This window comes from Jatropha curcas, chromosome 11 (assembly GCF_041381405.1).
Source record: "Jatropha curcas cultivar XTBG-Jc1 chromosome 11, XTBG_Jcur_1.0, whole genome shotgun sequence".
NCBI classification, from domain to species: domain Eukaryota; kingdom Viridiplantae; phylum Streptophyta; class Magnoliopsida; order Malpighiales; family Euphorbiaceae; genus Jatropha; species Jatropha curcas.
In genome coordinates this window covers 7343845-7404792 of record NC_143161.1, presented here as the reverse complement: position 1 = coordinate 7404792, position 60948 = coordinate 7343845, and the positions used below count along the sequence as shown (strand labels likewise).

At 31.8% G+C, this 60948-nt stretch overlaps 4 protein-coding genes and 2 long non-coding RNA genes across 6 annotated transcripts; all 6 read right to left on the bottom strand.

Annotated features, from left to right (window-relative positions):
- Positions 1-405: 405 nt before the first annotated feature.
- LOC119369629 (germin-like protein subfamily 1 member 13) lies at positions 406-1472 on the bottom strand. The gene is made up of 2 exons (XM_089715970.1): positions 1307-1472; positions 406-1176 (listed from the first exon to the last, which is right to left on the bottom strand). The coding sequence occupies exons 1-2, from the start codon at positions 1422-1424 to the stop codon at positions 593-595; spliced, it is 702 nt and encodes a 233-aa protein (XP_089572096.1). The 5' UTR covers positions 1425-1472; the 3' UTR covers positions 406-592.
- Positions 1473-12555: 11083 nt separating this feature from the next.
- LOC105641226 (germin-like protein subfamily 1 member 11) lies at positions 12556-14435 on the bottom strand. The gene is made up of 2 exons (XM_089716750.1): positions 14241-14435; positions 12556-13391 (listed from the first exon to the last, which is right to left on the bottom strand). Exons 1-2 carry the CDS (start codon positions 14362-14364, stop codon positions 12814-12816), a joined length of 702 nt encoding a protein of 233 aa, XP_089572876.1. The 5' UTR covers positions 14365-14435; the 3' UTR covers positions 12556-12813.
- Positions 14436-18029: 3594 nt separating this feature from the next.
- LOC149492460 (germin-like protein subfamily 1 member 16) lies at positions 18030-25798 on the bottom strand. The gene is made up of 4 exons (XM_089715868.1): positions 25678-25798; positions 25396-25544; positions 22259-22266; positions 18030-18644 (listed from the first exon to the last, which is right to left on the bottom strand). Exons 1-4 carry the CDS (start codon positions 25796-25798, stop codon positions 18218-18220), a joined length of 705 nt encoding a protein of 234 aa, XP_089571994.1. The 3' UTR covers positions 18030-18217.
- LOC149492461 (uncharacterized) lies at positions 22467-22972 on the bottom strand. The gene is made up of 2 exons (XR_016318697.1): positions 22766-22972; positions 22467-22658 (listed from the first exon to the last, which is right to left on the bottom strand). It is a non-coding gene; the product is annotated as an uncharacterized LOC149492461 (long non-coding RNA).
- A 29770-nt stretch (positions 25799-55568) lies between the features above and the next one.
- LOC149492459 (uncharacterized) lies at positions 55569-57802 on the bottom strand. The gene is made up of 2 exons (XR_016318886.1): positions 57231-57802; positions 55569-55847 (listed from the first exon to the last, which is right to left on the bottom strand). It is a non-coding gene; the product is annotated as an uncharacterized LOC149492459 (long non-coding RNA).
- A 695-nt stretch (positions 57803-58497) lies between these two features.
- Positions 58498-60322, bottom strand: LOC105641211 (germin-like protein subfamily 1 member 11). The gene is made up of 2 exons (XM_012225707.4): positions 60133-60322; positions 58498-59283 (listed from the first exon to the last, which is right to left on the bottom strand). Exons 1-2 carry the CDS (start codon positions 60254-60256, stop codon positions 58706-58708), a joined length of 702 nt encoding a protein of 233 aa, XP_012081097.3. The 5' UTR covers positions 60257-60322; the 3' UTR covers positions 58498-58705.
- Between the last annotated feature and the right edge of the window lie 626 nt (positions 60323-60948).

Genomic DNA, 60948 nt, shown 5'->3' with positions numbered 1-60948 from the left:
ATTGATTAATTAAACTCTTTTCAACAAAAGTAATTTCAGATTTTAAATCTCTTAAACTTAATACAGTCCACTTAAGTTGATCCAACTTTCTATTAATCAAGGTTGATGCATTTCTGAAATATGAGCGTGTGACTTGTTATAATTGATCCTATTGACAGTACAGAGAGTGAGTCTATCATCTTGATAGAGATAATTTTTATTGCTTCTTACATCAAAATGTTAGATAAACAGTTGTTTGATGAAAAATCATTTAAGTGTTTCATTTCCTCTCAAAATAAGTATATAGATCCAATAAGTGATATTATTATAAAAATAAGTAATCATTTAAATTATTTTTTTTTATCGTTTGCCTTATATGCAAATACAACATTATCATAGAGATGGTAAACAAACTGCAAACACTTGTAAAATGAACTAGTGAGAGAGGCATATACCATATATACTCTTCACCCTTATTATTATTATTATAAGCTCAACAAATACAATATCATAAAGATTGTCATATAAACAACCTTTTTAATTTATTTATTCATTAGTAAATTAAAAACCCTGAAATTAAATTAACATCTCCAAATTATAATCCATTTCATACTTAATAGGATGAAGTAGAGTCAAAGCTATTAAGGTCTGATGGATTAACCCATTCATCTTTTTGCAGTTTAGTCACTAATTCCTTATCAATATGGAATGCTCTTGCCAAAAGATCAGGATTAACTGCTGGCACAGCTCCAAATATTGTATTTGCTGATGTTACCACACCTGGATTTTGACTGTTCAATGCAGCTAAAGCAACTGCAGGAGTTTTGCCAATGTTCATTTGGAAGTGAATGAGCCCAAATGGGAATACAAAAACATCTCCTGGCTTTAAAATCTTGGCGAAAAGCCGGTGATCGGGATTTGAAGTGATAAAACCGGCATATATGGTTCCTTCTAAGACAGTGATAATCTCTGCTGCTCGAGGATGGTTGTGAGGTGGGTTTACACCACCAGGTGAATAATCAATACGAACAATGGAAAGACCATTGGTGTTAAGGCCAGGAATCTCTTCTACTGTTAAGAGATTTGTGCGGATTCCAAGTTGTTTTGAGGTTTCTCTAGCGTTGTTAAGTCCAGAAAAGGAAAAGTCGTCAGCTGTTACATGTTCTGGATCCTTGCAAAATTTTCCATTTACGAATACTGCATGCACAAAATAAGATCAAAAGCCATGTTTAGCAATTATGCATTACAATCCATAGCATGAATAATGAGCTAATAAGACATGCATAAAATTAATCTGAAACTCTAGAAAGAAATTAAATATACATACCGCCAGAGCTGTAGTCTTCCGTCGCCACACACAAGTCTTGAAGAGGACTAGGATCATAGGCAATGGCAAATGAGGAAGCCATAGCCAAAACACCAAGAGCTATAAGTAAATTAGCCATTTTCACTATTGTGCTTAAAGTTGTTCTTTATGTGTTATGAACTTGGTTTTGGTAAGAGATGATGAGAAATATTGCATGGAATGCATGGCTATTTATAGATGAGGGTTTTAATTATAATTTATTACTCTTATTAGCAAGAGACAAGAGTTATTATTAATCAAAGTTGCGTAACCACTTATATTTCCACAAGTAGAATGGTTATTGTTTTGTTTTCCAATTTCAATAAAGACCATAGAATTTTGATTTTGCATAGAAAATAGCAAATTTTGTATTTTCTTTCTGTTTAATATAGATACATTTTTTTGACACGTGATTATCAAATTACTTTGTCCAGTCACTTTAGTTCCTTAATTTTTTTTTTATTCAAACTAAATGTTCTTCTTCAAAATTGCTACAATATAATAATTGTATTTTAGTAAATTTCCCATTTTGAATAAAAAATAATTCGATTTATATTTTGATGTGCTATAATGTTTTCAATTCCAAAATGATGTGGTATATTTTGATAGATAAAATCTAAATTTGTAGTCAGACAATGAATTTTAATAATATTGAGATTGTGTTTCTAATTACTACTAATATTTTTGTATTATAATAATAATAATAATAATAATAATAATAATAATACATCGATTAACTATTATCAAGCTCGAACTAAATTGAAATAAAAATGATCTCATAATCTAATGATCTCAACTAATAAATTAATCAAGATTTTCTTCAAAATTGGTATAATTTTAATTTTATTGCTGCTGCAACTAATAATCTATCCAAAAATGACCCACGTGGTTATCCTCTTTATTGAAAATGATATGCTTCAAGTGTAATTGAATTAAATTTCCTTTAAGTCGCCTGTCCACATTGAAATTATACTGATACATATTGGATTTTCTATTTGATTTTGCTATCCAATTCAACATTTTTTCTCTTATTTATCAATTGGACATCAAATAGCTGAATTTATTGGACATCAAATATTGATTAAATTGGTCTTATATTTATTGATATCAAAACAAAAAAAATATATAAATGAGATCTTGCGTTCGAGTCATGTTCAATAAAATTAACTGTTTTAGTAATTATTAGATGTTTTAAACTCTAAATATTAATATAAAAATCAAAATCATGCTACTAAATCCTATAAATAATAGAGTTAATCAAATCATTAAAAGTTATATCAAAAGCTATTACGGAACTTAGTCTAGACGAGAAAATAAAAGAAAACTTTGTATTTAAACAGAATGGGTTTTTCGTCTTGTTTTAGAACCAACCTTAAAAAATATAATACTTATGTCCACAACTAAGGATGTCCCAATCATTGCAGTTTTCTTTGACTACGGATTATACTAAAAATGCAAACGTTGCTATCCAATTTGCCTGCCTGATTCATTGAACGAAAGGTTTTAGTAATGAGCCAGCACTTTAAGGCTTTCTAGGTTCTAAACTGAGATTAAAACTGATTTCTAAGTTTCAGAAATGGCTAGTTGATTTTGATTTCAATTATTGTTCGCCTCTGTTTTTTTTTTCTTTATTTTTTTTTTCAATTTGGGATTGAAATCGAATATCTGGTTCTTGATTGTCTCTCTTTATGAATGCTTTTTTAGATCGAATTTCTTGAATTTACGGAAATCATCCATCAATGTACCTTACTACTTGAATCTAATCGGTATCTATTAGAAGATATATACATATATATGAAAACAAAGATGGATATACTTTTTGTAGCGAAGAAATAAGCCTCGTATTGTCAACCATAGGAGCAACCATAACGTATAGAAAATATCCTTTGAACCACAGTCTAAGAGCACCTTGCCTTAGCAATCAGGGCTTTATGAGTGACTGAGAGATGGAAAGACGAGAGAGATTAAGAAAACCTATTTTCTGCTATGAATAATGATGGATTACGTAAAATAATACAGATAAGATATGAATAAATTATTTATATCTAGAAAGAATAAATATTATCATAATAGTATTTATTTAATTAATTAATTATCATAAATTCTAACAGTATTACCTAAACCGTGCATTTTTGGCGTGTTACGTTTGAGTGGATAATGGTCTTATTGCTTGGCCTAGCGTTTAGGCGCAGCCTTCTTTCTTGTTCCTTTTCTAGTTTCTATACAATTGTTTTGTTTGTTCTGTTTTGCATGTACCCTACCCACTAACCTTTGTCTTTTAATAAAGTCCTATTTACTGGAAAAGAAAATAATTCAATTTTAAAATTTTAAAATATTAAGTTATAAAATATTAATAATTTTCATAACCTTTTTAAAAATTTAAATTTAATTTTATACATAATAATTTAATTTCGATTAATAATTTTAACTAAACATAATTTCAAAATTGTTGATTCAAATGCTCATTAATTATATACATACTAAAAATAAAAATTTTAAAATGGTCTAATATATAAATTCACTCGTTTATTTCACAGTATCTTCATTAACTTTACGAGAGATCTATTATGTTATTAAAATTACGAATTATGGTAATATTACACACCTATTCATACTAACAACAATAGTTTTTTAGTATTTTTGATATTTACATGTAAATATTAATTTGATTTGTATTTATCACAATTTTTAGAATAATATTTTCACATTTTTTACTATTTAATAAATATTTAATTGATCTAAATTTAAAAATTAAAATATTTAATACAAAAAATTTTGTAAGTTGAAGCATTTAATAAGTGCAATTTTATAAATTAAAAAGTTTAATGAATGTTTTTTTTTTCATAAACTTAAAAGTTATATTTATGGAAAAACGTTTATAAAGAAGACAGTCACTAATTCGAAAACGAGATTAGTATATAGTCAAAAGGAACTCAAGGAAATATTGACAAAAAAAAAAAAAAAAAAAAATCCAATAGTTTCTGGCAGTTATATAAACAATTACAGCCAAAAATCATCAGATAGCTGGAAGGGGGAAAGCTCTATTGGGTAAGTTGGATATGAAAATTCTTTTTTCATAAATAAAAAATAAAAAAACCATTAAAAACCATTAAAGCTATAGAATACAAATAAACCATTAAAAACCACCCAACCCATCCAAATTGAACTAAACCACATTCATTGGTTTGGTTCAATTTGAGTTTGTTTTATAGTTTGATTCGGCTTGAATATTTTTATAAATTATCATGTTATATATTTATTTTGAATATATTTTCAAACCGAACCTTAAACATCCCTAATATATATTTCTTAAAAGACATGATTATGAATCTAAACCTTAACGAAGAAAACTAACCAAAAGCATTTTATTTGTTTTTTTCTTCTTATTTTTAAATTCTTAATATAAAACGTTAACTAATGAAGTTGCAAGACAATCCAAAATTTTAAATTTAGGAAATTGAAATATGCAATGTAATCAAAAGACCAAAACTTAAGATTTTTTATTCTCATAAGAGTGTTTTCACCGACTTGATAAGTAAAACAGAGAGTTACACTTGTACATAGCCCACAACACACTTTTGGCCTAGTAAGTCGTACAGTGAAATAAAAATAAATTAATTAATAAAATTTTGAAAATTTTATGAGCGGCGCCTTTGCTAGCGCCTTGTCTGAGCCACCTCTGGTCATATTATCAGAGTTTCTGATCATTATATAAGCAAAAACTGAAAAATTGCCAAACGAATCAACAACAAGATAGCTCGAAGGGGGAAAGCTATTGAACAAGTTGCAGTAGACACAACAAGAAAGAAAAGACAGAGAAGAGGAAGAAGAAGAAGAATTTAGAGAAAAACAATTTTGGTATATATGGGTTTTGTTAAATAATTTGCTTATTGGCCTCTGCCCTCTGGTAATTTCAAAAGAAAGTTTGGCATATAATATTGATACATTCTTTCCAATTTTTTTGGACCAAAAAGCTTTGAGGGTATTCCTGTCTATCTGACTTTTATAGTTTAAAGGAATCTGTTCAGGAAGATAGACGTGCTACATTAAATTGCAATAGTGCATCATCACACATGAGATATAAAACCAACTCAGTGATATATATATACACACTAGTGATAGAACCCGCACGATGCGCGAAACAATATTTAAGAATAAAATAATTTTTTATAACTTCGAAACAAATACAACACGAAATTAGATGTTGACACGAACATAACATGTTTAACCTGCTTAATATCATAAACAGGTTAAGTGGGTCTTGTTAACCTATATACAACACACTTAACCTACTTATAGTATTTTTAACTTTTAACCTATTTAACTCTAATTATATTTAAAAATAAATTTTCACATGTAAAATGCATAAATTTTTCAAGATTTATAATTAAAATAAAAAAGTAATACAACAATAAAATTTAAATAAGTTTTTAGTTGGAGTATTTATATTTAATAATAAAATTACCTTTTTACTCTTAAATAAATGGGTTACTCGCCTAACCCATGTGTCAACCCATGACACAACACGTTTATATTCATGTCATAAATATGTGACTCATTTATGATACGAACTCGTTCAACCTCAATCCTAACCTATTTATTTCGAGTGTTAGGGGAATCGTGTTCGCGTGTCGTGACCCATTTTGACACCCCTAGTATGACCTGGGTCAAAACATGCACACACATTATTAATGTAGTTTTCAATAGTGATAATAATTTTGAGAATTTAACTAATTATATTGAAATAAGAAATTAAGTACTTTTTTTTTATTTTATGTTTATGATTTACTATAAATGACTGTTTATTTATTTAAAATATTAATGTAATATACTTATTTAGTATGGTGTGTCCTAAGCGTTTGGATCTCCTACTTTTTTTAAAATTATCGTTACAGGTGATGAATTATTTTTTTAATTTATTTTTATTTATTAATGAATAATGAAAAAAAATAAGAAGGGACACAATTTTTTCGGAAAAACTTTTATTACTTATTTTCTTTGGATAAAAGAAAATAAAATTAATTTTTCTCTACAAATTTATGTTTATAGTTTTTTATTTTCCTTCTAATTTGAAGAGAAAATTATCAGAACTCTTTTCCCTTATATTCCTTTCTTATTTTCAAAAAAAATAGTTTTTGCTAATTAATATTTATTTAGTTTTTCCTCCTATATGATATTATTTGAAAATATAATTATTTTTTCCCTTATAATTCGAACGGTGCGCAGGGTAATATTAAAAGATGAAATAATATTTTATAACATTATTCAAAAATAGTAAAATTGTATAATAAAATTATAAATTGAATCTTATTGAGATATGCTGAAAAGTTACGATGCTAAGATATATCTTCTTAAGTATTATGCGAAGATTTTCATAAGGTATGTATGTAACACCCCTTCCCGGTCCACCCGTTAACCCGAATGAACCGAGCCGAGACGCTACAATCTGGTTGAACTTATATCCTGTCATGCTGATATCATACTGTATGCAAAATAAGAATATAAACACTCCCAGTTACACTCTAAACTTCCAACATCTCCAAGAATCATCATAACACAATAACCCTTTATATATATATCTTCACATAATTGTATAAATCCTCAAAGTATTTAATATCTAGCAATTAATTTCATTCAGAATCTATATCAAGTTTTCATGACCTAATCATACCAACTATAGTAAACTATTTCATCTTCAATCATTTCATAAATATTATTCTTATCTCCAACTACTTACACCAAAATAATTACATGTTTCACTTATATTTACAATCACATAAGCTCTAACAATAAAAGAATTATACATGCCATAAATCTTAATACATGCCATAATTCTTAATTATACATCTCTCAATCTATTATGACCAAATTAAGCACTTCTGCTTTGATAGGACTCCTCAAGTCTTCAAGTAGCAACCACGATCTTCAACCTGCGCGTGATGAAAATCGACGCGCTGAGTATAAAACTCAGTGGTGCTCATAATTCACATACTAAACAAAGTGCGATGGCAACTAACTTCAAATACCAATTTCATAAAGCATTGATACTCATAGAATCAGTAAATTTTAACATGAATGTCTCTTTGTAGCAACGAATAAACTTCTAATTCATAAACATAATTACTCTACTTCTCTCATAACTCCTTTACATGAACCGTATATTACACATTATGATACTATCATGGTCTTACCTGCTGTTCATTGTGTTGTCTGCATGAAATCAATAAATATGTAAGAATACATAACAGTATATGTTCATTGTCTTACTTGCTATTCATTATGCTGTATGACTTATGCCCTTTTAGTCACATCATATAAATTATGATTAATAACAACTCATGACTGTATGGCTTCTTAAGAATTAAATAAATAAACTTGTGAGCATATATAACATTATACTTTCATGATCTTACCTGATGTTCTTTATGCTGTATGAACTCTGCAACTTTGATTAAACTCAGTGAATATCACAATGAATGAAAAAACATATAAGCACATACATATGTGGAAATAAATACACATTTACTCGCATATGGAATGTAAGCACACATATCATGATACTGTCATGTTTCACTTGATGATCTTTCTTGCTGTATAGTATACTGTATGATTCATGCAATGTTATGTCAAGATATCTGTATGGCTCCATAAGGTTATAGCGAAACCGAAGTGATAAGATAAACTGTATGAATACTGTAGGCTATAGGCCCCGAACCGGATTCGCCTATGCCACTGTATGACCTAGTGAGATACTGTCCGCTTTGGTGCCCCTAACCTGATTTGCACTGCACGGTTTAATCATATCCACTCAACGGCCTGTAGCCGGAGTTCCAAACTATATGGGGCGCAGATCTGCTATTCTATGTCGCGACATAGCCTTATCTACATGGTTTCTCCCTAACCTCAATGGAGCTTATTATGTACATGTCAATAATATAACACCATAATACATAAGTGGTTGCATAACTTCATAGTTCATCATGTTGATTTGATTTCACATCATATGAATGTTTGTATGTTGTTTTCATCCATGTTCTTATGTTGTATTTTTGTTGAAAAATGATTGGATGCATGCATGTTGAGCAAAGGAATGTAATTACATAGCAAATGAAAGGCAAAAGAGTGTCAAAGCATCAGTCGCGAGCGCGACATTCCAAGTCGCGAGCGCGAGATGCTTCCCAGAGAGAAGTCGCGAGCTCGTCTTCAAACCTCGCGAGCGCGAGAAATGCATTTGAGAGTCAGAGGGCTTTCTGGCTCAAGTCGCGACCGCGTATGTGAAAGTCGCGAGCGCGACTTGTGCATCCTGAGAGTCAGTGTGTTTCTGGCTGAAGTCGCGACCGCGCAGCACAAGTCGCGAGCGCGAGATGAAGTCGCGAGCGCGCTTGTGTGATTCGCGAGCGCGAGATGCGCACACTGAGAGTCAGAGAGCTTCTGGCCAAAGTCGCGACCGCGCATGTGAAAGTCGCGAGCGCGACTTGCTTTCCAGACCGCGCGAGCGCGCGACGTGTTTCCAGATTGTGCAGTCTGTGTTCTTTTGGCCATAACTCTCAATATACAACTCCAAATTGAATGATTCAAAAGCCCACGTAAAGATAACACATAGAGGAACAAATAACTCTTCTAAGACAATTCCTAGTTCCATCATTAAATAGGGTCAAAATCAAGATGAAGTTGCTGGTAAAATTTCCAGCAACCTCTGGTTCAGCATAAACTCATTCCATCCCCTGTTTTCTCACCATTACCAGTCCTCCCACTCAACATGAAGCAATATTATCTCATTAACAACACACCACACAATTTCTCATGCAAAGATATTGATTAAACTAAAAGAGATAGCACACCTTTACGCCAATAAGTTTAAGCTCTTCTTTTAGCTTCCTTCTACCTTTGGCTCACCTCTCCTATACAATAAAGTTCTTATAAATTATCTAATAGGATCACCAAATGAGTCAAGTATGAAATTCAAGAAGGTTTACTTACTTGGATAGAATAGAAGTTGAATTAATGCTTAGCTCCCATTAAAATCTTCCCCACCATTAAACGTGATGGAGAAAAGAAAGTATAAGAGGAAAGTAGAGGAAGAAGATGAAGATAAGGATGAAGAAATGAAAATGAAATGGAATCCACGGGTAGTCTCTAGAATGTCATTGATTTATATATGAAAATTACCAAATGGTACCTCAAGTGTCAAAATGATACAACTCAATACCTCAACTTTACACTTTAGTGAAATCAAGTCCTAATCCTTATACTTTGATCTTTTTGTTTCCTTCAAGTAGGTCCACTTCTTTTCCTTATTTCAATTACATCCCATTCTAGTCCACTCTAGAATCTAATGGATCGAACCGGGTTTTGGATCAGCCCGACTCGACTCTAAGCAACGACCCGATTCAATAGAAAAATGGGATGTTACAATGTAATAGCAAAAGTCATGTATGGTAGGACCTACATAAAAAAATGCATACACACCATTTATATATTTTTCAATAGTGATAATAATTTTGGGAATCGAACTATTGAAATAAGAAATTAAGTATTTTTTATTTTATGTTTATGATTTATTATAAATGATTGTTTATTTATTTAAAATATTAATGTGTTACTTATTTAGTGTAGTGTGTTCTAAGCATATGGATGTCCTACTTTTTAAAAATTGTCGTATCTGTACGTTCACGTATCTCGTGTCCCGTGTCCGTGCAACCTAGCTCTTGATATATGAGACTATTCTTTACACTAAGCTAATCAACCAAGATTTTTTTTATTACTGATAAAAATAAAGTGTTTTTTTTTTTTATTTGCTTTTGTGTCATTGAAATAAGAAATTAAGTATTTTTTTATTTTATGTTTATGATTTATTATAAATGATTGTTTATTTATTTGAAATGTTAATATATTACTTATTAGAGTACTATGTCTTAAACGTGTGAATGTTTTACCTTTTTCAGAAATTGTAGTATACGTACGTTCCAATATCGTGTCCTGTGTCCATGCTAACTCCTGGTATATAAGAGTGCTCCTTACATCAAGTTAATCAACCAATATTATTTTTATTACCAATAAAAATAAAGTTTTTTTTAATTTGCTTTTGTGTCATAGAAATAAGAAATTAAGTATTTTTTTTATTTTTTGTTTATGATTTATTGTAAATGATTATTTATTTATTTGAAATATTAATGTATTACTTATTTAATATACTATGTCCTAAGCGTGTGGATGTCCTACATTTTTTTAAAATTGTCGTATCTTGTTTCCTTGCAACATAGCTCCTACTATACGAGACTACTCTATATACCGAGCTAATCAACCAAGGATTTTTTATTACCAATAAAAAATTAATTTTTTTTGTAATTTGTTTTTGTGTCATTGAAATAAGAAATTAAGTTTTTTTTTTATTTTGTGTTTATAATTTGTTATAAATGATTATATATTTATTTGAAATATTAATATATTACTTATCTAGTGTACTGTGTTACAAGCGTGTGAATGTCTTGCATTTTTTAAAAATTATCGTATTTTGTACATTCTTGTATCTCATGTCCTATGTTTGTGTAATTTAGCTCGTGGTATATAAAACTGCTCCATACACCAAGCTAATCAACTAAGTTTTTTTATTACCAATAAAAAGAAGTGTTTTTTTTTTTTAATTTGCTTTTGTGTCATTGAAATAAGAAATTTAGTGTTTTTTTTATTTTGTGTTTATTATTAATGATATGTTTATTTATTTTAAATATTAATATATTACTTATTTAGTGTAATGTGTTTTAATCGAGCACATGTCCTACTTTTTTTAAAAATTATTGTATCTCATACATTCCGCATCTCGTATCCCATTTCTATTGCAACTCAGCTCTTGGTATATGAGACTACTCTATACACTAAACTAATCAACCAATATTTTTTATTACTAATAAAAAATAAAGTATTTTTAAATATTTTTTGTGTCATTGAAATAAGAAATTAAGTTTTTATTTTATTTTATGTTTATAATTTATTATAAATCATTGTTTATTTATTTGAATTATTAATGTATTACTTATTTAGTATAACGTGTCCTAAGTGTGTGGATGCCTTACTTTTTTAAAAATTATCGTATCCCATACGTTTCAATTTATAGTTTTTAAATTGCTTATATATTATTTATTTAATAGTAATATATTGTTTATTCACACTCTTTTTAAGCGTGGGGATTACTTATTAATTGTTTTATAAGAAGAAATAAATTTATGTTAATATATTAAATTAAATGCTAGAGATAATCTTTTTTATAGATATTATCCTGATAGAGGGATTATCTGAAAATATAAAACAATGGATCTTTTTACAATGTTTACAATTGTGCTAAATTGTGTGAATTCTAACATCTATCATTCTATAATCCAAAATAATACCAAGTGACAAATTGTGCTACTTACACTTGGCTTCCATACGAAGCAAACTACCCTGTTTTTATATATTATATAGATAGATATAGATTTTTCAATAGTGATAATAATTTTGAGAATTTAACTAATTATATTGAAATAAGAAATTAAGTTTTTTATTTTATATTTATTATTTATTACAAGTGATTGTTTGTTGATTATCATATCCGTATGTTTTTGTATCTCGTATCATGTATCTGTGCAACATAGCTTCTGGTATATAAGACTATCTCATACATCAAGATAATCATTAAAATAAGAAATTAAATAGTTTTTATTTTATAGTTTGGGGCTTATGTATTTTAATGTTAATTTTAATTTAAACTAATTATATTAAAATAAAAAAGTAAGTATTTTTTTATTTTTTATTTTTTTATTTATTATCATATATTTCAGTACGTTCCGTATCTCGTGTTCTGTGTCCATGCAATCTAGCTTTTGGTATATAAGACTACCCCATACATCAAGGTAATCATTAAAATAAGAAATTAAATAGTTTTTTATTTTATAGTTTGGGTTATATGCATTTTAATTTTAATTTAAACTAATTATATTAAAATAAAAATTAAGCATTTTTTATTCTATGTTTTTTATTTATTATAAATCATTGTTTATTTATTATCATATATTCCGTACGTTTCGTATCTCGTATCCTGTGTCCGTGCAACTTAGCTCCTAGTATAAATTAAGTATTTCTTATTTTATGGCTTGAATTATTTGTATTTTAATTATAGTTTAATTTAATTTAATGCATTATCTTAATGAGATGTAACTAATAGATATTATCATGATAAAGACATTATCTAAAAATATAAAATAACTTATTTTCTTAATTACTGTCATTGCATCTTATCTTCTTACAATCGTACTAAATAATTGTTGTCATTCTCATATTTGACAATTTCAGACGCTTGCACTTGGCTTTCATATAATGCAAACTGCTTTGCTTTTATTTATATATATATATATATATAGATAGATATTCTTTCTCTGTTATTGCAATACAAAAGAGAAAGAGTTGGTAAAATCAATCCTCATTTTTATCTCTGTCACCACTCTAAATATATATCAATAATAGCTAGAATAAGAATTAAGGTCAGATGGATTGACCCATTCTTGTTTTGTAAGATTAGCCACTATATTTTTATCAAGATGGTAAGCTCTGGCCAAAAGTTGAAGATTAAGAGAAGGAACAGCTCCAAAAACGGTATTTGCTGCAGTTACCACTCCTGGATTTTGACTGTTTAATGCTGCTATAGCGACTGCAGGGCTTTTACCAATATTGAACTGGAAGTGAATTAATCCAAATGGAAATACAAAAACATCTCCTGCTTTTAAAATTTTGACAAAAGCCTTATGATCAGGATTTCCTGTAATGAAACCAGCATAAAGAGTTCCTTCCAATACTGTTATGATTTCAGATGCTCGAGGGTGATGGTGTGGCGGGTTGACTCCGCCTGCTTCGAAGTCAATTCGAACAATGGATAGTGCTAATGTATTGAGTCCTGGTATTTCTTCTACTGTTAAAAGATTTGTACGGACTCCGAGTTGGTCTGATGTCGGCCTAGCAATATTAAGTCCAGTATGGTAAAAATCGTCTGCTGTTACATGCTCTGGATCCTTGCAGAATTTTCCATTTACGAATGCTGCACCAAAGATAAAATTGAAGTGATTATCTATTATTCATATAGTTAATTTAATTGATGGTGGAGCTGGAAATTTTAAACTTGAATAGACTAATATTCAAAAAGTAACATAAATATATTTTAATGGTATTGGAGTGGTCTCTAGCCAGGATTATAAGCTGCCAATTCAAGCAAATTTATGAAAAACAAAAAATAAAATAACATGAGGATATGAGTGTCGAATTTTAATCCCATGCGAGATTATACCAAGTTTACCTATCTTAATGTCTTCAAATTACCTCATTGAGAATTTTAATCCCATGTGACATTCTATTATCTTTTCGTTATCAAAACCTTTAAAACATAGATTAGGCTTTTCATTGTTATACAAAGAGATATCCGATGAATTTTATGTTAAAAATCAAATTTTAGACAGGTTAATAAATATGGATTAGTGATAACCCTAGGAACAATAACTCAAGTTTAAGGTTAATGTTCAAACTTTAAAAGTTCACTTTAGCTGCCTCTCCAATCGCAAGAATTCATTTGGTTGGTACGTTATTCACTGAAATTTGATTCTTGGTATCATACTCTATAAACAAAGATTTTGTTTCATATACAAAGATTAAACATAGAAAAAAAAAAGATGTATCACTCCTTGAAATCACAAATGTAATAAGTATTTTGGAATAAATTATTTTCTCAAACGTAATAAGTATTATGGAACGGAGTTAGTACTAGTTAAAAAAAAAAAAAGTAGTTATGCAGTTAAACTTGTGACATACCTAACGGAACAGAGCGAGTAATAGGAATACTAATAGTGATAAAAAGTATTAGTAGTAATAATAATAAGCTCGTATATATGACTACCTCCAGAGGAAGTATCATCGGTTGCCACACAGAAGTCTTGTAGAGGGCTAGGATCATAAGCAAGGGCGACTGACAAAGCCAAAGCCAAGATAGAAAGAGGTACGAGAAAATTAGCAATTCTCATTATTTTTTGGAATGTTTAGATATCGAGTAGGGTTTGATAAACAATGAATGGATGAGGTTTCAATGGTTGGGTACTAATTTATAGAAGAGGGTATCAGATGGTGGGTTTATTTAATTCCTTTTAAGGGAACAGGCGGTAGTATGTGGAAGGATTTATTACTCACAAAAATTGTGGCGATAAGCGTGCCTAAAGTATTTAATACTTTATACGTGCCTAAAGTATTTAATAAAAATGAAAATGAATAAATTTAATTACTCTCTCTCCTTTTATAGATCAATATTGATTTGATTTTTATCCATATATTTTCTTCTTTTAGAGTTTCAAACTTATTTATTACCAAACACAAAAGAAAATTCTATAAAGCAAATCTGTTTGTTAATGTTTTATACTTCTTGTATAATCTGGTACAGATTGCCAAATGAAACCTGAAACTTTTTTATGGAAGTTTCAGGTTCGAAAGGTTAATCTTTTTTTGCCAACCAAGTGCTTCGAGTTCAAGTCCTTTCGATGATAAGAGTTTTTATCAATTTAGTTAGCTATGAGGAAAGCTACCCCTGTAGTGGAACAAAAAAAAAAAAAATAATTAGAAGGGGCAAAAATTTTTTTCCAAAATTTAGAGAAAGCGATATCGAAAAAAATCACTCTGTTATAATAAAAGGTAGAATTTTCAATATTTTATAAGGTAAATTTCAAAAAAGAAAATCAAAATTAGGCGCCATTGACTACCTTTGTTGTGTAACCTGTAATGTCATTTCAGCTCATTAGCACTTCTAATAAATGAGAAAAGGTTAATCTTTTTTTCTTATGCGTAAATAAATTTTCACGTTTGGATTGAGATTGATATTCAAATAAAGCTCTATCAACAGTAACAATTTTAAATTTTAAATTCTTGAATTTATAGATAAAATTCACCTCGAGATGTAATGTATTAAGCTAATTTAAGCGCAAATCCGCAAAGTGATGAACAGAATTTTTAAAAACTTCAATAGCCACATTGATCGGTGAGTGATTCTATAAAAGACACAAATTTAAAAAGTTATTGAGATATTTTCTTTTTGTTCAATTTCAATAAAGACAGGATTTTTCCGCATCAATTCTCTTTCTATGCATCACTGGCCAACTTTATTTTTTGAAAGCTCTCTTTCCAAGGTTGGCCCTCCTCTCTTCTCTTGGCAGGATTTTACGTTCACACAAAGCCAAGGACAATAAAAATCTACTTATCGAAAAGGAAACTATGCACCCAATCTACCATGACCGTGGCTAGTGCATAGTTTAGTGGGCAACAACTAATGCACTGTGGAAGCATTTCCCATGTGCTATCCCCAATTTAGATATAGTGAAAAAAACACAATTTCTTTCCTTTTACTCTGTGCTTTAGCGGTCCCTAATATATGGGACCACTTGGTATAGTCTTCTAATTCAACTTGTTATCAAAGTCTTTCCAGGCAGTTTTTTTTTTTTTTTTTTTTTTTTTTTTTTTTTTTTTTTTTTTTTTTTTTTTTTTGTGCAGGCTTCGGCTCCTGTGAGTCTTCGCACCTTCCACAGTCACCCTCAATGTCTTTCTTCCCTTTTGATATTGTTTGTGCCATTCAACTTGTTTTGGATGATGCCAATTATCATTCTTGAAACAACAAATGCAATTGTTCTTGCAAGGTCCCAAACTTTGGGGTTATGTTTCAGGTGGTATCACAAAACCAGTAACAACTGCCGCTGACTATGCCATCCGTATTTCTCATGAGAGTATTTAATAATTTCAAAAGAAAGATGAAATATTCTTTTCAATTTTCTAATACCAAAAAGCTATGCATGTATTTGTCTATCGGTTGAGAAAAATACAGAGATGCTACACTAAATTGCAATAATACATGATATGAAATGTAAAAACAACTCATGGTTTGACTAATTTGAATTCTGCGCCGGGCAGGCCCACAAAGGATGGCAAAGTGCTCAGTCCCGAGTGGTTTAAAAGGACTTCATATTTAGGGCTCGATTTCGAGACCTCTGATTAAAGGAAGAAGAAATCCCTGCCATCCCATTTCATCTCTCCCATAGAGAGTCTCTTGTTATTACAACGAAACTTTTCGGAAATGAACACAAATAACACAGAGTTGGCAAAAACCAATCGACATTTTATTTCTCTTTTAAAACTCTAAAATGAAGAAATCATATCAACGATAGTTAGAATAAGCATTAGTGTCAGATGGATTGACCCATTTTTGTTTTGTAAGATTGGTCACTATACTTCTATCAAGATGATAAGCTCTTGCCAGAAGATTCGCATTAAGAGAAGGAACAGCTCCAAAAATAGTATTTGCTGAAGTCACCACTCCTGGATTTTGACTACTTAATGCTGCTATAGCAACTGCAGGACTTCTACCAATATTAAACTGGAAATGAATTAATCCAAATGGAAAAACAAAAACATCTACCGTCTTTATACTCTTTGACAAAAGCCCTATGATCAGGATTTCCAGTAATGAAACCGGCATCTTCTTTGAATTGATTGTAGAGCAAGAACCTTTAAACTTGAATGGACTAACATTCAAAAATAGCATTAATTGATATTCAATGAATTTGTATAATTATACGAATTGATATTCAATGAATTTTATGTTACAAATTAAATTTTAGCAGTGTTAAATGTGGACTAGCTTACTTTAGGAATAATGAGTCAAACTATGCTCAAAATCTTGAGGTTAATGTTCAAACTTTGAAAGCTCAATCCTAGAAATTCATTTGGTGGTAAATAGTTTTAACTCTCTACCTTATTGATTGAAATTTGATTCTTGGTGTCCGACCACAAATTAGGATGTTTTTCCCTAAATTATATTTCTCTAATTATTAATTTTCATCGTTATATTTCGATATAATAAAGAAAAAAAAATTATTTTCTTTTGTTTGGAAAGAAATAAAATATTATTGTTGAAAATTTATGATTATACTTTTATTTATTTTACAATAGAATGTAATTCTAGTTATTTTGGGGCTTTTAGATAATTCAATAAAAATAAGTGAAAATTTCACTTTCTTTTATTTTTTCTCTTTAAATTGGAAAGCTTCAAAATATGTGAAGTCTAGTGGAAATTACGTGAAATATTTCTTCTTTCAACATTTTTTTTTCCAAACAAAGCAAAAAACACATTTTCTAGATGTTTTTATGGTTATTTTCATTAAAATTGATAAAATTGGAATATTAATGCTATTTGGATTTTTCAACAATAGCAATTTCATGTTTGGGTTGAGATTTGAGGGTGGTATTGATTAATTACACTCTTTTTAACAGAAGTGATTTTAGATTTTAAATCTCTAAACTTAATGCAGTTCACTTAAACTGATCCAACTTTCTATTAATAAAGGTTAATGCATTTCTGGAATATGAGCGTGTGACTTGTTCTAATTGATTCTATTGAGAGTATAGAGAGTGAGTCTATCATTTTGATAGAGATGATTTTTGCTGCTTCTTACATCAAAATGATAGATGAACAGTCATTTGATGAAAAATGATTTAAATGTTTTATTTCCTCTCAAAATAAGTATATAGATCCAATAAGTGATATTATTATAAAAATAAGTAATCATTTAAATTATTATTATTATTTTTTTCATTTGCCTTATATGCAAATACAACATTATCATAGAGATGGTAAACAAACTGCAAACACTTGTAAAATGAACTAGTGAGAGAGGCATATACCATATATCCTCTTCACCCTTATTATTATTATTATAAGCTCAACATATACAATATCATAAAAGATTGTCATATAAACAACCTTTTTAATTTATTTATTCACTAGTAAATTAAAAACCCTGAAATTAAATTAACATCTCCAAATTATAATCCATTTCATACTTAATAGGATGAAGTAGAGTCAAAGCTATTAAGGTCTGATGGATTAACCCATTCATCTTTTTGCAGTTTAGTCACTAATTCCTTATCAATATGGAATGCTCTTGCCAAAAGATCAGGATTAACTGCTGGCACAGCTCCAAATATTGTATTTGCTGATGTTACCACTCCTGGATTTTGACTGTTCAATGCAGCTAAAGCAACTGCAGGAGTTTTGCCAATGTTCATTTGGAAGTGAATGAGCCCAAATGGGAATACAAAAACATCTCCTGGCTTTAAAATCTTGGCGAAAAGCCGGTGATCGGGATTTGAAGTGATAAAACCAGCATATATGGTTCCTTCTAAGACAGTGATAATCTCTGCTGCTCGAGGATGGTTGTGAGGTGGGTTTACACCACCAGGTGAATAATCAATACGAACAATGGAAAGACTATTGGTGTTAAGTGTTATGCATTAATCTCAAATAATTCCATAATAACCCACATCATGCAAACTACTAGATTCAAAAAAATAGATTGAATAAAAAAAAAGGTTGCGTACCTGACATCGTTGTTCGTCGATCTTGATGTGTAGAATTAGGTTTGCAGCCTTCTAGAGAATTGAAGAATCGATTTAGCGGAAGCAGTACGAAAGGAACGTAAAACTGAATCGTATTCAACTCCTGTGGGGACCACGACCTTTATATACCTGTAGCATTAGTACAATTCCTATTCCGGTCCTTTAACGAAATAGAAATTATATAATGGTCTCTACACTTAATATCTATAATCAGTTGATACCTCAATAGTCAATTATTCACAATCAAGACCACATTTGAAATTGACTTTACAATTAGACTGCTGTACATATTTAATTTTACATATTAAGCCCACAATAGAAAATTAAATCCAACAATCTCCCACTTGGGCGAACATATGTTAAATAAAATACATACACCAAAATGAGCTCAACAAACGCAGTCATACGAGGTATCCAAAAACAATCTCGTCCATTAATTATATTGATAAAGAGTTGAAGAAACATTCGCCATAGATCTCATGACTAAGTTCATCATCAACTACATTACCAATACCCCTAAATGACATAGATTCATTATAGAAGTGTAGCATGAAAACTACATGTAATGTGATCATCATGTCTGTTTCCAACTGGTCACCAACAAAAGTGAGATCAAGCAAAACAATAATAATAATACAGAGTGTAACCATCAACCAAAATGAGTACTCAACAAAATTTCATGATAAAACATATCCAAAACAAAATAGACCATTCAAAAACATAATGTATACATAAAGAGCAAACTCCCACTAAAATTAGACAGTCTCAAACAAAACGATACCCATATGAGCGGTGTGCTCATGGAAAACTTTCGGTATCACTGCCTTTATAAGCGGATCCGCAATCATAGAGTTTGTTCCAATATGCTCTAAGGATATCTGTCCACTCTGTACCCTCTCCTTCACAGCCAAGAACTTAATCTCAATGTGTTTTGATCGAGAAGAGCTCCTGTTGTTGTTGGAGAATAAAACGGCTGACCTGCTGTCACAATACAACTTCAGTGGTCTTTCTATTCCACCTACTACACGCAGCCCAGTGACAAGGTTTCTCAGCCAAATAGCTTGATTGGATGCCTCATAAGATGCTACAAATTCAGCTTCCATGGTGGAGGTTGCTACTAGAGTTTGTTTCACACTCTTCCAAGAAATAGCACCGCTAGCCAATAGAAAAACATAGCCAGATGTGGATTTTCTACTGTCTTGGCATCCAGCGAAATCAGAATCAGTATACCCAATGATCTCAAGCTGATCTGATCTCCTATATGTGAGCATATGTCCCTTAGTCCTCTGAAGATATCTCATGACTCTTTTGGTTGCTTTCCAATGATCCATTACTGGATTGCTGAGATATCTACCTAACATGCCAACTATAAAAGAAATGTCTGGACGAGTACAAACTTGAACATACATAAGACTTCCTACAGTTGACGCATAAGGAACCTTTTGCATTTCCTGAATTTCAAGTTCACTCTTTGGACATTGTTGATTACTAAATTTATCACCTTTTGCAATAGGGGTATCCAATGGTCTAGAATTCTGCATACTAAATCTCTTGAGCACTTTATCAATATAGCTCTTTTGTGATAATCCAAGAATACCTCGAGAACGGTCTCGATGTATCTGAATCCCTAAAACAAAAGAAGCTTCACCTAAATTTTTCATCTCAAAATGCTTTGAAAGAAAAACTTTGGTTTCATGCAGCAAGACTTTACAATTAGTAGCAAGAAGTATGTCATCCACATATAAGACCAAAAAGATAAACCTACTCCCACTGAACTTATGGTACACACAATTTTCAACAGCATTTGCCTCAAAACCAAACGAGACAATTACTTGGTTGAACTTAAAGTACCATTGACGAGAAGCTTGCTTGAGTCCATAAATGGATTTCTTTAATTTGCATACCAGATGTTTTGGATCTCCAATTGCAAAATTTTCTAGTTGCACCATATATATTATTTCATCAATGTCGCCATTGAGAAACGCAGTCTTAACATCCATTTGATGAAGCTCAAGATCAAGATTTGCAACTAAGGCCATGATTGTCCTAAAAGAATCCTTTGAAGAAACTGGAGAGAAGGTTTCTTTATAGTCAATCCCTTCCTTTTGAGTAAAGCCTTTTGCTACAAGACGTGCTTTATATCTTTCCACATTACCTTGAGAATCCCTTTTGGTTTTAAATATCCATTTGCAACCAATGGGTTTCTTTCCTTCAGGTAATTGAACAAGATCCCAAACTTGATTGTCTTGCATAGACTTATACTCTTCGTTCATTGCCTCAATCCACTTATGAGAGTCAGAACTTTGCATGGCATGATAGAAACTAACTGGATCATCATCTATCATGTCTACAGTATCCTCATGTTCCTGAAGAAACACTATATAATCATCTGGAATAACACTTCTTCTCTCCCTAGTAGATCTCCTCAAAGGCATTTGAACAGGCTCTAATTCTTGAGGTTGTTGAATTTGTTCTTGAGGAAGAATAGCATTGTCTTGAATTGGATCTTGAATAGCGACAGGAGCAACTGGAGTCTGTACGCTATCAGAAACAACAAAAGGAATGAGAACCGAATCATCCTTACTTGGTTCTACTTCAAAGACAATGTTTCTTTCTTTATTTCTCCCTCCAAAATCAACATCCTCAAAAAATGTTGCAATTCTCGTTTCAAAAAAGTTCTGGAAGTAGGATTATAAAACTTGTAACCCCTAGACCGCTCAGAATATCCAACAAAGTAGCTGCTGATAGTTTTGGAGTCCAGTTTTGTTTCATTCGGCTTGTAAGGCCTTGCTTCGGCTGGACATCCCCAAACATGAAGATGCTTTAGACTAGGCTTACGTCCAGTCCAAAGTTCATAAGGTGTTTTATCAACTGCTTTAGATGGAATCCTATTGAGAAGATAAGCTGCTGTCTTTAACGCTTCACCCCACAGAGACTCTGGTAAAGTAGAATGACTAATCATACTCCTTACCATATCCATAAGAGTCCTATTACGTCTCTCAGATACACCATTCATGTTGGGAGTACCAGGCATTGTATATTGAGGGACAATTCCACATTCCTGTAGGAAAAGCGCAAAAGGTCCTGGACGTTGTTCGCCTGAACCGTCATATTTACCATAATATTCACCACCACGGTCAGATCGAACAGATTTAATCTTCTTTCCTAGTTGATTTTCAACTTCGGCTTTATAAGATTTAAACACGTCCAAAGACTCAGATTTTTCATGAATGAGATATAGGTAACCATAACGAGAATAGTCATCAATGAATGATATAAAATATCTTTGGCCATTTCTAGCTGCAATATGGAATGGACCACAAATATCTGTATGAATCAGTCTGTATGACCGAATGGCACCTAGTCTTTTTTATTTAGTCTGTTTTCCTTTAATACACTCAATACAAGAATCCAAAACTGTGTAATCAAGTGTATCTAAGATACCATCAGAAACAAGACGCTCAATTCTTGATTTGGATACATGACCCAAACGTCTATGCCAAAGTACAGCTGAGTTATCAATATTCAACTTTCTTTTGGTACCTCTTGTAGTAACATGCAGGGATTCATGATAACTAGTATCAATGTCTAACATATATAGATTATCACATTCATTCAAGCAACCAGTACCCAAAACTTTTGAATTCATAGATAAAGTGAATACACTGTCTCCAAAAGAACAACGAAAACCAGATTTGTCCAAAAAGGAAACAGAAATCAAATTCCTTCTAAAAGAGGGAATAACAAAAGTATCTATAAGATCCAAAAAATAACCAGTACTTAAACATAATCTAAAATGTCCAATTGCCTCTACTTCAACCGGATCGCCATTTCCTACATAGACGTATCTTTCACCGTCAGTTGGCTTTCTGTAGTTGAGGCAGCCCTGCAATGAAACACTTATATGAGCGGTAGCACCAGAATCCATCCATTAAGTGTTTTTAAGAGCTGAAGTTAAATTAACTTCACAACAGACTAAAACAAGGTACTTACCCCTCTTTGCAAGCCAAATAGCAAATTTAGGACAATCCTTTCTCAAGTGATCCGTCTTTCCACAAAAGAAGCATTTTGGCACATAAGGCTTCTTTTGTACTGGATCTACAGCAGTAGCAGCAGCAGGTTTCTCAATAGCCTTTTCAACAGTCTTTGCAGAAGGCCTCTTTCTTTTCTTGTTCTTGCCCTTCCTAGCTGAAAAAACAAAATGAGCACTCTCTCTTTTGTTAGAATTCATCTTTTCCTCCTCATCAACATAATGAGAAATGAGCTCGTTAAGAGTCCATTTATTCGGCTGACAATTATAGGAAGTCCTAATTTGTCCATACTGAGAAGGAAGAGAATTCATAACCAAATGGACTAAAAGGTCATCTGGTAAAGCCATCCCCAGCGCCTTCAGTCTCTTTGCAATCTGAGACATGCTAAGAATATGCTCCCGAACACCACCATTGCCAACAAACTTCATGGAGGTTAATTTTCCTAAAAGTGTTCCCTCTTCGGCTTTGTCATTCTTGACATAAGCCCTCTCCAGCTCGGTAAGATAGTTTTGAGCATTGTTCTTTTCAGCTGAGACAGAGTCTCGAACATGTTCTGGAACTCCTTTCTGCATGATCATTAGATCTAAGCGATTAGAACGCTCCCACTTCTCATATTGAACCCTTTGAACATCAGTGCTCGTATCAATAAGAGGAGTAGGTTCGTCCATCCTGAATGCAAGATCCAAATCCATACAGCCCAGAAAGATCATAATGTCTGATTTCCAAGACTCAAAATTTGATCCCTCAAGTTTAGGGACACAATCAGGATTAAATGATATGTTAGCTGACATCAGAGAAAATAAACAAATAGATAAGTATAAGCTCACAATCCACAAATGAAACAATTCACATAAGTAGAGATCAAAAATGGAAATAAGATACAGACACAACATTAATATTCTCATCTTTGGATGTAAAACATTAACTTGTAATTAGTATCTCAACGAAGCAATCAAATATTGATAACATAGTCCTGACAAATAATAAATCTTCCTTTGGGCCGATATATCATTGTCATGGAAATAATCAAACAATTATCACATACTTATTGCCAAACATGTATTCAAAACTCAGCCAGATAGCAACCTTCCTTTGGGCCGATTAACTATCCGCAACGAATTCTAATACACCTGTCTAATATTCTAAAATAAATCAATTCAAGCAATAGAGGTCACTTTGGTGACTTATTGATCAAATCAATTTATTTTAACAAATATCAAACACAATAGGGACTTAATCACTCCAAAATTTAATCTCAAGTCGACAAATTAATTCATTTAATTGTAATTAAAACAAAGCAATTGCAATTAAATGAATTGATTGTCTAAATATTTAATAATCTAAAATTATTTAGCCCAAAAAAAAAATTATAATCTAGTCTTTAAGTCACTAAATTAGAGACTTAGTTATAAAATAGGACTAAATAAATTTGAATAAATAAAGTTCGAGGTCTAATTTAATTAAATATATGTCTATGGGTTTAGACGAAAGAAAACAGAAAATTAGGGGGCCTAATTTGAAGTTACAGAAACTTAGGGGCCTAATCTGAAGTTACAGAAAATTAGGGGCCTAATCTGAAGTTACAGAAACTTAGGGGCCTAATCAGAAATTTTCCAGGGACCTAACCGTTATTTTCCATCCCTAACCTTAAAACCAAAACTACCAGAGACGGAAAAAAAAAATAACAGGCAGCCAACACCAAAGTTCCAACCGACTCTCTCCACCTGCCATTCCAGCCCGTTTCAGCCGCCAACACCACCAGTTCCAACCGAAGACAAGCTCCAGTCGCATTGGACGGTGAACAGCAGCCAAGGGAGTCAAAACCGGTGTTGAAATCACAAATCTCTAAACTGCAATTTCAAAACAAATCTGCCGGCAACAATGGAGGTTTTCAGGTTTTTTTTTTTATTTTTTTATTTTTTAAACAAAAATCCGGCTAGCAATCCAGGAATCAATGGCGTTAGTTCAAAACCTCTTACCTGTTCTTCGGATTCCCCAAGAGCAGTGAGAACAAAAAAAAAAAAAATTTTTTTTTATTAAACAAAACCCTCAATTCGTAAACAATAGGGAAATCAAAAAAAAAAAAACCATACAAAAATCAATCTAAAATCTAGCAATTATGCACAAGGCTCTGATACCACTTGTTATGAATTAATCTCAAATAATTCCATAATAACCTAGATCATGCAAATTACTAGATTCAACAAAATAGATTGAATAAAAAAAAAAAGGTTGCGTACCTGACATCGTTGTTGGTCGATCTTGATGTGTAGAATTAGGTTTGCAGCCTTCCAGAGAATTAAAGAATCGATTTAGCGGAAGCAGTACGAAAGGAACGTAAAACTGAATCGTATTGAACTCCTCTGGGGACCACGACCTTTATATACCTGTAGCGTTAGTACAATTCCTATTTCGGTCCTTTATCGAAATAGAAATTATATAATGGTCTCTACACTTAATATCTATAATCAGTTGATACCTCAATAGTCAATTATTCACAATCAAGACCACATTTAAAATTGACTTTACAATTAGACTGCTGTACATATTTAATTTTACATATTAAGCCCACAATAGAAAAATAAATCCAACATTAAGGCCAGGAATCTCTTCTACTGTTAAGAGATTTGTGCGGATTCCAAGTTGTTTTGAGGTTTCTCTAGCGTTGTTAAGTCCAGAAAAAGAAAAGTCGTCAGCTGTTACATGTTCTGGATCCTTGCAAAATTTTCCATTTACGAATACTGCATGCACAAAATAAGATCAAAAGTCATGTTTAGCAATTATGCATTACAATCCATAGCATGAATAATGAGCTAATAAGACATGCATAAAATAAATCTGAAACTCTAGAAAGAAATTAAATATACATATCGCCAGAGCTGTGGTCTTCCGTCGCGACACACAAGTCCTGAAGAGGACTAGGATCATAGGCAATGACAAATGAGGAAGCCATAGCCAAAACACCAAGAGCTATAAGTAAATTAGCCATTTTCATGACTGTGCTTAAAGTTGTTCTTTATGTGTTATGAACTTGGTTTTGGTAAGAGATGATGAGAAATATTGCATGGAATGCATGGCTATTTATAGACGATGGTTTTAATTATAATTTATTACTCTTATTAGCAAGAGACGAGTTATTATTAATCGAAGTTGCGTAACTATTTATATTTCCACAAGTAGAATGGTTATTGTTTTGTTTTCCAATTTCAATAAAGACCATAGAATTTTGATTTTGCATAGAAAATAGCAAATTTTGTATTTTCTTTCTGTTTAATATAGATACATTTTTTTGACACGTAATTATCAAATTACTTTGTCCAGCCACTATAGTTCCTCAAAATTTTTTTTATTCAAACTAAATGTTCTTCTTCAAAATTGCTACAATATAATAATTGTATTTTAGTAAATTTCCCATTTTGAATAAAAAATAATTTGATTTATATTTTGATGTGCTATAATGTTTTCAATTCCAAAATGATAGATAAAATCTAAATTTGTAGTTAGACCATGAATTTTAATAATATTGAGATTGTGTTTCGAATTACTACTAATATTTTTGTATAATAATAATAATAATAATAATAATAATAATAAAACATCGATTAACTATTATCAAGCTGGAACTAAATTGAAATAAAAATGATCTCATAATCTAATGATCTCAACTAATAAATTAATCAAGATTTTCTTCAAAATTGGTATAATTTTAATTTTATTGCTGCTGCAACTAATAATCTATCCAAAAATGACCCACGTGGCTATCCTCTTTATTGAAAATGATATGCTTCAAGTGTAATTGAATTAATTGGTCATATATTTATTGATATCAAAACAAAAAAAAATAGATAAATGAGATTTTACGTTCGAGTCATGTTTAGCAAAATTAACTATTTTATTAATTATTAGATGTTTCAAACTCTAAATATTAATATAAAAATCAAAATCATGCTACTGAATCCTATAAATAATAGAGTTAATCAAAGCATTAAAAGTTACGGAACTTAGTCTAGACGAGAAAAAAAGAAAACTTTGTATTTAAACATAATGGGTTTTTAGTGTTGTATTAGAACCAACCTTAAAAAATATACTTCTTATGTCCAAAACTAAGGATGTCCCAATCATTGCAGTTTTCTTTGACTACTGATTATACTAAAAATGCAAACGTTACTATCCAATTTGCCTGCCTGATTCATTGAACGAAAGGTTTTAGTAATGAGCCAGCACTTTAAGGCTTTCTAGGTTCTAAACTGAGATTAAAACTGATTTCTAAGTTTCAATCAGAAATGGCTAGTTGATTTTGATTTCAATTATTGTTCGCCTCTGTTTTTTTTTTTTTTTTTGTTCAATTTGGGATTGAAATCGAATCTCTGGTTCTTGATTGTCTCTCTTTATGAATGTTTTTCTAGATCGAATTTCTTGAATTTACGAAAATTATTGAAAAAAAAGGATCGATAAATTTCAGATTCTGTAAAAAAATCAGTGCTTCGATTTAATGGAGGCTCAAAATGAGGAACTTCTCATGTATTCCAGAAAAGTTGTTTAATTACAACAATAAGTTAGCTATATATACTACTGAGATAGCCGTACAAGTAAAACCTAAAAGCTATCCTGACCCTTAGATTAAAAGAAAAGAATATACAAGAATAATTCCTAAAATGCTAGCTGTAATTTATTTGTAACCAGTAAGATGCTAACAGAGCATGTACTGGTATTGATGAGCTGTATCAACTGAAATAAGACAAAGCAAGGTGGAAAATGGATGATTTGGCATTGATGGTAGTTATTTAGAAAGAAGAAAAAGATGAGTGATGTTGGTATATTTTTCACACCCCCCTCAAGATGGAGTTGGGGAGAAATCTGCCAAACCCATCTTGGAGAGGATGTGGTTAAATAAAGGAGAATGGAGGGGTTTAGTGAGGATGTCAACTATTTGATTTTTGGTGTTTATGTGAGTAGGAAGGATAAATCCAGCTTGTAACTGATTCCTCACAAGATGGCAATCAATATCAATATGTTTGGTTCTCTCATGGAAAACTGGATTTTGGGCAATGTGTAAAGCAGCACTGTTATCACAATATAAGGGTATGGGAAGAGTTAATGGAATCTGGAGGTCTTTTAAGATGTATGAAAGCCATATTAATTCACAAACAGTAATTGCTAAAGCTTTATACTCTGATTCTGCAGAACTTCTACTAACAGTGCTTTGTTTCTTTGATTTCCAAGAGATCAAAGCATTTCCAAGAAAGACACAATACCCAGTTGTTGATTTTCTGGTCAGTGGGCATGATGCCCAATCAGCATCACAGTATGCAGTTAACTTGAAATCATTGGTTGCAGGGAAGAACAAGCCTTTTGAAGGAGTACCTTTCAAGTATTTCAAGACATGCAATGCTGCCTTGTAGTGTTGCTCACAAGTCTTTGCATCAATTGGCTAAGTTGTTGCACTGCATGTGTTATGTCAGGTCTAGTTAAATTCAGATATAGCAGCCTCCCAATTATTCTTCTATATTGTTCAACATCTTCAAGGTAAGGTCCCATTTCTATAGTTAATTTGAGTCCTTGAATTGCTGGAGTGTTGACTGTTTTTGCATCTGAAAGTCCTGCATCATGAATCATGTCCAGAATATATTTGTGTTGAGTGACTATAATCCCATGTTCTGACCTTGCTATTTCCAAACCAAGGAAATATTTTGCATGGCCTAAGTCTTTAATTGTGAACTCTTTATGAAGGAAGAACTTAACTTCTCCTATAAGAAACTCATTTTCACTTGCTAAAAGCAAATCATCAACATAAACTAACAGCATTATAAAGTTTGAACCTGTGCCTTTTGTAAACAAACAATGATCATTCATGGATTGTGTAAATCCAAACTGATTGAGCTTTGCTGTCAGCTCTTTGTTCCACTGCCTACCAGCCTGTTTAAGGCCATAGATTGATTTTTTGAGCTTGCAAACCTGTCCTTGTTCAGCCTTGTTATAGCCAGGGGGAGGTGTCATATACAATTCTTCATCCAAGGATCCATGCAAATATGCATTATTAATGTCTAATTGCAAGATGGGCCAATTATATGCAGCTGCTATAGACAAAAACAATCTGACAGTCACAAGTTTAGCTACTGGTGAGAAATTCTCAGTATAATGAAGCCCTAGCTGCTGGTCATATCCCTTTGCTACAAGCCTTGCCCTGTACCTATCCACCTCCCCATTTGGTTTATATTTAATCCTATAAACCCATTTACATCCAATTACTCTTTTTCCCTTTGGCAATGAAGTAACAGTCCAGGTTTTGTTATTTTCTAATGCAGTTATCTCCATTTGCATAGCTTTAATCCAATTTTGATCATGTTTTGCCTTATTGTAAGTTGATAGTTCATGGAGTTGTTGAATCTGTTTTTGGAAGGTATAGTAGGCTGCAGATAAGGTGAATTTGAGAAAGGTGTTATCAAATGGTAAATCATGCATGTTTGAGGTAGATTCTGCAGTAGAGTCATCATTGCTATTGTTTTGAACAAATGAAACATAATCTTGCATCCAGACTGGCCTATTTATAGTTCTAGTTGACCTCCTAGGTATCATTTCTGTAAATTGACTATCAGAGCTACTGTTTTGCAAAGGAATTATGACAGGAAACATGGGTTCTAATTGGTTATTGGTATTGGCTTCAGTCTGGTCATTGGTGTTTTCAGTTGTTTCTGGTTGTGGGTTTTGAAATTGGTGCTCAGGTGTTGGTGTTGGTTCTGTGTCATAAAGGTTTTGGGTGATATCAATGTTGGTTGGTAAAGGACAGTCATTTGGTTCAATGGAGTAATGTCCTTTTATCACGACCCGATTTCATGGGCCGGACCGGCACTAGGGCCCAGGTAAGCTTAAGGCCCCCGAGGCCCGTAGTAAGCCTGAAACACTAGAATCTATTATCTCGGTATAAATTTCCACATTCAGCCCATATGATTATTAAAAATAAACCTCAACATATTTTATTATTTCTCGGCCCAAGTTTATCTTCTACAGCATTCCATAGTTCGGGCCCAATTTACAATACATCACATTCTAATATGGGCTTACAGAATTATTTTGTCTATGTTAATATACGACTAAGCATATGAAAATCCTACAACTGCGGAGTCACTAACTCTTTGGTATACATAGTTTGGTATACACATAATTACATAGTAAAATAATTATGAGACTAGGAAAAATTTCTCTATTGCCTTGCGCTGAAGGAACATAACCTAAATCGGATTAAAGAAAAACTTACTTCCTGAAACATCAAACAAAACATGTGAGTTTTCTAAGGAGTAATAATTATTGCACAACACACGCAGTCACATAAATGTGTAAACATGTCAATCTAGTCATCCGACTAGTTATATGCTCACGCAGCCAGCCTCACAAATGGCAAATCACCAGCACTCACAATCATTAACATCTTCATATATTCACATCACGTGGAAATTGGTCTGTGGCGTCACCGAAACCCCCGATGAGCCGTCCTCCCGCATGGCCCATCCTCTCATAACGTGTGCACCAGGGAGCCGATCCCCCATACTGGCCGACCGGTCTAATCCTCACTTGACCAGCCCTCTCATTGTTTTTCCATTCTCTCTTCTCTTTTCCATACCAACAGGAGGCAACCCGGTCGTCTCCATCAAATCTAGATTATCAGGTGCGCCCAATAAAGAAGCCAACCTGTGGTTTTCCATATCATACAAATCACAACGGTAGGTACACACGGGGGCGCCGATCTCCCATTTACCCGGCCGACGGTCCAACCGTCCTCACAAACCCATGGTGACCCACTTCATTCCAACTCCACACAAACAAAGCATAGCATAAACACAACACAATTAATCAAATATTGCAATTAAGAGCAGACATATTGATCAGTTGGACAACGTAATGCAATGCACAACTAGACAACCATTCTCAAGTGCAATTAAATAAATAAATAAATAATATTAAGAATAAACAAACAATAAAATAAATTATAATAATGGAAATAAATAAATAATTGAATAATTCAATGAATAATAATGAAAATAATTAAAAAATTAGAGCACTCTATTTAATATTTATTAAGTTATAGAATTAATCTAAATAAACTTATTAATTATGTCATTACTTAAAACTAGTCTAGGTTCTATCGAAATTTCGGCAGCACCTCCCCTAAAAATTAGACTATCTACCTGCTCAAATATCGCAATATTATATATATTTATCAATCAATGTACACAGCCCATCCGTCGGGCAATCAACAATTTAAGTCCCATTCTCCTTTCAGTACAAGTATGTCAACGTTCACTAAATAAATCTACAAATTATAATAACCTCCAACATGTTCCAATGATTTTATTAATTGTCCTCTAACTAATTATCAAATAAATGTACACTTTATAAATAAAACTTGCGTCGATAAGTTAAAATCTAAACTAGCCACTAAAAATCAATGCTAACCTAAATAAAAATTCAATATATATATGTATATTTCTACGTTAGTATATCTAAAAGGGCACCCGTTACCTGAAATAGCTGCTGCCCACCAAGAGAAATAGCTTCAACTTGACTTAAACTTATATACAGTAAACAAACTAACTCATTTTCAGTCAAAATTTAACTTAACAACAACATATAATTCATATCAAAGCAAAAACTCAAGGGAAAAGCTGAAATGGTCGCTGCCATCTAAAGTTTCTAACTTCTTTCGCCAAAACCTGCTGTAAACTAAATAATTGATTCATATAGGTAAGACTTCAGTTTATAGTTCAATTAAAGCTTCATTTTCCTCCATTTTGGCATACCTCTACCATTTCCATTTTAATTAAAGCAAATCCATGATCAAATTGTTTATCTAGCAAGAATAATATTATCGAGTACTAACTGTCCTTAGCTCAAGTATTAGTAATATAATTGTTGTAAAATTGATGCTATGCTTATACTTAGGAATTATACTACATTTATACATTATATTATAGCTAGCAATGTCTCTTAAAAATTCTAAGTTAACATGTATAGATAATAGCTAGATTTCTCATTCCTAGACTAAAACTGTTAACCATAATAACCCACTCAACTTCATCAAGAAACTCAAATAATAATTCCTAAGTAGCTATGCTTATATAATTCCTGAGCAAAACACAGGCAGTAGCTAGAAATGTACGTTCCTATAGCCATATTATTTAATTCATAATACCCCTTAAATAAAATTTGAAGGATCTATAAACATATTATAAATGGTTAGAAATTAATTACCTAGTTAAACAATTAGCGTCGGAAAAATGAATTTTCCGGTTAGGATGACCGGAAACAGCTGCAGCTATCTACATTTGCCCCCTGCCGGAGTTGAGGAAGACGGTAGCTGGTGGAGTCGCCAAAGGTGTTAGAAGGTGTAACCAGCCAGCCCTTGACTGGTTTCGCCGGAAATAGCAAAGAAGATCGGCGAGTCGACTGTCCCGATCGCCTAAGACCGCATCTCGCAGCTCCTTAATTTGCTACGCTAGCCTGAGACAACAGAGGTGAGGGAGAAAAAGAGCGGCACGGGAACGGCGGCGGGAGGCGATGGGAACAGCGCTGGCTTCAGGTGACCGGAAAAAGAAAAGCAAAAAGGGGAGGGGGAGGGGTGTCGCGCCCATGGCGCTGGCGCAAGGAAGGAGAAGGGAAAAGAAAAAAAGAAAAAAGAAAAAAAAAAAAAGAAAAGAAAGAAAAAATCTTGGGCTTCTAGACCATTCCGGTTCGATTTGAACCGGTTTGGTCTAATTTCAATTATTCGGCTCGATTTTGTTCGGTCTGCAAGTTTTTCACTTGGTTTTCATATCGTTCGTGTGGTTTTCGAAAAATCAATTCGCGTTTCGGGTCCGGTTCAATTTATTTTAATTATTTTAATTAGGTTTCATAACATTCCTCCATTAACTAAATAAAATAAAAATATAATTAGTAATCATAATTGATTTTTAGGAAAATTAATTTATATATATACATAATATATCAATTGCTGGACTTTCATTTTATTATTCGAAAATTTAACTGTTCTCGATTTAAAATTTTCGACATTATATTTGGGCTTGGGCCCAATTTGCAAAAACTTGAACTCAAATTAAAATTGTTCATTATTTACGGCCCATACTGTTAAAAATCGAAATTTTTGATTTAATAAAAATTCAAAGGTTTCGAAAATAAAAATTCGGGGTATTTCACCTTTATAAGGAAAAAATGCTTCATGGAATATTACATCTCTAGATGTAATTATGCATTTGTTTTTGAGGTCATACAATCTATATGCCTTTTGATCATTTGCATATCCCAGTAATGCACACTTAATAGCTCTAGGATCGAATTTGTCTTTATGGGGTGTTACATGGGTAGCATAACACAGACACCCGATGATTCTTAAATGAGAAAGGTCAGGTTTTTGTTTGTGTAAGGCTTCAAAGGGTGATTTCCAGTTTAAGGTTTGTGAAGTTATTCTGTTTTTTTTTTTTTTTTTTTTTTTTTTGATAAAATGTAAAAATATATTAGAACCCAGAATGAGAATATACATCAATAGGAGGGGCATACCCCAACAATAATAGACACCACAAGAACAAGAAAATCAGCAGTACAAAAGAGGAGACCAAAACAGATAGGTCTCAAAACTCGATAGCAATGCTAGGGAAAATTTTATATAAAATCCGATAAACCATAATCTGGATCTTAACAAAAATGTCTCTCATAGAGAATTTTTTACCTTCGAAGCACATCTCATTCCGGCATTTCCAAAGCATATAAACTGTGGTGACAAAAGCAAGTTTGAAGGCAGTTGCCTTCACTCTAGTCCCCCGCTGCTCATGATGCAAAATCCTTGCTGAACGAGACAGAGTAGACATCTCCCTCGTAATGCCAAGCCATTGCCTCACTCTCATCCAAACCCCTGTAGATACCGTGCATGAGAAAAAGAGGTGATTAACAGACTCTGTAGTATCCTGGCATAGTCTGCAGCGGCGATCAATCTCTAAGAAATCAAGTCTGTCCATGGTCGGTAGTCTGTTACGAAAAGCAAGCCATGCGATGAAAGTAAACTTCGGCGGGATGTAAGACTTCCAAATCAGTTGCATCCATGGGAGCTTTCCCCCTTTTACTCGGAGCAGATCATACACTTTCCCAGAGCAAAGCTTTCCATTCACCATAAACCCTTGGAGGACTTCAATAACATGAACCACACTTCCGCATCTGTCAATCAAACAATCACGGATTTGGGCTAGCTTCTTCAGAAGTTGAGAATCTCTTTTGTGAGGTTGATAGTCCCAAATATTTCTCCCATCTAGATACACACCATGAACCCATTTTACCCATAATGTCTCCTTCTGCAAATGCACATTCCAGAGAACCTTGGCAAGTAGTGCCTTATTCCACACACGACAGTCTCTCAACCCAAGACCTCCCTCATCCTTTGGAAGGCATAAGTCATCCCATGCAACTTTCGAGAACTTACCCCCCCAAAGGAAGACTCGACACATAGAGGTTATCCGGGCAAGAAGCGTGGTATGAACTGGGAACACCTGACCAGAAACATTTTGGAAGACTTGACTGGAACATTAAAGACCTAGCAACTTGCAGTAATGTTTTATGCTTTCTTTCCACAATGCCGTTCTGCTGTGGGCTATAGGCACAAGACTTTTGGTGATGGATCCCTTTAGAAGTGAATAGATCATGACATTTGACATTAATAAATTATGTTCCATTATCAGATCTAATGGACTTAATCTTCTTGCTAAATTGTGTCTCTATCAGATTTAAGAAATTGACAATAACATTATGAACCTGAGTTTTATCCTTAATCATATAAGTCCATGTGTATCTACTATGATCATCAACAATAGTGACCATGTAGATAGCACCTGTGATGGATTTAATTTTATAAGGTCCCCATAAATCAATGTGAACCAAATCAAAAGGTAATGGAGATAAATGATCAGAAAGATAGAAAGGCAGTCTCTGCTGCTTGGATAAATGACAAACATCACAGACTAACTCATTTACATTGTCAATATCTTTTACATTTGAATTATTTAACCTTTGAACAGATAAATGTCCTAATCTGAAATGCCACAATGTGGACTTGTTCATTCTTTGAACTTGATTTACATGATTAACTTTTGACATTGGCTTAACTAAGAAAGAACTTTGACTCAAGATATATAGACCCTCCGACACTTTTCCAATAGCAATGATATCCCTACTCAGTAAATCCTGCAAAATGCAATAGTTTGGATATAAGTGGGCTGATGTATTGCAAGTTTTGGTTAATTTTGTCACTGAGATAAGGTTACAATCAAAACTTGGTAAAAACAAGGTATCGATCAAGTGGATTCTACCACTAAGTTTAATCTTTCCAAAATGAGTTACTATTTTAAAGGTTCCATCAGGCAATCTTACTGTTTTTGGGTTCCCAAGTTTATGTATAGTCTCAAAGAATGAAGAATTACCAGTCATATGGTCTGTACATCTAGAATCAACAACCCATTTACCAGTTTCCTTGCAATTCAGTTTAACATAATCAAAAGTAGAAGTTGTACCTGCAAATGAGACAGTGTTGGCTGCTGCACTCTGTTGTTGTGGATTCTTCTTCAAATTCATATCCCAATGATCTTCATTTGAAGATGCTCCTCCTGCATGATTCATTTCAAGTGGACTGTCAAAATCTCTAGTCACAGCATTTGCCTTTGCATTTGCAGCCTTTCTTTTCTGCCTTAAGTCTTCCCACCAATCTGGATATCCTATAATTTTGAAGCAGCTTGCTCTAGTGTGACCTAAAGTTTTGCAGTTTATACAGTATTGATCTTCTTTCTTTCCAGAATTCCTCCTTGAACTTTCATATATATTTGTCCTCCTTTGTGTCTGTACTGCCATTGCAGCTGGTATCTCTGTAAATTCATTGGTAGATAGCTGAATCTCTTTCTGTTTGGCAACACTGAATATCATGGAATATGCTTTACTGATTGATGGCAGAGGCTCCATCATCAAAATTTGGTTTCTGGTGGTTTCATAAGTATCATTTAAACCCATTAAAAACTGAATCAATCTATCATTGCTTTCCATATCAGACATGGCTGATGATTTCCCACAAGTGCAAACTGGCAGTTGTTTAAGATAGTTAAGTTCATCCCATAACTTCTTCATTTTAGCATAATAGTCGACAACTGTTAGATTTCCTTGAGATAAATTGCAAATGGCCTTCTGAACTTGGTAAAGTAATGGTCCATTACTTTCACCAAACCTATGATGTATTTCATCCCATAAATCCTTGGCTGAATTAGAATATAGGAAAGTTTCCACAACATTTTTGGCAATAGAATTTAAAATCCAAGAAATAACCATGCTATCTACTTTCATCCATTTGTCATACAGAGGAGATCCAAATGCAGGTCTAGCACAAGTTCCATTTATGAATCCCAGCTTATCTTTAGCCCTAAGAGCTATAATCATCGACCTTTTCCATGACATATAATTTAAGCCAGTTAACTGAACACTTACCAATGAAAGGTTTGGGTGATCTGAGTTATGAGGATTTAGAGCTTCCTCCATGGCAGTGTTTGCTTGGTTCTGTATTTGTTTTGCTACCTCTGTGTTTTCTATGTCAGTTGGGTCAACCATGATGGTTTAAAAGCATTGCAAAACCTGCTCTGATACCATGAAAAAAAAGGATCGATAAATTTCAGATTCTGTAAAAAAATCAGTGCTTCGATTTAATGGAGGCTCAAAATGAGGAACTTCTCATGTATTCCAGAAAAGTTGTTTAATTACAATAATAAGTTAGCTATATATACTACTGAGATAGCTGTACAAGTAAAACCTAAAAGCTATCCTGACCCTTAGATTAAAAGAAAAGAATATACAAGAATAATTCCTAAAATGCTAGCTGTAATTTATTTGTAACCAGTAAGATGCTAACAGAGCATGTACTGGTATTGATGAGCTGTATCAACTGAAATAAGACAAAGCAAGGTGGAAAATGGATGATTTGGCATTGATGGTAGTTATTTAGAAAGAAGAAAAAGATGAGTGATGTTGGTATATTTTTCAATTATCCATCAATGTACCTTACTACTTGAATCTAATCGGTATCTATTGGAAGTATATACATATATATATGAAAACAAAGATGGATATACTTTTTGTAGCGAAGAAATAAGCCTCGTATTATCAACCATAGGAGCAACCATAACGTATAGAAAATATCCTTTGAACCACAGTCTAAGAGCACCTTGCCTTAGCAATCAGGGTTTTATGAGGCACTGAGAGATGGAAAGACAAGAGAGATTAAGAAAACCTATTTTCTGCTATGAATAATGATGGATTACGTAAAACAATACAGATAACATATGAACAAATTATTTATATCTAGAAAGAATAAATATTATCGCAATAATATTTATTTAATTAATTAATTAATTATCATAAATTCTAACAGTATTACCTAAACCCGTGCATGTTTGGCATGTTACGTTTGAGTGGATAATGGTCTTATTGCTTGACCTAGCGTTTAGGCGCAGCCTTCTTTCTTGTTCCTTTTCTAGTTTCTATACAATTGTTTTGTTTGTTCTGTTTTGCATGTACCCTACCCACTAACCTTGTCTTTTAATAAAGTCCTATTTACTGGAAAAGAAAATAATTCAATTTTAAAATTTTAAAATATTAAGTTATAAAATATTAATAATTTTCATAACCTTTTTAAAAATTTAAATGTAATTTTATACATAATAATTTAATTTCGATTAATAATTTTAACTAAACATAATTTCAAAATTGTTGATTCAAATGCTCATTAATTGATTTACCATATATAACAAATATTTTCTATTTTAATATTAGATTTTAATAATTTTAATAATTTTTTAAATTTATACACAGATTTATCATTTCAGCAATAACAACATTAAATTTTAAACTTCTAACTTTGTAAATGAAATTCATTAGTAAATACAATACATTTTAGTTGATCGAATAATCGGTTGATTAAATAATTTATTTGCAACCACAACATATAAAAGCTTGAATGTGGTACCCTAAGGGAGTAGAAAAACCTAAATTTGATAATAAATTTAGAGCATGTTTGATAATATTAGTTGTTTCAGTAGCTACTAGCTGGTTCTATTAGCGGTTAACTATTAACTTTTATCTAATAGTTATTTATATAATGGTTAAAATTAAAATTTTTTTAATAAAAATAACTGTTTAATTAGTTGTTTAACTTAAAATGACAAAAAAAAAAGACATTAATTTTTTAATTAATTGAATTCGGAAAAAAAGAAATTTTAATCACTCTTTATAAAATGCTAAAAGTTAGCTAGGGTGTTTTAACATTTGACAAAAAATTTCGTCAATCTCTAAATAATTATAAATACTATGTTATCGAATAATATAGTTAATAAAGAGAGTTTTGACAATGTCAAATAAATAGAATATACTAAAAGTTACTTTAAAAGTTATTATAGAACAAGACTTTATCTTGAAACCCATCAGAGATTTTCAGGATTTTTTATTTTTATCCTTTCCAAAGCTAAAAACTTTCTCCCAAGTACAAGTCTATTACATAATTATTGCATTCCATGTTGACCATTATTTGTATTTACATATACACACTTACAATTTCTTTCTTATGAGATATCAATTTATTTGTGACAAATATACACACTTAAGTTGCAGCAATTAAATTTAAGGAGCTATGCCACTTACAATTATTATAATATTTTAATCAACTAAACATATTAATTTATAAAAAAATTATATATATACTAAAAATAAAAATTTTAAAATGGTCCAATATATAAATTCACTCGTTTATTTCACATTAGAAAACTTATAGTATCTTTATTAACTTTACGAGAGATCTATTATGTTATTAAAGTTACGAATTATGGTAATATTACACACCTATTCATACTAACAACATTTTTTTTAGTATTTTTGATATTTACATGTAAATATTAATTTGATTTGTATTTATCACAATTTTTAGAATAATATTTTCACATTTTTTAGTATTTAATAAGTATTTGATTGATCTAAATTTAAAAATTAAAATATTTAATATAAAAAATTTTGCAAGTTGAAGTATTTAATAAGTACAATTTTATAAATTAAAAGGTTTAATGTATGTTTTTTTTTCATAAAGTCAAAAGTTATATTTATGGAAAAACGTTTATAAAGAAGAGGGTCGCTAATTCGAAAACGAGATTAGTATATAGTCAAAAGGAACTCATGGAAATATTGACAAAAAAAAAAAAATCCAATAGTTTCTGGCAGTTATATAAACAATTACAACCAAAAATCATCAGATAGCTGGAAGGGGGAAAGCTCTATTGGGTAAGTTGGATATGGCAATTCTTTTTTCATAAATATAAAATAAATAAATCATTAAAAACCACCCAAACCATCCAAATTGAACTAAACCACATTCATTGGTTTGGTTCAATTTGAGTTTGTTTTATAGTTTGATTCGGCTTGAATATTTTTATAAATTATCATGTTATATATTTAGTTTGAATATATTTTGAAACCGAACCTTAAACACCCCTAATATATATTTCTTAAAAGACATGATTTTATTATTTAATTTTGTTAGCTCTTTGGCATTATTAGATTATTATGAATCTAAACCTTAACGAAGAAAACTAACCAAAAGCATTTTATTTATTTTTTTCTTCTTATTTTTAAATTCTTGATATAAAACGTTAAATAATGAAGTTGCAAGACAATCCAAAATTTTAAATTTAGGAAATTGAAATATGCAATGTAATCAAAAGACCAAAACTTAAGATTTCTTATTCTCACAATAGTGTTTTCACCGACTTGATAAGTAAAACAGAGAGTTACACTTGTATATAGCCCACAACACACTTTTGGCCTAGGGCATCATACAGTGAAATAAAAATAAATTAATTAATAAAATTTTGAAGATTTATGAGCGGTGCCCTTTGCTAGCGCCTTGTCTGAGCCACCTCTGGTCATATTATCAGAGTTTCTGATCATTATATAAACAAAAACTGAAAAATTGCCAAACGAATCAACAACAAGATAGCTCGAAGGGGGAAAGCTATTGAACAAGTTGCAGTAGACACAACAAGAAAGAAAAGACAGAGAAGAGGAAGAAGAAGAAGAATTTAGAGAAAAACAATTTTGGTATATATGGGTTTTGTTAAATAATTTGCTTATTGGCCTCTGGTAATTTCAAAAGAAAGTTTGGCATATAATATTGATACATTCTTTCCAATTTTCTTGGACCAAAAAGCTTTGAGGGTATTCCTGTCTATTTGACTTTTATAGTTTAAAGGAATCTGTTCAGGAAGATAGACATGCTACATTAAATTGCAATAGTGCATCATCACACATGAGATATAAAACCAACTCAGTGATATATATAATATATACTAGTGTTAGAACCCACACGATGTGCGGATTAATATTTAAGAATGAAATATTTTTTTATAATTTCAACACAAACACAACACGAAAATTAGATGTTGACACGAACACAACACGTTTAACCCGTTTAATATCATAAACAGATTAAGTGGGTCGTGTTGACTCATATACAACTCGTGTAATCTGCTTAATATCATGAATACGTTAGCAGATGTGTTGACCTATATACAACCCACTTAACCTGCTTATAGTATTTTTAATTTTTAACCTATTTAACTCCAATAATATTTAAAAATAAATTTTTACACGTAAAATGCATAAATTCTTCAAGATTTATAATTAAAATAAAAAAGTAATACAACAATAAAATTTAAATAGGTTTTTAGTTGGAGTATTTATATTTAACAATACAATTACCTTTTTACTCTTAAATAAATGGGTCACTTGCCTAATCCATGTGTCAACCCACAACACAACACATTTATATTCATGTCATAAATATGTAACTCGTTTATGATACGAATTTGTTCAACTTAAACCCTAATCCATTTATTTCGCGTGTTAGGAGAATTGTATTCGTGTGTTGTGACCCATTTTGACACCCCTAGTATGACCTGTATCAAAAAATGCACACACATTATTAATGTAATTTTCAATAGTGATAATAATTTTGAGAATTTAACTAATTATATTGAAATAAGAAATTAAGTATTTTTTATTTTATGTTTATGATTTACTATAAATGACTGTTTATTTATTTGAATATTAATTTAATATATTTATTTAGTATGATGTGTCCTAAGCGTTTGGATCTCCTTTTTTTTTTAAAATTATTGTTACACGTGATGAATTGTTTTTTTAAATTTATTTTTATTTATTAATTAATAATGAAAAAAAATAAGAAGGGACTTAGTTTTTTTTTGGAAAAACTTTTATTACTTTTTTTTTTGGATAAAAGAAAAATAAAACTAATTTTTCTCTATAAATTTATTTTTATAGTTTTTTATTTCCTTCTAATTTGAAGAGAAAATTATCAGAATTCTTTTCCCTTATATTCCTTTCTTATTTCCAAATAAAATTATTTTTGCTTATTAATATTAATTTAGTTTTTCCTCCTATATGATATTATCTGAAAATATAATTACTTTTTTTCCTTATAATTCGCACGGTGCGCAGGGTAATATTAAAAGATAAAATAATATTTTATAACATTATTCAAAAATAGTAAAATTATATAATAAAATTATAAATTGTATCTTATTGAGATATGCTGAAAAGTTACGATGCTAAGATATGTCTTCTTAAGTATCATACGAAACTTTTCATAAGGTATGTAATAGTAAAAGTCATACATGGTAGGACCACATAAAAAAATGCATACTAACCATTTATATATTTTTCAATAGTGATAATAATTTTGAGAATTGAACTATTGAAATAAGAAATTAATTATTTTTTTTATTTTATGTTTATGCTTTATTATAAATGATTATTTATTTATTTAAAATATTAATGTATTACTTATTTAGTATAGTGTGTCCTAAGCATATGGATGTCATATGTCCTAGCTCCTGTTATATGAGATTACTCTTTACACTAAGCTAACAAAGATTTTTTTTTTTATTACTGATAAAAATAAAGTGTTTTTTCATTTGCTTTTGTGTTATTGAAATAAGAAATAAGTATTTTTTTTTATTTTATATTTATAATTTATTATAACTGATTGTTTATTTATTTGAAATGTTAATATATTACTTATTAGAGTACTATGTCTTGAGCGTGCGAATGTTTTACTTTTTTCAAAAATTTTAGTATACGTACGTTCCAATATCTTGTTCTGTATCTATGCAACCTAACTCCTGGTATATAAAATTGCTCCTTACATCAAGTTAATCAACCAAGATTTTTTTTATTATCAATAAAAATAAATTTTTTTTAATTTGCTTTTGTATCATTGAAATAAGAAATTATGTATTTTTTTATTTTATGTTTATGATTTATTGTAAGTGATTTTTCATTTATTTTAAATATTAATGTATTACTTATTTAATGTACCATGTCCTAAATGTATGAATGTCCTCTCTCTTTTAAAAATTGTCATATCTTGTTTCCATGCAACATAACTCCTGGTACATGAGACTATTCTATACACCAAGTGTCACGACCCGAAACCATGTGCCGGATGGCACTAGGGCCCGAGTAAGCTTAAGGCCCCCTAGGCCCACAGTAAATCCGAATCACTAAAATTTCACTTTTTCAATATAAATTTCAAACATTCAGCCCATATTACTATGCAAATTAAATCTCATAAATATTTTATACCTCGGCCCAAATTTAACATTTTAAACATTTAACGGATTGAATCCAATTTACAATACGTCACATTTATAATATGGGCTCTTAGAATCATTTCATCTATATTAATACACGAATAAATATATGTAAATTCTACAACTTCAGAGTCATTAACTGTTTGATATACATAGCTTTTTATACATAGTTACATAGTAAAATAATGGAACTAGGAAAATTTTTTTATTGCCCTGCGTCGAAGAAACATAGCCTAAATCGAATTAAAGAGAAACTTACTTCCTAAAAATTAAACAAGACATGTGAGTTTTCTAAGGAGTAATACTTATGCACAATACCCGCATTCACACAAATGTGTAAATATATCTATCTAGTCATCCGACTAGTTATATGCTCACGCAGTCAGTCACACAAATGGCATATCACTAGCACTCACAATTATTAACATTTTCATATAATCACATCACGTGGAAATTAGTTAATGGCGTCACCGAAACCTCAACGAGCCGTCCTCACACATGGCTTGCCCTCTCATATGTGTGCACCAGGGAGCCGATCCCCATACATGGCCGACCGGTCTAATCCTCACTTGACCAGCACTCTCATTGTCTTTCCATTCTCTCCTTTCTTTTTCTTTTTCATACCAACAGGAGGCAACCCGGTCGTTTCTGTCAAATCTAGATCTGCCGGTGCACACAACAGGAGGCCACCCTGCGGGCTACCATAAAATCCAGATTAGGTGCGCCCAATAAGAAGTCACCCTGTGGTTTCTATATAATCCATATCATCAAGTGCACATGGGGTGCCGATCTCCCATACGGCCAAAGGTCTCGTGGACCGCCCCACAAACCCACGGTGACCCACTTCATAACAACTCCACACATACAAGGCATAACATTATCACAACACAATTAATCAAGTATTGCAATTAAATGCAAGCATATTAATCAATTAAACATCGTAATGCAATGCAAAATTAGACATCCAAAATCAAATGCAAACAAATAAATAAATAGTATTAACAATAAACAACAATAATAATAATAAATAATAATAATGAAAATAAATAAATAATGGAATAATTAAATGAATAATAATGATAATAAATAAATAATTAGAGCACTTTATTTATTATGTATCAAATTATAGAATTTATCTAAATAAACTTATTTATTATGTTATTAATTAAAACTAGTTTAGGTTCTATCGAAATTTCGGCAGAATTTTCCCTAAAAATAGGACTATTTACCTTTTTAAATATAACAATATTATATATATATATATATATATATATATATATATATATCAATACACACAACCTATCCGTCGGGCAATCAATCAAGTCGAGTTTCCATCCTCTGTTAACAGCAATATCACCATTCAACCATAACTCGCAAATTAAAAATAACCTTCACTTGTTCCAAACATATTACCAATCATTCTTGTTCAAGGTATAAACATCATATTTAATTGTTATTAAAACTCTATATTAGTCACTGAACTAATGCATACTTTAAGTAACCCAACTCACAACTTAAACATATAATTAAGCCCCATCAATTTTTCTCTGTCTTTGACATAAAAATACAACTTCTAGATATAGCTAAAGAGTTTTATATTTGAATCGTTGATTTAGCAAGAATATTGTTATCAAGCGGTAACCGACATAAGAGTATTAAATATATCAATACATACATATATCTGTTTCCATGCCAATTATATAAAATGGTATGAAAGTATCCGAAATAGCTGCTGCCCACCAACAATAATATAGTTTCCTAAACTTAAGTTTATACCGCATCAAGAACCTGGTTTACGACTTCACATACTCATCCGGCCAAAACACTACAATTCAAGAAATCAACTAAATAAATTGTTGCTCGCTCAAGGGATTCGAAGTTTTCTATTTAATACCCATGATATATCCATTGGTTTTGCACATTTCTTAATAAAATTCAGTTTATAACTCATTCAAAATGGAAACAATTCAATAATTCCTTCATAGGATAACAAGGGCTTGAACATATAGCTAACTAGCTATCTTCAACCTAAAGAATGCTTAATTCTTCACAAGGATTTATAATAAATGTAATAATGTAACCATCGATATAGGAATCACTTTATATACCAATTCAAAAGCAAAAATTCGAAATTCATAATCACATTCACCTAAACAGTAGCTAGATATATATAAATTTCTGCAATAGCCTAAGTATTAGCAATAATAATTGCAGTCATAATCATGCTACACTCATTCTTAAACTATAATCAAAGAATTCATGAAAATATACTGAAACAGGGTCAAAAATAAATTTACGTAGCTATAGAATGTGTGGAAAATTGAATATTTCCGGTTAAAATGACCGAAAATAGCTCGAATGCTCAAAACCGATACTGTTGGTGCGAACTTGGATAGAACTGACGAGGACTGTGGCCGACAAAGCTATTAGCGTCAAGAGGAGGGTCTAATCGACCGGTCTTTGGTTGATCTTGCCGGAGAATCGAAGAGAGGAGCTGTAGGAGGCTGTGCCAATCGGAATAGCACAGCTCTCCTTTGCTGCTGTCACGACCCAATTCCATGGGCCGGACCGGCACTAGGGCCCAGGTAAGCTTAAGGCCCCCGAGGCCCGTAGTAAGCCTGAAACACCAAAAAATTTATTATCTCAATATAATATTAAACATTCAGCCCATGTTTGTAGGAAATAAATCTCAAGATTTTATTAAATCTCGGCCCAATTTATTAGCTACAACATTCCATAGTTTGGGCCCAATTAACAATACACCACATTTAATATGAGCTCACATAAATATATTGTCTATGTTAATACACGATTAATTATATACAAATTTTACAACTGCGGAGTCACTAACTAATAGATATACATAGATTTTTATACATCTAGACACATAGCAAAATATTTATTGGTCTAGGAAAATTTTCTTTATAGCTCTGCGACGAAGGAACATAGCTTAACCGAATTAAAGAGAAACTTACTTCCTGAAAAATTTAAACAAGACATGTGAGTTTTCTAAGGAGTAATAATTATTGCACAACACACGCAGTCACACAAATATGTAAACATATCAATCTAGTCATCCGACTAGTTATATGCTCACGCAGCCAGTCACACAAATGACATATCATTAGCACTCACAATCATAAACATCTTCATATAATCACATCACGTGGAAATTAGTCAGTGGCACCACCTGAAACCCCAACGAGCCGTCCTCACACATGGCTCGCCCTCTCATACATGTGCACCAGGGAGCCGATCCCCCATACGGCCAACTGGTCTAATCCTCACTTACCAGTCCTCTCATTGTTTTTCCATTCTCTCTTTTCTTTTCCATACCAACAGGAGGCAACCCGGTGGTCTCCATCCAATCTAGATCATCAAGTGCTCACAACAGGAGGCCACCCTGCGGGCTACAATCAAATCTAGATTATCAGGTGCGCAACAACAAGAAGCCATCCTGTGAATTCCCATATAATCTATATCATCAGGTGCACAAGGGGGCGCCGATCTCCCATTTTCCCGGCCGACGGTCAATTATCATATCATAACCGGATCCATATCACAGACCGTCCTCACAAACCCATGGTGGTCCACTTCATCCCAATTCCACACAAACAAAGCATAGCATTTTCACAACACAATTAATCAAACATTGCAATCAAATGCAGACATATTGATCAGTTGAACACCGTAATGCAATGCACAATTAGACATCCATTCTCAAATGCAATTAAATAATTAAATAAATACCATTAACAATAAATAACAACAATAAAATAAATGATAATAATAAACAATAACAATGAAAATAATTAAATACTTAAATAATTAAATGAATAATAAAGATAATAAATAAATAAATAATATTAAGAATAAACAAACAATTAAATAAATTATAATAATGGAAATAAATAAATAATTGAATAATTCGATGAATAATAATGAAAATAATTAAATAGTTAGAGCATTCTATTTAATATTTATTAAGTTATAGAATTAATCTAAATAGACTTATTAATTGTGTCATTACTTAAAACTAGTCTAAGTTCTATCGAAATTTCGGCAGCATCTCCCCTAAAAATAGGACTATCTACCTGTTTAAATATCACAATAATATATATATTAATACACACAGCCCATCCGTCGGGCAATCAATCAATCGAATACCTGTCCTCCTTTAAATAACAATATCGCCATTTAACATCCATAACAACTTGCACAAGCTTAATTCGTATTCTAAATAACATCATTTATCAGTCATTGGATACATATGTATGTATATACAAGCATATGTGCATAATTAACTTTCACGATTAATTCTTATTCCATATCTTTTCATTGGTACCTAGGCATGTAAGACTTCAAGCTTAACCTCAGTTACCACTTATTAGAACAAGAAGTTTTACTCTATTCAAATTTACACATTATGTTCTAAGTATCTCGTATCATCCAACTAACAACATCAATAATTAATCACCAATACAAAATTTTAACTTTACTTTATAAGGTTAAGCAAATAACTAAGTAGATAAACAATTGCAAATTTATATTGGCTTAACGTTTATATCCTTCTAGTGTAACTATATATATATATATATATATATATATATATATATATATATATATCTTTAATAATTATATGCAATTATAATTTATAAACTCTTCCATTTCCTTGTTATTAATTAAGATCTCGAAATTCCATTTAATGATCCATGAACCATCATCTATTGAATATGAATAAGCATTTATGAATATCTATCGACCTGGAAATAAAAAAAAATACACTTCCTCATCCATATTTGTCTTCTACAACAATTTAATATATTTGCTGCCACTACACAGATTCGTAGTTTTTCTACGCTAAAATCTTAAATTGCACACCAACTAACCAATCTGTTGCAAATATTAGACCTACTACCTCATATGTACACTATCAAACAATAATTTGAAGGAATAATTAAAAATAAAATTCCTAAATTCCAGTTTAATCTCATAGCACACAGGCTGGCAAATTCACTAATCAACTTACCTTACTAAGAGAAAGGTTGGAAATTGCTTACCCAGTTGCGAAAATGTCGGAAAAGTGCAAGACAGAAAGGAAATGCCACTGTCCCTGCCGAAGAACGATATCGCAACTCCTTGCGATTTGCTGCACCAGTAGATGAACGACGATGGAGAAGGGGAGAGCGGAGCTACACCGTCGACGGGGATGAAGCTGGAGTCGATCGATCGCCGGAGAGTTGAGCTAAAGAGGCGACGCGATTTCCCGATCACAAACTCGCAAGTCTGCTGTGAGTGTACGCCAGAAACGAAAGGAGAGAGAGAGGAAGGGAGGCGAGGGCTGCTGCAGTGAGGAGGCGACAACGAGGTTGGCGATGGTCTCGGGTGGTCGGAAAAAAAAGGGAGGGGGAGGGGGTGTCGCGCGCATGGCGCTGGCTCCAGGAAGAAGAAGGGAAAAAGAAAAGAAAAAAAAGAAAAAAAGAAAAGAAAGAAAAAAAAATCTTGGGGCTTCTAGACCATTCCGGTTCGATTCGAACCGGTTTGGTCTAATTCAATGATTCGGCTCAATTTGCTTGGTTTTCGAGTTTTTCGCTTGGTTTTCGAAAAATCAAATTGGTTAATGGGTCCAGTTTAGCAATAATAAAATACTAGCCGGTATAATCTCATTGGTTGAAAATAAAAAATTTAGTTTTTAAATGAAAATTCTACGAAATTAAATTTTCGGGTCGTTTCAATCTTCCCTCCTTATAAAAATTCGTCCTCGAATTTTAGAGATGAGCAAGAAATAGGAATGCAACTAGAAAAGAAAGCATGTAAGGATATTTAACAAACAAATTATCATTTGATTGACATCCAAGAATAAATGAATGAAAGGTTTCATTATAACTCAAAATGTATTCGTTCAACCATCTATTACATTTATTGTCACTTGATTAAAACTCACAGGAAACTTAAGTCTATTACTATAACCTCGAATTTCTATTGCCAACAATCCTATTTAGTGCCACTTGGCTGAAGTTTACGAGAAACTTAAGCTTATTGTCTAATTCTCCAATTACTATCTTCAGACAGCTACTGAAATCTCTTTAGAAAATCTTTCTTTGAATAAAACTTTTACAATAAAACGGGATTTATCAAGAAGATGCATAATATATGTCATATATATTTCTCAAAATTATATAATTTTTTTTGAAAATTTAAATTTTCACTAAGTATTCCTTCATGAAAACCCAACATATAGTTTACAAACACAAAACGACTGAAATTTAATTTACTTCTAATATCAAGATTTAACTCGTTTAATTTACATATATTATTATTCAAACTTTTCTTTAATCAAAAATTCAAAAACTTATTACTTTAATTCAAAACTTTAAGAAAAAAAAAATTCGTCTACGACTTCCGTTGTCTATTATATCATAGGGCACTTCGAAATAACTGTCTGTTAATCCTCGTTAATCGTGATTTATCTAATCACCAACATTTCAATCTAAGACTTATTACTTACTCTTTCATCTAATACACATCAATACTAATGTCTTCTATGAAAATCTCGTAAGTCCTAACCTAATGCCATCTTAACACCCAAATATCACACCAAACCAATCTCATTAGTTTCTTATCGTCGAATGCATATATACTAATAACTTCACTTTTCTGTCCATATCATGGACTAGAATTTTTCTAATCTACAGTCTTAACATTTAATTAAATGTCTTAATTAGCCATACGTCTACCTATCACTAACTTGAGTCAACTGTATATTTAACTTACCTATCTCATTTGTCCTTAATCAATCAATATTCTCCTATTCAAGTCGAGTAAGGTTTTTTTTTTTTTTTTTTTTTTTTTTTTTTTTTTTTTTTATCTACCACTAACTCCTAATATATATATATTACAATTTGTCAACTATTATGTCTTACCCTTAAACTATCCAAGTTCATTTCTATTGTTATCTTTCTTACTTACACATTAAACAATCCTATACTCCTAATTTAGTAGCAACTCAACTTCTGTACCCAAAATTGCCTACCTGACCATTCCAACATTCGTGTTTCTATCTTGACTGCGAACTACCTACTTACCTATATCATTGTTATCATTATTATTACCACCCCTCTATCTTATCCCACCGGCCCTGTGATATAAATAGACAATTTTTCAAAAATATTTTTTTTTTTTTTTTTCTATATAAATAATCAATTTTCAATTTATTTATCATAACACAATTTGAATTCAAAATAAAAATGGGGTTTAAAATTTAAATATCAATATCAAGTAAATAAAACAATAAAAAGAAATTCTAAAGAAATTCAGTAGCCGAACTGAATACTAAAATACCGATTCCTAATCACCCAAAATTCATCAATCCACCATACAATTAGAAAACCTACTTATTCTCTACACTATCCTGTTCACTGATAGGAATAGAGTTCACATGAAAAGTAGTGTACTGGGTGATCAGGCCAATCCACTACCATCAGGTATTACTCTATTCCCTAGCTTAAGGGTTGATAATTGCTTTCGCCCCTACAGGTATTGTGATGGGTTCATCCTACTATCCATTACTTGCACTCTAATCCTCAATTAGTTCTTCTATAGTTTATGGATCTTCACAATAGGTGTGGGTTTTCCCACCTCATAGGGTCTAGTGCGTCCACCATCCCTAGAGAGGGAAATCATAAAGTTTCCTTCCTTATGTTGGTTACGGCCGATCCCAACATAAAGAAATTTCCTATACTCCGCAGTTGTGTCCCAAAACCCTAACCTAAGCTCTGATACCAACTTTGTCACGACCCAATTCCATGGGTCGGACCGGCACTAGGGCCCAGGTAAGCTTAAGGCCCCCGAGGCCCGTAGTAAGCCTGAAACACCAAAAAATTTATTATCTCAATATAATATTAAACATTCAGCCCATGTTTGTAGGAAATAAATCTCAAGATTTTATTAAATCTCGGCCCAATTTATTAGCTACAACATTCCATAGTTTGGGCCCAATTAACAATACACCACATTTAATATGAGCTCACATAAATATATTGTCTATGTTAATACACGATTAATTATATACAAATTTTACAACTGCGGAGTCACTAACTAATAGATATACATAGATTTTTATACATCTAGACACATAGCAAAATATTTATTGGTCTAGGAAAATTTTCTTTATAGCTCTGCGACGAAGGAACATAGCTTAACCGAATTAAAGAGAAACTTACTTCCTGAAAAATTTAAACAAGACATGTGAGTTTTCTAAGGAGTAATAATTATTGCACAACACACGCAGTCACACAAATATGTAAACATATCAATCTAGTCATCCGACTAGTTATATGCTCACGCAGCCAGTCACACAAATGACATATCATTAGCACTCACAATCATAAACATCTTCATATAATCACATCACGTGGAAATTAGTCAGTGGCACCACCTGAAACCCCAACGAGCCGTCCTCACACATGGCTCGCCCTCTCATACATGTGCACCAGGGAGCCGATCCCCCATACGGCCAACTGGTCTAATCCTCACTTACCAGTCCTCTCATTGTTTTTCCATTCTCTCTTTTCTTTTCCATACCAACAGGAGGCAACCCGGTGGTCTCCATCCAATCTAGATCATCAAGTGCTCACAACAGGAGGCCACCCTGCGGGCTACAATCAAATCTAGATTATCAGGTGCGCAACAACAAGAAGCCATCCTGTGAATTCCCATATAATCTATATCATCAGGTGCACAAGGGGGCGCCGATCTCCCATTTTCCCGGCCGACGGTCAATTATCATATCATAACCGGATCCATATCACAGACCGTCCTCACAAACCCATGGTGGTCCACTTCATCCCAATTCCACACAAACAAAGCATAGCATTTTCACAACACAATTAATCAAACATTGCAATCAAATGCAGACATATTGATCAGTTGAACACCGTAATGCAATGCACAATTAGACATCCATTCTCAAATGCAATTAAATAATTAAATAAATACCATTAACAATAAATAACAACAATAAAATAAATGATAATAATAAACAATAACAATGAAAATAATTAAATACTTAAATAATTAAATGAATAATAAAGATAATAAATAAATAAATAATATTAAGAATAAACAAACAATTAAATAAATTATAATAATGGAAATAAATAAATAATTGAATAATTCGATGAATAATAATGAAAATAATTAAATAGTTAGAGCATTCTATTTAATATTTATTAAGTTATAGAATTAATCTAAATAGACTTATTAATTGTGTCATTACTTAAAACTAGTCTAAGTTCTATCGAAATTTCGGCAGCATCTCCCCTAAAAATAGGACTATCTACCTGTTTAAATATCACAATAATATATATATTAATACACACAGCCCATCCGTCGGGCAATCAATCAATCGAATACCTGTCCTCCTTTAAATAACAATATCGCCATTTAACATCCATAACAACTTGCACAAGCTTAATTCGTATTCTAAATAACATCATTTATCAGTCATTGGATACATATGTATGTATATACAAGCATATGTGCATAATTAACTTTCACGATTAATTCTTATTCCATATCTTTTCATTGGTACCTAGGCATGTAAGACTTCAAGCTTAACCTCAGTTACCACTTATTAGAACAAGAAGTTTTACTCTATTCAAATTTACACATTATGTTCTAAGTATCTCGTATCATCCAACTAACAACATCAATAATTAATCACCAATACAAAATTTTAACTTTACTTTATAAGGTTAAGCAAATAACTAAGTAGATAAACAATTGCAAATTTATATTGGCTTAACGTTTATATCCTTCTAGTGTAACTATATATATATATATATATATATATATATATATATATATATATATCTTTAATAATTATATGCAATTATAATTTATAAACTCTTCCATTTCCTTGTTATTAATTAAGATCTCGAAATTCCATTTAATGATCCATGAACCATCATCTATTGAATATGAATAAGCATTTATGAATATCTATCGACCTGGAAATAAAAAAAAATACACTTCCTCATCCATATTTGTCTTCTACAACAATTTAATATATTTGCTGCCACTACACAGATTCGTAGTTTTTCTACGCTAAAATCTTAAATTGCACACCAACTAACCAATCTGTTGCAAATATTAGACCTACTACCTCATATGTACACTATCAAACAATAATTTGAAGGAATAATTAAAAATAAAATTCCTAAATTCCAGTTTAATCTCATAGCACACAGGCTGGCAAATTCACTAATCAACTTACCTTACTAAGAGAAAGGTTGGAAATTGCTTACCCAGTTGCGAAAATGTCGGAAAAGTGCAAGACAGAAAGGAAATGCCACTGTCCCTGCCGAAGAACGATATCGCAACTCCTTGCGATTTGCTGCACCAGTAGATGAACGACGATGGAGAAGGGGAGAGCGGAGCTACACCGTCGACGGGGATGAAGCTGGAGTCGATCGATCGCCGGAGAGTTGAGCTAAAGAGGCGACGCGATTTCCCGATCACAAACTCGCAAGTCTGCTGTGAGTGTACGCCAGAAACGAAAGGAGAGAGAGAGGAAGGGAGGCGAGGGCTGCTGCAGTGAGGAGGCGACAACGAGGTTGGCGATGGTCTCGGGTGGTCGGAAAAAAAAGGGAGGGGGAGGGGGTGTCGCGCGCATGGCGCTGGCTCCAGGAAGAAGAAGGGAAAAAGAAAAGAAAAAAAAGAAAAAAAGAAAAGAAAGAAAAAAAAATCTTGGGGCTTCTAGACCATTCCGGTTCGATTCGAACCGGTTTGGTCTAATTCAATGATTCGGCTCAATTTGCTTGGTTTTCGAGTTTTTCGCTTGGTTTTCGAAAAATCAAATTGGTTAATGGGTCCAGTTTAGCAATAATAAAATACTAGCCGGTATAATCTCATTGGTTGAAAATAAAAAATTTAGTTTTTAAATGAAAATTCTACGAAATTAAATTTTCGGGTCGTTTCAGCTGCGCTGGTCTCAGGTGATTGGAAAAACGAGAGAGGAGGGAGAGGGTGAGGTTGGCGCTCCAAATGGGATAGGGGGATGTTTCTAGAATTGTTTAGGTTTTTGATTTTTTTTGGTTTGGTTTGATTCGGGTTGGGTTCAGTCCAAATCATGGTTTTTGTGTGATTTTCATTTCTTTCATGGGTTTTACATGGTTTGTCGATTTTTCATTTGGTTCTCTACTAGTTTTCATTTAGTTGCAGGTTTGGTTAACCATAAAAATATATTTTCATTTAATTTGCTAAATAAATTCATAGGATATTAAATTTATTTAATTTTAAATAGTATAGTATCCTACAATGTTATTGGTTTAGAATTACTAATTAAAATTTTAAATGAAAAATTTTTGAAAATAAAATTCCGGGTGGTTTCACCAAGCTAACCAACCAAGGGTTTATAATTACCAAGAAAAAATTAAAATTTTTTTAATTTGTTTTTGTGTCATTGAAATAAGAAATTAAGTTTTTTTTATTTTATGTTTATAATTTATTATAAATGATTATTTATTTATTTGAAATATTAATATATTACTTATTTAGTGTACTGTGTCATAAGCGTGTGAATGTTCTGCCTTTTTTCACAATTATCATATTTTGTATATTCTTGTATCTTATGTCCTATATTTGTGTAAATAAGACTACTCCATACACCAAACTAATCAACTAAGATTTTTTTATTACCAATAAAAAGAAGTGTTTTTTTTTTAATTTGCTTTTGTGTCATTGAAATAAGAAATTTAATGTTTTTTATTTTATGTTTATTATAAATGATTGTTTATTTATTTTAAATATTAATATATTACTTATTTAGTGTAATGTGTTTTAAGCAAGTGAATGTCCTACTTTTTTTAAAAGTTATCGTATCCCATATATTCCATATCTCGTGTCCCATTTCTATGCAACTCAGCTCCTGATATATGAAACTACTCTATACACCAAGCTAATCAACCAATATTTTTTATTACTAATAAAAAATGAAGTATTTTTAAATATTTTTGTCATTGAAATAAGAAATTAAGTTTTTATTTTATTTTATGTTTATAATTTATTATAAATTGTTGTTTATTTATTTGAAATATTAATGTATTATTTATTTAGTGTAACGTATCCTAAGCACGTGGATGCCCTACTTTTTTTAAAAATTATCGTATCCCATACGTTTTAATTTATATATATTTTTTAAATTGCTTATATATTATTTATTTAATAGTATTATATTGTTTATTCACACTGTTTTTAAGCGTGGGGATTTCTTATTAATTGTTTTATAAGAAGAAATAAATTTATGTTAATATATTAAATTAGATGCTAGAGATAATTTTTTTTATAGATATAATCTTGATAGAGGAATTATCTGAAAATATAAAACAACGGATCTTTTTACAATTTTTACAATTGTGCTAAATTGTGTATATTTTAACATCTATCATTCTATAAACCAAAATAACGTCAAGTGACAAATTGTGCTATTTACACTTAGCTTCTATATAAAGCAAATTACCCTGCTTTTATATATTATATAGATAGATATAGATTTTTCAATAGTGATAATAATTTTGAGAATTTAACTAATTATATTGAAATAAGAAATTAAGTTTTTTATTTTTTATTTATTACAAGTGATTGTTTATTGATTATCATATCCGTACGTTCTTATATCTCGTGTTCCGTATCTATGCAACACAGCTTCTGGTATATAAGACTACCTCATACATCAAGATAATCATTAAAATAAGAAATTAAATAGTTTTTTATTTTATAGTTTGGGTTATATGCATTTTAATTTTAATTTAAACTAATTATATTAAAATAAAAATTAAGCATTTTTATTTTATGTTTTTTATTTATTATAAATGATTGTTTATTTATTACCATATATTCCGTACGTTTCTGTCACGACCCGATTCCATGGGCCAGACTGGCACTACGATCCAGGTAAGCTTAAGGCCCCCGAGACCCGTAGTAAGCCTGGAACACAAAAAAATTTACTATCTCAATATAATTTTAAACATTCAGCCCATATTTATAGGAAAATAAACCTCAAGATTTTATTAAATTTCGGCCCAAATTATCAGCTACCACATTCCACAGTTCGGGCCTAATTAACAATACATCACATTTTTAATATACACGTCTAAATGTAAATAAATTCTACAACTGCGGAGTCACTAACTGTTTGATATACATAGCCTTTTATACATACAGTTACATAGTAAAATAATTATGGAACTAGGGAAAATTTCTTTAGTGCCCTGCGTCGAAGAAACGTAACCTAAATCGAATTAAAGAGAAACTTACTTCCTGAAAAATTAAACAAGACATGTAAGTTTTCTAAAGAGTAATACTTATTGCACAACACACACAGTCACACAAATGTGTAAACATATCAATCTAGTCATCCGACTAGTTATATGCTCACGCAGCCAGTCACACAATGGCACATCACCAGCACTCACAATCATTAACATCTTCATATAATCACATCACGTGGAAATTAGTCAGTGGCGTCACCTAAACCCCCGACGAGCCATCCTCTCAAACAGCCCATCCTCTCAAACATGTGCACCCAGGGAGCCAATCCCCATATCTGGCCGACCGGTCTAATCCTCACTTGACCAGTCCTCTCAATATTTTATTTTACATTTTCTCTTTTCTTTTCCATATCATCAAAATCATTTCATCAGTTCATCAGGTGCACACGGGGGCGCCGATCTCCCATTTACCCGGCCGATGGTCCAATTTCATAATTTCATCAGGATCCATATTTATCGACCGTTCTCACAAACCCATGGTGACCCACTTCATCCCAATTCCACACAAACAGAGCATAGCATTATCACAGCACAATTAATCAAACGTTGCAATCAAATGCAGACATATTAATCAATTAAACATCGTATTGCAATGTACAATTAAACATTCAAAATCAATGCAAATAAATAAATAAATAGTAGTAACATTAAACAACAACTATTATATATTAATCAATGCACAATTAATGTAAATAAACTTATTGATTATGTGCAGTCTAGGTTCTACTGAAATTTCGGCAGCATTTCCCCTAAAAATTTGGACTATCCTACTGTTTAGATAACACAAGATTATTATATATTAATCAATCAATACACACAGCCCATCCGTCGGGCAATCAATCAGCTATATTCCCATCCTCCTTTCGAAACAACTCAACCCGACCGCCATAAGCTACATATATCATCCATCACACTTACATATATACACTTAATAATTTCAACTAATTAACCTCCAAGCGTGATTCACTAATAGTGTTAATTGCCCTATAACTATTTACTTTAAATTATAACTTCTCCTAACAATATTTATTAAAATTCCTAAATTAACTTACATAAATATTAGTTAGGGATTTTTATCTCAATATCAAACCTCCTAATTATAATTATGGTTCATGTAATTTATTTGACAATGTTCTAAACTAATTTGCAATTACATTCTTCTAAAATCCTAAACCAGTCAACTAATCATAATTACGCATGCTAACCGATCTAATTTATTTACAAAAGACTATAAATGTCCATATACATATTTAAGCTATTCCAATAACATAATTTCTTATTATTCAATTCAATTTATTTAATATCTCAATAAAATTCATTAATCAATTAATTCTTTATATACAAAAATTGAGAATTTAGTCTTAGAACGTACCAATTGAGAATCGGGCGATGATTCCGTGATCAGCGTGAAGAGAAGAACATTCTGTCTCTCGGGGCCTCGTCGGAGTGTCGCCGGCCGGTAACCGGAATGCCGCCGCCGGCAGCCGTGCACGGTGGCCGGAAAATCATCCTTTCCCAGAAATTTGCACGATCACATCATTCAACTCAAAATTTACCAAGGAGTCCATTTTTGGCGTTAATTTAGTGAGATCGGTCCTTGATTGGCCGGATCGGGCTCGACAGCCGCTACATCTCCTCCGCGCAAGGTTGCTCTCCAAAACGTCGATAAATCCACAAATTGTTAGAGGGAATTTACTCACAGCGTGGTAGAGAGTCGATTAACACCCGTTTCCTCCGCTGGGGCAGCCGGAAATGGTGTGGATCGCCAAAGATGGAAGAGGAGACAGTCGCGTGGGAGAAAGCTCCATCCGCGCCGCTGCAGGTCTGTTCAACGTGAAGGGAGGCTGGAATTGAGACCTCTGGCGTCGGACGAACCGATCGCCACTCCGTTCTGGTCGAGTGGTGGTCGGAGATCGAAAGGAGAGGGAGGAGGGTGCTGTCGCGCGAGGAAGAAGGAGAGAAAGGAAGGGAAAGAAAAGAAAGAAAAAGAAAAGAAGGGAAGGAAAGTGGGCTGGGCCATTCCGGTTCGATTCGAGCCGGTTTGGTCCGATTTAGCTATTTGGTCTCATTTTGTTCGATTTTTGAGTTTTTCATTCGGTTTTCGGAATACTTCGTGCGGTTTTCAAAAAAAATCAAATTGGTTTTCAGGCCCGGATCATTTTATTTTAATTATTTAGTTCGGTTCCATAATATTTTCTTAGTAGCCGGATTTTCATATTATTTCTCGAATATTTTATATGTTCTTAAATCAAAAGTTTCGATAATACATTTTGGGCTTAGGCCCAATATCACAGAATTGGACTCGATTTGACACTGTGGTTATATTTGTAGCCTACACATCAAAATTTTCGATTTTTGTTTTAAATTAAATTCAAAAGTTTCGAAAATAAAAATTCGGGGTGTTTCAGTTTCGTATCTCGTGTCCTGTGTCTGTGCAATTTAGCTCCTAGTAGCAATTAAGTATTTCTTATTTTATGGCTTGGATTATTTGTATTTTAATTATATTTTAATTTAATTTAATGCGTTATCTTGATGGGATGTAACTAATAGATATTATCATGATAAAGACATTATCTAAAAATATAAAACAACTTATCTTCTTACAATTGCTGTCATTACATCGTATCTTCTTACAATCGTACTAAATAATTATTGTCATTCTCATACTTGGCAATTTCAGATGCTTACACATGACTTTCATATAATGCAAACTGCTTTGCTTATACACACACATATATATAGATAGATAGATAGATAGATATTCTTTCTCTGTTATTACAATACAGACGAGAAAGAGTTGGTAACATCAATCCTCATTTTTATCTCTGTCACAACTCTAAATATGTATCAATAATAGCTAGAATAAGAATTAAGGTCAGATGGATTGACCCATTCTTGTTTTGTAAGATTAGCCACTATATTTTTATCAAGATGGAAAGCTCTGGCCAAAAGTTGAAGATTAAGAGAAGGAACAGCTCCAAAAATGGTATTTGCTGAAGTAACCACTCCTGGATTTTGACTGTTTAATGCTGCTATAGCAACTGCAGGGCTTTTACCAATATTGAACTGGAAGTGAATTAATCCAAATGGAAATACAAAAACATCTCCTGCTTTTAAAATTTTGACAAAAGCCTTATGATCAGGATTTCCTGTAATGAAACCAGCATAAAGAGTTCCTTCCAATACTGTTATGATTTCAGATGCTCGAGGGTGATGGTGTGGCGGGTTGACTCCGCCTGCTTCGAAGTCAATTCGAACAATGGATAGTGCTAATGTATTGAGTCCTGGTATTTCTTCTACAGTTAAAAGATTTGTACGGACTCCAAGTTGGTCTGATGTCGGCCTAGCAATATTAAGTCCAGTATGGTAAAAATCGTCTGCTGTTACATGCTCTGGATCCTTGCAGAATTTTCCATTTACGAATGCTGCACCAAAGATAAAATTGAAGTGATTATCTATTATTCATATAGTTAATTTAATTGATGGTGGAGCTGGTAATTTTAAACTTGAATAGATTAATATTCAAAAAATAACATAAATATATTTTAACGGCATTGGAGTGGTATCTAGCCAGGATTATAAGCTCCCAATTCAAGCAAATTTATGAAAAACAAAAAATAAAATAACATGAGGATATGAGTGTAGAATTTTAATCCCATGCGAGATTATACCAAGTTTACCTATCTTAATGTCTTCAAATTACCTCATTGAGAATTTTAATCCCATGTGACATTCTATTATCTTTTCGTTATCAAAATCTTTAAAATATATATTAGGATTTTCATCGTTATACAAAGTGATATCCGATGAATCTGATGTTAAAATTCAAATTTTAGACAGGTTAATTAATATGGATTAGTGATAACCCTAGGAACAATAACTCAAGTTTAAGGTTAATGTTCAAACTTCAAAAGTTCACTTTAACTGCCTTTCCAATCCCAAGAATTCATTTGGTTGGTACGTTATTCACTGACATTTGATTCTTGGTATCATACTCTATAAACAAAGATTTTGTTTCATATACAAAGATTAAACATAGAAAAAAAAAAAAGATTCATCACTCTTTGAAATCACAAATGTAACAAATATTTTGGAACAAACTATTTTCTCAAACGTAATAAGTATTGTGGAAAGGAGGTAGTACTAATTAGAAAAGAAAAGTAGTTATGTGGTTAAACTTGTGACATACTTAACGGAACAGAGTAAGTAATAGGAATACTAATAGTGATAAAAAGTAGTAGTAGTAATAATAATAAGCACGTATATATGAATACCTCCAGAGGAAGTATCATCGGTTGCCACACAGAAGTCTTGTAGAGGGCTAGGATCATAAGCAACGGAGACTGAGAAAGCCAAAGCCAAGATAGAAAGAGGTACAAGAAAATTAGCAATTCTCATTATTTTTTGGAATGTTTAGATATCGAGTAGGTTTGATAAGCAATGAATGGATGAGGTTTCAATGGTTGGGTACTAATTTATAGAAGAGGGTATCAGATGGTGGGTTTCAATGGTGGATTTATTTATTACTCACAAAAATTGCATAAGGAGAACTCTATCCGTGCCTACAGTATTTAATAAAAATGAAAATGAATAAATTTAATTACTCTCTCCTTTTATAGATCAATATTGATTTGATTTTTATACATATATTTTCTTCTTTTAGAGTTTCAAACTTATTTATTATCAAACACAAAAGAAAATTCCATAAAGCAAATCTGTTTGTGAATGTTTTATGCTTCTTGTATTAGCTGGTACAGATTGCCAAATGAAACCTGAAACTTTTTCATGGAAGTTTCAATAAATGTCTTATTCGAAAGGTTAATCCTTTTTTGCCAATCAAGTATCTCGAGTTTAAGTCCTTTCGATCAGAAGAGTTTTTATCAATTTAGTGAGCTATGAGGAAAGCTATCCCTATAGTGGAACCAAAAAAAATAATTAGAAGGGGCAAAATTTTTTTTTTTTTCAAAATTTAGAGGAAGCGATATTGAAAAAAATCACTCTATTATAGCAAAAGGTAAAATTTTCTATATTTTATGAGGTAAATTTCAAAAAACAAAAAATCAAAATTAAGTGTCGTTGACTACCTTTGT

Bases quoted from the DNA above. Each gene is read 5' to 3' on its own strand.
- LOC105641211 (XM_012225707.4), bottom strand. From the start codon at position 60,256: ATGAGAATTGCTAATTTTCTTGTACCTCTTTCTATCTTGGCTTTGGCT. The intron at 59,284-60,132 runs GTATTCATATAT...TCTTTGGTGCAG, and splicing joins CGATGATACTTCCTCTGGAG to CATTCGTAAATGGAAAATTC.
- LOC149492460 (XM_089715868.1), bottom strand. From the start codon at position 25,798: ATGAAAATGGCTAATTTACTTATAGCTCTTGGTGTTTTGGCTATGGCT. The intron at 25,545-25,677 runs GCGATATGTATA...TTGTGCATGCAG, and splicing joins GACGGAAGACCACAGCTCTG to TATTCGTAAATGGAAAATTT.
- LOC105641226 (XM_089716750.1), bottom strand. From the start codon at position 14,364: ATGAGAATTGCTAATTTTCTCGTACCTCTTTCTATCTTGGCTTTGGCT. The intron at 13,392-14,240 runs GTAGTCATATAT...TCTTTGGTGCAG, and splicing joins CGATGATACTTCCTCTGGAG to CATTCGTAAATGGAAAATTC.
- LOC119369629 (XM_089715970.1), bottom strand. From the start codon at position 1,424: ATGGCTAATTTACTTATAGCTCTTGGTGTTTTGGCTATGGCTTCCTCA. The intron at 1,177-1,306 runs GTATGTATATTT...TTGTGCATGCAG, and splicing joins GGAAGACTACAGCTCTGGCG to TATTCGTAAATGGAAAATTT.